We start from the raw sequence: 72,089 nt of genomic DNA, 5'->3' as shown, positions 1-72,089 counted from the left end.
CAGGGGAATTTTAAAAAAGAAAACCATATCTGGGGGCATCACAATGCCAGATTTCAGGTTGTACTACAAAGCTGTGGTCATCAAGACAGTGTGGTACTGGCACAAAAACAGACACATAGATCAGTGGAACAGAATAGAGAATCCAGAAGCGGACCCTGAACTTTATGGGCAACTAATATTCGATAAAGGAGGAAAGACTATCCATTGGAAGAAAGACAGTCTCTTCAATAAATGGTGCTGGGAAAATTGGACATCCACATGGAGAAGAATGAAACTAGACCACTCTCTTTCACCATACACAAAGATAAACTCAAAATGGATGAAAGATCTAAATGTGAGACAAGATTCCATCAAAATCCTAGAGAAGAACACAGGCAACACCCTTTTTGAACTCGGCCATAGTAACTTCTTGCAAGATACATCCACAAAGGCAAAAGAAACAAAAGCAAAAATGAACTATTGGGACTTCATCAAGATAAGAAGCTTTTGCACAGCAAAGGATACAGTCAACAAAACTCAAAGACAACCTACAGAATGGGAGAAGATATTTGCAAATGACATATCAGATAAAGGGCTAGTTTCCAAGATCTATAAAGAACTTCTTAAACTCAACACCAAAGAAACAAACAATCCAATCATGAAATGGGCAAAAGACATGAACAGAAATCTCACAGAGGAAGACATAGACATGGCCAACATGCATATGAGAAAATGCTCTGCATCACTTGCCATCAGGGAAATACAAATCAAAACCACAATGAGATACCACCTCACACCAGTGAGAATGGGGAAAATTAACAAGGCAGGAAACAACAAATGTTGGAGAGGATGCGGAGAAAAGGGAACCCTCTTACACTGTTGGTGGGAATGTGAACTGGTGCAGCCACTCTGGAAAACTGTGTGGAGGTTCCTCAAACAGTTAAAAATAGACCTGCCCTACGACCCAGCAATTGCACTGTTGGGGATTTACCCCAAAGATACAAATGCAATGAAACGCCGGGACACCTGCACCCTGATGTTTCTAGCAGCAATGGCCACGATAGCCAAACTGTGGAAGGAGCCTCGGTGTCCAACGAAAGATGAATGGATAAAGAAGATGTGGTTTATGTACACAATGGAATATTACTCAGCTATTAGAAATGACAAATACCCACCATTTGCTTCAACGTGGATGGAACTGGAGGGTATTATGCTGAGTGAAGTAAGTCAGTCGGAGAAGGACAAACATTATATGTTCTCATTCATTTGGGGAATATAAATAATAGTGAAAGGGAAAATAAGGGAAGGGAGAAGAAATGTGTGGGAAATATCAGAAAGGGAGACAGAACGTAAAGACTGCTAACTCTGGGAAACGAACTAGGGGTGGTAGAAGGGGAGGAGGGCGGGGGGTGGGAGTGAATGGGTGACGGGCACTGGGTGTTATTCTGTATGTTAGTAAATTGAACACCAATAAAAAAAATAAATAAATAAGTAAAAAAAAATAAAAATAAAAAAAAATAAAAATAAGAAAATTAAAAAAAAAAAAAAAAAAAGAATTCTTTTGCCAAAAAAGGAGAGCTAGTATTTTAGAAAAATAGTTCAAGCCAAGAAAGCAGCATTTTTGCTTTACACATTAAACTCATTTTCATCCACATGTCAGTGAGAGACTGGGTATCCTCAGAGGGCTTCTGTTAATTAAGAACTGTAGACTGTTGAGTTGACATCCCCTCTACTCTTAGCCACCTGTTAGGGCCACCAGCCAAGAAATGAAGTTACAGGAAAGATGCCAAGCAGCAAGAAATGACTTAAGGTAATGCCAGATTTGATAATGTGAATATACTTCCTGTTGGTTATCAAAGATGCTTTCATTATCATAGCAAATATATTCAATTCTACCCTCTCAGTCGGACTTTCTTTTCCTCTGCCTTTCTCCTATATTATCACCAGTGGAGGTTGACTATAGCAATTTTTCAAGTAGATTGCATAATGTTTTCAAGTTGCTAACTTGCTCCCTCATCTCATATTTGAATCTATTTTTTATTCTCTTGATGAATGCACTTGATTTTAGAAGTGTGTTGCCCTAAAGCTAGGTTATACATGTCTTGAAAAACGCTTACTCAAGACTATTGATTTCTGAAGTTGTTGGCCTATAGCCAACAGCATACATTTTTAACACCATTGTTATTTCAGTGACTTACAATGTTATGTTATCAAAACCTTTTACTCATATTTGCAAAATTTGTACCTAAATGACACTGATTAAGCAGCTGGTCCAGTGAGCTCTTCTAAATGAAGGCAGCCACTTCCTCTCTTGCTGCCAAGGATATGGCAACCTCCATCTCTCACTTCACTATTTCATTGTTGCTTTTCCACCATTTTCATTTTGAATTATGCAGCAAGATGTAGCTCAATCGCTCAATCCTATTACCACAAACTCCAAGAGAGATCTTACTCCCTGGTTGATGCTACTTTGTTGGTACAATTGCAATAAGAGTGCCATCACTTAGCTCCAGTGACTTTTGGTTATTCAGACATTTTTGTGGCAATGGGATCTGCTCTTACAAGATTTAACCTGAGGGACACCAAGAGTGGTGGCCCCAGTGTCCATGTGAGCCGTGTTGAATAACATCAGAGGTATAGTACTTGATCTCTAATCCTTTTGGTTCCATTAAGTGAATTTGCTGAGAAACCTTTAATCTTCAAAATGAAGAATGTTTACTTGCCAGAGACACTGTTCTAGATTTACAGAATTGCACCAATTACTTCTGCCTTTAGAGCATGAACAATTTGACATTAATTAACTCAGATTTTGCTGCACCCCCTCTATTCCCTAGACTAATAGAGTTTTTAAAAAACCCTCAGGATTCTGAAAATAAGAAATTTGTAACTTCCAAGGTGGAAACAGTTCTAAACATAAAGGAGCACAACTATGAAAAGACAACTTATCTCACTTAACTTTTTAAGATTGTTTTTCCATATCCTCTCATTTTTAAGCAGCTTTTTTCATTTCTTATTTCATAATACTGTTTTTCACTACCACAGCCAGAATAATGTCTTTCTTACAATCATGAAAAGATACTAAGGAACAATACTCTTTCATTCTTTTAAAACTCGGTAAATAGAACAAGTACAGAGAATGAATATGTGAATTGATCTATTAATTCCTAGCTTGTGTATGTCCTTGCTTTGAGTTGCCCCTCCTTCTTTATACTAGAAAACTTCTCTGGAACACCAGGTAGTAGTATTAAGAGTAATAATGTTCATATTCACAGTATTTATTGAGTGCACACTATGTGTGAGACATTTTACACACGTTCATCTAATTTAATATTTACAATATCTCTAAGAGTACTAATATTATTGCTGTTTTACAAATGACAAAACTAAAGTGTAAAAAAGGTTAAGGTGCTTTCCAAAAGTCATTGACACAGGTTTTGAATTCGTCTATCTGAGCCTGATGCCAGGCTCTTATCTACAATACTTTCTGTCCATCTGATCATTGACTCTGGTTAGAGAAATACAATAGAGAGACAGCTAGTTTGCATGTGTTACTACTCAATGCCTTCACCTGATCCTGGCCCTTGCCCAAGTGTGTCTTCTTGGATTTGGTTACTTAGTGAGAAGCCAAGTCCAGACCCTTGCTGTTTCCTGTCTAATGCAGGTGCATCTCTTCATTGCCCGAGCCCAGAATCTAGGCTAAAGATACTATTTCAGATCCAGACTAATCCTCTGCATCATGGAGTTCTGCTCTAGGAGGTCAGAGAGGGCTCAAAAAGGTTTCGGGTGCTTGACAGAATATTAGTGTTCTTGAAAATGTAGATAATAATCATTATTTATAAGAAACTAATTGTAAATCAACACATCTTTTTATTAATTTGTCAAAATCTGTTTATAAATCTGTAATATTACTCTCAAGATCTGTTTGCTGGAAACCATACATTTCCTTTTAGCTGAGTCACCTTCCCTGTTTGATTCCAGTTCTATCATACCCTGCCACTCCTGAAACTCCTGTGAAATGAAAAGGTGTGCTGGATCATCTCTACAGCTTTTTCCAGTATGGATCTTGCATTCCACCACCTTTTTTTTATATGGAGCAAGTTTCATTACCCAGGAAGATAGGAAGGTGGGCTGCTTTAAACAAGTGGCAAGTCCCTTAAAAGCTATAGTGAAAGGATGAGAAAACCAAATTCCTACCCATCTTTATCACAAAGCTTGGGACGTAGCCTACTGGGATGGAATGAGCAGTCACTCGCTCTCAAGCTTAAAATTAGGAGTTCTAGTTTTAAGAGGCTGTCTGAGTGGCTACCAGAATTCTGAAAATTATGGCTTCCTTTACTGTCTTTTTTTCCTCCCCTCACAAAGTACAATTTATCCTCCAATCGTCTCATTTGACTATTTTTTCACCATCTGTTTACTTATGATTCTAGTTCTTTTCTTCCACATACAGTTAATAAGCAGCAAACAAATTTATAGAATTTGTGAAGAACTCAATAATAAACATTATAAATTACTTTGCAAATAATGAAATGAATTTAAAAAGTAAATGATAGCCAAAATGTACAAACAGTAGAAATATACCTGAGAATGATGACTGCACATTTCTAAAACTGGCAGAAAGACAGCATTGATACATGACAGGAAAACTAATGCATCCATTCAACACATATTAAGTGACCACCTACAAGGCAGTGTTCTGTGAGCACAGTGGGAGATGAGATGATGAATAGAATATAGAGCCCACCTTCAAAATTCTTGCAGTCTGGTGATAAAAATAAGGTGCATGAATAATGGAAGTAATATGAGACAGAAAGCAATAAACATTACAAGCTTCCCTCCCCAGGCTTAGCTACTCCTCTTTCTAAAATCACCTTCACCAGAAAAACAAGTTCATAAACGTAGTATGACCATTTGGATTTGCCAGGATAGTCCCAGGTCATACCTATTGTCAAAGTATAATTATTAACCTTCCCTTTCACTCTCAAAAATGACCCAGATTGGGCAATTAATCATATATAACCTTAATTTTAGTACAAGCCATTTTGTTGCATTTTGGGGGGGTTTATGTATCTATTTCTCAACCAAAATATAATTTCCTAGAGGGAAGAGAACATGTTTTCAATTTTTAAAAAAGTCCTTTGCCTCTAGCACATGCCTGCCATGTAGTAGACAATTTAAAATACTGAAAGAAAGCTGTACCTGGGTGACTCAGTCAGTTAAGTATCTGATTTCAGCTCAGGTCACATGTGAGGCTCTGAACTCAGCGGGGAATCTGCTTGTCTCTCTTCTTCTCCCTCTCCCAATGCTTGTGCTCTCTCTCTCTCTCTCAAATAGACAAATAAGATCTTTTTTAAAACACAGAATACTAAAGTACTAATTCTCATTTGGGGAAAAGCCAAGTTTACATTTATTTAAGGGAAAGGGAGAACTTGAATGGAGAAAGTGGTATCTAAAATGGAGCTTGATGGAAGGGTAGGACATACTTCCAAAGAGATTATTCCATATTGGTAACATTCCAAAGGAGAATAGTACTCTAGGTAAAGGGAATGGCAATGATGTCAGGGCAAAGGGTAGAAATTTAGACAGTGAGAACAAATATTAAACTATCATTAAAAAAAACCCCAAAAATGCAGTGTTGCTTCCAATCTCATAAAGAGGCAATAAGATCTATCCTGTATGAGACTAACTCTGAATACTCCAATATGGCAATCAGGATCCCCCAAATTTCCCTGCTACTTACCAAGATAAAGATACATATCTGTAATTGGAACCTCAGTTTTTCATTTTTTAATTTTTCAAATTGCTGCTAGAGTAATTCAAAGAGTAGAGCAATACAAAGTACTTATGAAGAGTCAATGTTCTACAGAGACCTAGTTTTAAGACAAGTGTGACACTTACTGTCTGTGACCCTGAGCAAGTGCTGAACCTGTGGAAGCCCCAGTTTTGTCACCTGTAACAGGAAGAACCACTGCACCCTGTTACTGTGAAAAGAAACAGAAAGCAAGGGCTGATACAAAGTAAGCAATCAACTAACATAACAATTATCAGCAGTTCAGCAATAAACAAACAAAATTTGTGTTCAATGTGTACAGATCATGATTAAAGAACTAATCCCAGATCATTTCTGCAGCAGAAAGAGTAGATGACTGGGTTTACTGCATGTCAGTATGTACCTGTATTCTAAATGGGAATTCTCTAAATTGCTTCATTGATTGTAGCCACTGTAAATTTTATTTTATTTTACTTTTAGTTTGCAATGTTTAATGCATGAGAATTTTATTTTTACTGTGTTTTTAAATAAAAAGCTCTCTGGTGGTATTATCTTGCTTTGTTTTGTATAATCAAATACATCTAACTGTGAATTTTATAGAGAATTACATTATATAGCATATGCATTTACCTACTGTATTTATTCTCCATTCAAAATTAACAGATCATGCTGAAAACTGTTCAACTGATTTTATTTTTTGTTATAAGAAATAAAATATTACCTTGAATAATAAAGAATAAATATTATACTAATGAAATATTTTTTTAAAAAAATTAGTATTCTTCAGTTACCACAAAGAATGAGTCCCAGGACAAAGAAAAAAATTATTCTGCAAGTTCCAGCTGACTTTTACCTCCTTTAAGTAGCATTTGCTAATAATGTCCTTTCAATTGCAACTGTGCATTCCTGTACTATGACTCTGTATTTGTCAAGCAAATTAGTATACTATGCTTTACAATCCATATATTCTACATTTATTCCAATCCATATGTATTTCTATCAATCATCTCATATAATTATATAAATATGATGTGTATATTTGATGTGTATATTTAAATATACATCATGCAACTATACATCTTATAAATGACTTCCAGCCCTGACTATAGAAGGTGGCCTGGCTCATTTCCATACCAAAAGAAGGAAGAAAATGACATTAAAGTAGTCAACTGTTTAGGAAAAATCCTGGGTTTTTATATTAGTTGTTCCTGTTCTTGTTTCATTATTATGAGGTTAGCATTTGAATTTAGTTTCCAACTTTTGACTTTCATTTCTTTCTCAAAGACTAGCCCAAACACACCTCAGTTGCTTTTCCTGTACTCTGCTCTATGAAACAGGGAACCTTGATCTTGATAGTCCCTTTGGATCATTTGCTGAACTACTCTAACCACATAGTTGGTGTCCTGGCTAGAACTATTCAGACCACTTTTTGAGGGAGTTGGGATATACGGTGATTCTTTTGCCAAAGAGAGAAAGGGGCACGCAGGCATTTAATCATATAATACAATATAGTATAGTATTAGGAAAATGAATATGATTTCTTCATCAATCTGCTCACAGATAAGAAAAATTCTGGCCCAAATAGTCTCAAAGAATTGAATTAAAGTTCTAGACTCAGACACAATCTATGAAAGAAATAATTGATAAGCTGGGCTTCATTAAAATTAAAATCTTCACAATCTACGTGGTCATACAAGCTGCATCCTGATGTATTACTGCGGGACTCCCATATTGCTCACTGGTCTCCACACTGTAGGAACAACCTAGGTGCAGCACTTGGACAGGGATTTGCTTACTATGAATCAATACATTAACAACATGACCTTATTCTTTTTTATCTTGACAAGAACATATTTTCCCTACTTTCTTGTTTGCATCAACATATACTGAATGTGTCACGTGGCTTTAGTGCCTGTGAGTTATCATACTTATGACTGGTGTACACTGGGCTGGTTCCATCTTTGCAATTGTCTTCCAATATCTGACGTTCAGCTCTTGATGGATCTGTTGTAGTTTTCTTCTCAATTAAATATCCCTGATATTCAGGCAATCATTGAAATTAGAATATCACTGATTGGATACTTTTGTGTACACTATGGGTGTAGGTCTGTAGATTAAATAGTTTTGAGGTTTCTTTAAATGATGGGTCATAGTTGTGCCACATAAGCTTTTAAGCCTCACAGATATTCAACTAGTTCCAAACAACAATCTCTAATAGACAACTTCAGTTTGATTTATACTGTACTCTTGAAGCATAAAGGAAAGACACAAGTTTATGAGGCCATTTATTGATTCAACTATTAGAATTAGAACAGACTTTGGGGTCATTTAATTGAATGCTTCAATGACTACAGGAATTACCCCCATCAGCCTGATAAACCATCCATCCTCAAATAGAAATATTCAGTGATAGGGACTTACACATTATAAATCTATTTCATTATTAGAAAGTTATGTTAAGAGTTTTCGTTCTCATGTTGCATTGAATATATATTCCTTTAGTTACTCCTCTCTAGAGCAAAAAAAAAAAAAAAAAGAAAGAAAAGAAAATAAAGAAAAGAAGAAAAGAAAAGAAAAGAAAAGAAAAGAAAAGAAAAAAAAAAGAAAAGAAAGAAAAGAAAAAAATAGTCTCTCTGATTGTTCTAACATGTATTGAGCTTTAAAATGTTAAATATAAAAACCCTAGTGAAGCATTAGGGGGATGCTTTTTAATCCTAATTATCATATCCGAGGTTGTTTTTGAAGTGAAAGATAAGAAGTAAGCATCAAGAGGAATGTTTTGAGTAATGGAAGAAATGATCTCAGTTTCTTTAAAAGTCTCCAACGTAGGGTGCAAGACCTTCCAAGATCTATAGCCCACAGGTCATTGCAAAAATTTGTGGTATACAATGGTTTTTCTTTTTCTCTGCTTCTGCTTTTAACCTTTGCCTTCACTAAACTAATATCCCATAATACAATTAGGTCCTTTCTTCCCTCTTCCACATTTACTCTTTCACATCTAAAGGTCTTGTAGAATAAGAATTTAAAGAGACATGGACAAAGAGAAGCCTATGATGGTAGCATGACTCTGGTTCTTGATGGCTGCAAGGGCAATTTCAGAAGATTCAGAAGATGGCCAGGTAATTATCTACCTAATATAATGCCTGTATCTCTGAGTTGTATGGTCAGTTGTAGATAGCCTCATATTTTGCTTAACTTTTCACCAAGTCATTTACTCGACTTACATTAAGAGATTAAGAGTATATGTTTTGTGGAGTCCAAGACTGTGCTTTGAAATCCACCCACATTGCTAATTCAGTGGACTCTCCCTGGATTTTTTGTATAATATTCATTTTATGCAATTCTAAGTTCTCTTGCTATTTTCTTTGTGTGTGTTTCCATGTGTATTTTAGTGAAAATTTGGAAGAATGTGCTTGTCTAGTCTGGCACCACTAAACCAGAAATTCCCCATCACCCACCCACATGCCTTTCTAAGTGCATATACACTCACATAAACACAGGCTCCATATGTTTAAAAATTTATCATAGTTCTCGCCAGGAATTTACAAAAATTTCAGAAACACAAAAACATAGAATGTCAGTTCTGGAAGAAACTCTAGAAATCATTTGGAATAATTACTTCATTTCATAGTCAATGCCTAGAGAGGTTAAGTGACTGATACAATGTCATTTTCTTAAATTCACTTGTTGATTGTTTCTGAGTATGTATTCCACATTGACTCACTTCTCATCTCTTATATTTTTCATGATTCTTCAAAACTTTCTGATGCTAGCACCAAGACTACATCCCAAAATTCTTTTAAAGTCCCAGGATTTAATTCTTTTACAGTCTTTGTTCTCTAAAAACTTCTTAATTTTCCCATATCTTCCATTTCCTCCTGTATGTAATTGTAAGTAAATGTAAGAGCAGCCCTTACTAGCAGGAGTGATAAAATATGAGTATTACTGTCACTTATTAATATTCACTACCTGCTCCCCAAAATAGACCTATCCCTCCTTTGTTATTATTCCTACTGTGAAATACTATTAAAGTGGGTTATGCTGTGACACATGTTACACATGTATATGCATGTATATTTTAACACTATTCTTATATATTCATGTTGCTCCTGTATAGTCATACTAAAGCAGTATTCCCCAAAGTGGGCCACTCATCTGTAAAAATGATCTGAGAATAAGATTCCCAATGTCAGACAAATATGAGGATTACTGTATACTATATACTGCTCTGAGAAAGTTATACTGTGTATCAACATATGAAAGGATCCATTAAATTCTGTTCTAAAATATCCAGGTATGAAAATAAATATACTTCCAAATTTCATGAAAACTGCTACAGAAAATACTATAGCAAATATCCTGTCCACATTTGGCTTATATTTCCTTGATATATGAATTTATTAGAGAATTGACTTTTTAAACTTACCGTTTTTTTCTAATATCTGGACTTTCTAAGTTTTGGAAGTTAATTAACAAAATTTCGAATCCTCATTTAGTTATATTTTTCCTTTAAAATATCTAACAAAGCATATGCATGTCTTTTTTCTCAATTTTATGAAATATACTTCATGATAACCTAGGGATTATGTCTGGCTCTATACAGAATAGATCTCTTTTACTAGTCAATATTAAATTTAAAAAATGTTTAAATACTATGGAGCCCCTTTTTCCATCTGAATTCAGACAAAACAATGTCACTTTTTTAAAAAAGAGAGAGAGCATGCACAAGCAAGCAGTGGGGGAAGGGAGGCTTAAGGCAAGAGAGAGAGAGAATGAGATTGAGAGAGAGAGAGAGAGAGAGAGAGAGAATCTTAACCAGGCTCCATGCCCAGCTCAATCTCACCACCCTGAGATCATGACATGAGTTGAAATCAAGAGTCTAATACTTAACCAGCTGAGCCACCCAGGGGCCCCTGATGTTATGTTTTTAAAAAGCATTCTAACTACTAAGTTAAGATAACTTTTATATAGCAGAAAAACAAATGTGGTCTCAAACGAAATTAATACAATTAATTTCTCTTATGGCAAAGCTTGTACAATAGGATATGAGAACTACAAAAACATTAAAAACTTATGTTTCCAGTTCTCGACACCCTTTTTGTCTATTTTAAAAGATGCTGATTAAACATATATTAGTTAATAGGAATATAGAATTTAACAACTTCATAAAAATAAATAGAAGAAATGCTGCAGTCTGCACTGTGATCATTAAATGAATTAAACAATGTTAATTATTATAAAATTGCCTTTGAATACCTAATAAAAGTAACATGAAAGGTGGCAAATGTTTAATTTTAAGATACATGACAAAGTCACTGGAACATCATCAATCTATTAGCAGTACCCACATCCAGAAAAGTGTTAGTATGTATCAAGATAAGTCTATTTCATTCTAATTGTATTTCCAGTCAGTCTCAGGAATCTCTAGAAGATCGGTTTTCTAGTGGTGTCTTTCTGAATGTTTTATTTAAAATATTGGTGCTAACTAAATGTAACTTCTACTTTTTATCCTTTCCTACAAAAATTTTAAGAATACAAGTAAATTAGGAACTACCTCAGAAATTTAGAACTATAAAATAGAGAAAAGGTGTATACTATGATGGTAACTTTAAGTTGCACAAAATGATTTGAGATTTTTACCTATCAATTAATTTTTTGATACAATTGTAATTCTAGCAACAGTGTTTAAAGTCAAAAAGAGTCAGGGGCTGAACTTCTATAGACAAATTACTAAACCTCTTTACCCCCAGTTTCCTTATGTATGAAATGAATATAATAGAAGTAACCAGTTTCTAAAAGTGTGTTGACAATTAAATGAGATACATTAAATAAAGTACTCAGCAAGCTCCTTATTGCAGGATAACTATTATGATTGTTTTGATGTAACAAAAGAAATGCTGTAGACATAGTATCTCTCTTTTTCAGCAATGCATCTGACAAACTCTTTTATGATTCCCTGTGGACAAAATAAATGTGAGCTGAGTGACAGAACAATTACGTGGATCATGCTGGTTGAGCAACTGCAGCCCAAAAATATTGATTAATGGATCTTTATCATTGCGAAGGAGGTAAACTGCAGAGTTCTGCCCATGCCCCTTTCCTGTTCAACAGTATTATCAATGAAAACTGAAAAAAGCACAGGTGTATTTACCTAATTTGTATTTTACCCAAAGTTGAGAGAAACAAGCAATGCACAAAAAGACAGAATATATGGTTCAAATAATCTCAATAACAGATGATAAATAAATGCTAAATATGCTAAAAGGAAATGGACCAAAAGTCATGAAATCATGTATTATACACATACATCAAGAGTAGAATCTGATAGGAAAAAAGCTCTTATGAAAGAGACCTATTTTTTTTTAGTTTGCAATTTGAATTATTTAGCATAAGATTACTTTAACAAACAAATTGAACCAAAACATATAATGATTCAAACATAATCCAAAATAGGTATTCCTGATCAGTAGGTAAACTCTATAATGTCTTGAATCAGGGATTATTTTTAAAACAATTTTTTTTAATTTTTTATTTATTTATGATAGTCACAGAGAGAGAGAGAGAGAGGCAGAGACACAGCCAGAGGGAGAAGCAGGCTCCATGCACCGGGAGCCCGACGTGGGATTCGATTCCGGGTCTCCAGGATCGCGCCCTGGGCCAAAGGCAGGCGCCAAACCGCTGCGCCACCCAGGGATCCCTATTTTTAAAACAATTGATCTGAAATAATTAGTACAATTTTATAGATTGTCTTTTCCATTGACATATGCAAGCAAGATGCAATGTCCTATCTAAAGTCAAAATCATATAATATGTCAAATCAATGGTTCCTAAACAGGACAACACTTTGGAATCACATTAAGAGCTATCTAAGAAAATGCTTCCTGATAGCAATGAGGATGATAACATCATCAAATATAGAGGCCAGTTGGGTGTGTTTAAGCATTACAAGTAAGGTTGATCCAATTATCTTAATGAGCAGCAATACTGGAGTAGCAACCAGGGTACACACCCACACAAAGCTATGGTGATAGTATACAGAGCACAGTGTTCCACAGGTAAAACAGATGAGCAGCCAACTAGAAAATTCTTAATCTGTACAATGAATAGAAATCAAGAATAAACAATTGGAAGTCTGCGAGTAGCTGCTCCAATAAGATATCATATTCCTTGCCCAGTTTCTAGAATTAGGTCAGTTTTTAGACCTGGAAGCCACTAACTAGAGAAAAGTACAAAACCTCAGGAAAAAGAACCCCACAAAACCAGAGAAATTTTCCCAATCCTTCCACAAAGTATGTTATGGTCATTTCCTTGGGTGAACATATACCATAGAATGGAGAATACCCAGATATTTCAAAAACTTGGAGATATGGTCCCAGTTGACTAAAGTACCTGAAATGCCATCATGGCCCTTTGTTAGAGTAGTCAGAAAGGGTTTATATGGAAATCATGTGAATTCCTGGTACTGACTAGCCCACAGTGAGTCTTAGGTCCATAGACCTATTTGGTTATTTTTGTAGTTTCTAGATATATGTTTGCAATGAAAACACTTAATCATTGGCCAAATTCCCACATTGGGTTCTTACTCTGAACAGAGTTAGCAAGAAAGTCAAGTAGAAACCTCTGAAACCTCATCCTTTGGCCAAGATACTAAATTAAGCACAATATTATATCTCAGAAGAAATGGGAGAAATTAACGCCATTTTTAAACACTTACAGGACACTGGGATAGTGCACCCCACAGTAGTCACATCCAAGTCATCATTCTTTGCCTCTACAATACCCAGGTGGATCCTAGAGGGTGAGAGCCAGCCAGCTACTACAAACTCAAACAAATTGTAACCTCAACTACAACTGTTATGCAGATGTGATATTTTTGTTAAAGCAAATTAACGTAACTTTAGGAATGTAGCACAAAACATTTGTTTTTCTAATATGCTTTATTTTCAAAGTTAACAGGAAAGAAAACTAGAGTTCATACATTCAATGGAAACAACAGTATACATTTGAAGTCTTGCCCCAAAGCTATGTTAATGTTCCTACCCTCTGTCATTAAATAGTCCAAAGTTACCTAGACCATCAGTCTTGGACCTTCTGCAGAACATCACACAGACATCATTTTAATTGGAAAAGAATAAGAATAAATAAGAGGTATCTTGGAGGCCTTGGTAACACAAATGAACTCCATAGGATAAAAGATTCTACAAAGATTTAGATGCCTATTTCATCAATGAATATTTAATGGTCCCATCATCAGGGACATACCATAAATCTCCCTTCTCAAAGTAAGATTCAAATTATTGTGTTTGGTATCTTCCATCACTAGAAGACCTGGTAGGCCTCTTCACATAGTGAAGGCAGCATAATTTACACTTGGGAATATGGCTCCAACACATTTACTAAGTGACATGGAAGGCTGCTTTTAATGGGACCCAAAGCAAGGAGATACTCTGCAATAAGTCCAAGCTGTAATGCTAGTGGCCTTTTCTGATGAGCCATGTTAATGAGAAGACCCTATGGTCTTAGAGGTACTACAGGTGAAAAGTTCTGCATAGAATTTATAACAATAAATGGGAGAATCACAACTAATGTCCCTAGGGTTCTAGAGCAAGACCAGACTATCTTCAACAAAAATTATACACTATTGAATAACCATATAACTATCACTGCTGTACTATGGGATCCTGGTAGATAGATCAAGCAGCCAGAATGTATTAGTTGAGTTTTTTTTTTTTTTCCAGGCCTATCAAGTCATATGAATGACCAGGGCAGTAGTAACCCATCATCAAACAGGAATAGTACATAAAGAATTGGGCATACTGGGACCAGGGAGCACAAGTAAACTGCAGAGACCCCTATGCCATCTATTGTATTCATGGCTTCTCTCCATCAGGTCGAAAGTGATAGAGAAGGAAAAAGAGCAAGGTTGGTTCACAGATGTGCTTCAGCTCTGATGTTGCAATAAGCCAGAAATTAAGTACTGCCACAAATGGTCCTGCTCAGTTGTGTCCCTGAAAGTCAGCAGTAGGGGTAATTCTCCCAAAGGGCAGTGCTTTGGGCAGTGCGTATGGTCATCAGTTTTGTGTAGAGAAGAGTGGCCTAAGACAAGATAGATAGATAGATAGATAGATAGATAGATAGATAGATAGATAGATAGACAGATTTATGGACAGTAGAGAATAGCTCGGCTTCTTGGTCAGGGGCCTGGAAGAAAAAAAAAATGAAATACTGGGGACAGGAGGCATGTGAATAAGCTATGAGAGTGAGCAAAGTGTGAAGATCTTTGTGTCATATGTAATTCCCTGCCAGAGAACATCCACCACCAGAAAAAGCACTAAATCTCCAAGTAGACATAACAATTCAAACATCTGCTAATTAACCCTGTCATCATGTACTCTAATATTTGTACAACATGAACATAAATGGAATAATCATGGGGATGGAGGATTTATACTTGGGCTGCCAAACATGAGCTTCCACTCACCAAAGTGTATATAGATGTTGCCACTACTAAATGTTCAATCTGCCATCTGGAGGGAGACCAACATAGAGTTCCCCAAATGGCACTATTTCTCTAATAGGTCAATAGCCCCTGGGTGTCCATTTGATGACACTGAACATCTTCCCCTTCGGAAGAGGGAGTGATTCATTACCGCATAGTGACTGAGGCAGGTCCACTGTCTCAGAGCTTAGAGAGTATTTGATCTTCTGATATTCTAGCCCATCTAACTTAGACCAAGTAATCCACTTTACAGAACAAAAAGTGAACACTGGGCCTACAAAAATGAGATCAACTAGTCCTATAACATGCCATATCACCTGACAGAGTAATGCAATTGCCTTTCAAAGACAGCTGAGGGTCCAACTTGAAGATATCATGCAAACGTAGGGAAAGACCCTCCAAGATACAGAATGTATCCTAAATCAGCAACTGTTTTTATTTGTTTTGCTTTGTTTGCTTTTACCAGTAGGTATAATACAAAGGCCCAGGATCCAAGAGGTAGAACCTGGAGAGACTCTGCTTAGGCACACTCTCTGTGGCCTACTTAGAAAATTTTGATTCCCATCCTCACAACTCTATGTTCTAGAGTTGTGAAGGACCTGACTCACCAAATGGAACATTTCTACCATAGGCGCAGCAAGAGTCCAGCAGCCAAAGGAACAATGTACAAGGAATGGCAACATCCTGGCAGAGAAAATTGATCCCAATTGTGAGGAGGATATACAGCTACAATTATATAATGTGGACAGGGAAAACTATGTTTGGCATAGAGATGATTCATTGGACATCTCTAGGTGCCCCTTTCCTAATTTTGATGGTGTACTGACAATTGTATTAAAAAAATCATTATAAAATTATTTTTTTTTGTTGTTTAACAACACAGTTACATCAGTATGAATCTTGCTCACTTCTTGGATATCTTTATAAGCTAAACTCTGCCCTTCCTCAGACACAGACTACAGTTGATCCTAACTGAAGACCTCAGTTGTGCTACTGCTGCCTCTACTATTTGTGCTTATGATGACAGAGTAAAAAATGGGCAGCTGTGAGCTTCATCAGAGGAAGTCATCTTTGCACTATACAATTCTGATAGAACAAGGATCCCAGGATGAAAGGTGAAAGTAAAGTATTCTCCTTCTACTGAACAGTTCCTTCTCTTTTATTTTTTAAAATATTTATTATTTATTTATTTATTTATTTATTTATTTATTTATTTATTTATTTATTTATTTTTAGAGAGAGAAAGAGAGCTTGTGCACAGGGGGAGGAGCAGAGGAAGAGAGAATCTCCAGTAGACTCCCCGCTGAATGCAGAGCCTGACTTGGGGCTCCATCTCATGACCATGAGATCATGATCTGAGCCAAAATCAAGAGTCACATGCTCAACTGACTGAGACACTCAAGTGCCCCAGCTCTTTCTCTTTTAAACCCAAAGCAGCAAGATGCCTCCAAACACAGTAAAGTTAGATAATACACCATAGGAAGAAAGGTCATGCTGATGAGAGAATCCTAAAGGAAAGAATACTTCAATTTTCATGAAATATTCTTGTTTTTCTGATATTTAATGTGCTTTAAAGAAAACTGCCTCCTCCTCAGAGATGCAGGGAGTCCTTTCATAGAAACTCAACAATCATGGTAGCTCACCACTGGAACTAATCCTTTGTACACTTTGATCCTGTTTATGTTGCTACACAAAAATCGGCAGATTCTCAACTCACTCTCATCACTCCTTCTCTATACAAAAAAGGCTGCACCATCTCTCCCTTTCACAAGTTTCTTTCTCAAATCTTGAAACTCTTTGACTGAGCCCCCTGGAATTCATAATTTATTATCAGAAACATTTCTGTTTTCTTAATCTCTTTAATCAAACCTACCTTTTCCCTGAGGATCTTACATCTCCTCACATGAAGGCTGCTTCTCATGATTTTGTAACACTAGGCCTAAAACTATTTATATTTTCTCACTTGCTCTCATGGGTAATGATATCCTAACATTGCTGCTATCTCTCTGAATTGTAATTGGCTGTCTTTTATGTCTCTCTCAGTAGAATGTGAACTCCTAGATGTAAGAGAATCAAATTCAGGGATGTATTCCCAGAATTGAGCACAGTATCTTGCACATCAAAAGACTCACATGTTTTTGCTGAAAGAAACAAAAAAAATGCATGAATAAATATAGTAATAAAAATATTTCAAATCAGTAGAGTTTCAAAATGTGTACTGGTGGTATTTGGAAATGTTTGTATCCTTATATCTAGTTATCCCACTTCAAAAATTTATCCTAACTAAACCCTAAGAAAATTTATTCAGACACGTTCAAGAAGATTTACATAAAAAAGACAGTTATTACAGCAGAGTGAAATGTAGGGGTAAAAAACTAAATTTATGACAAAAAGTGACTCATTTGGCAAATCTCTGTACATCTATAAAATGGAACACTAGGAAACCATTAAAGTCATGTTTGTGAAGAACAATAGGAAATATTTATTATGAACTCAATAAAAAGTAGAGTATTGTTAAATATAGAGGTCATTTTCCAATTAAAAAAAAAGCCCAGGGATCCCTGGGTGGCGCAGCGGTTTGGCGCCTGCCTTTGGCCCAGGGCGCGATCCTGGAGACCCGGGATCGAATCCCACATCGGGCTCCCGGTGCATGGAGCCTGCTTCTCCCTCTGCCTATGTCTCTGCCTCTCTCTCTCTCTGTGTGACTATCATAAATAAATAAAAATTAAAAAAAAAATACAGTAAAAAAAAAAGCCCAGATGTTAATGAAGGCTAGCTTCATGTGATAGAATTATGAATGATTTTCCCCATTAAATACATTTTCCAAAATTTCCACAGAGGGCAAGCCTCTTTACTATTCTGAAACTCAAGTTCCTTATCAGTTAGCTAAGAAAAATTCTCCCCACAATATTTTTTTCATTACATAAAGAACAGCTCCATATTTTCAATGTGCAAGTAGGTGATTAATACTTCCTGCTCACAGTGTTGGATCTCATTGAGTAGCAGTAAGAGGATGAGGTTAAAGTTAAAGCAAAGAAATATCACCAAATAGAAATGCCAATAGTACATACACTACACTATTGTACTCTATTTCACTCATTTCATGTAGCCCGAAATTACATTAATATTACATTTCCTTAGTGAAAAATGAATGAAAGCTTTGGGAACCAGCCAGTAGCTCTAGACCCACTTACAGATGTCAAATGATTTCTGAAGCAGAGAAGATAGATAGCTCCCTCAGGAACCAGGCATTTAACATGGTGGAAGAGCCCTGATTCCCTACCAAACAGTTTTCTATGGAAGTTCTCATTCAACTGAGATTTGAGCCCTTTACAGTGAAAAGTAAAGTAAGATGAATGATTGCTCTTACTCAACATGGGAAAATTATATTCTCTTCTTCAGTGTTTGGATTCAGGGCATGACCTTATAGCAGCTATTTCTCATGACAGTCAAACCCCATTTCAAAATATGCCATTACAACAGAGATCTCTGTACAACAAAAATATTTTTTAGCCTGAAATCCCTAAATTTTTTATCATTTCTGTAAGAAACTCCAATTAATATGCCAAAAATATGTGAAATCCTTTAGAGAAGGCTAGAGTCTGAACATTTTAATATATTTTTGTGTTCATTCACAGTATTCAGTGTGTGTATTATCTTTAAAAAGTATTGGTTACAAATTTTTCAGTTATCCACATTTATAGGTAGCCATTATCAGTAGTACCATCTATGAATACAAAGTGGAAAAGTATTAAAATTTTTCAACATATATTTAATGATTTATGCTTTATTTTAATAATACTCTTTCTGAAGTAAAGAAATCACTAAATATCACTCCCATTTTGGTGGCTAAGAAGACATCTGCAGATAGAGTCCACTCTCATGTAGAAAACCATCCATAGGATGATTTGGTTTTTGTCTTTGCTTGTGCCCTGGCTCCATAGCATCTCAATCTCAATCACTGTCATTTACAGAACATTTTGGTTGGCCACCTTAGGGACAGGAATTCATCTTTCAAGTCTTCTACCTGTCCCGGTTTCTCAGGCTTTGTCATCACACTGTGGCTATTTGGGTGTGTTTTGGAAGTCATTTTTTTTTTTTTCTGCAATAAGTGAGTTACTGAAGAAAGTACACATTAGCCCACACCTGGTCTCATTTGGGACTATGTGAGGGCTAATTGCTTTGTGAGAGATTTCATGCAACACCCAGAAGCTCTGGTCTTTTCCTTCTTCCTTCATTGGCAAGGCAGCCTTTTGTATCAGTTCAAAATTGATACAAATTGGCCTTGCCCTTATTTCATACTGTGGCCAACTTCCTTCTCAGTGCCCAAATCAATACTTTAATTTTTGCCTTTATATCGCTGATTCATTTCTGATACACTTCCCAAACATATTTTTGCTGACTTAAAAGAGCAAATAACCCCCACAGATGTGTGAAATAGGCATAAAAATATAGTTATGTAAACTCAAAGTTTACTGAGCACGCCCTTTCTTTACCTTACCCACTACTGATAACACAATCTTTTGCCTGAAATAAGTGTTGCACAGTTTTGGTACTGTTTCACTCTTGCTTTAAAACTCTTGATAAGTACTGGTAATTGGAGAAAATTCAAAATCCACTGTGATAAAAATGTTTAATTCTATTTTCATCCATCCTTTCTATTTTGGTAAAGTACTCACTCTGAAGAGTTCTAAGGGAAGTGCAATAGTACAAAAAGTTGTTCATACTGTCACTAGAATATGTTTTTCCCATTTTCTTAAAACAGTCATTTACTTGGCTTCTGATCACTGCTCTCTTTGGGTTTATCCTCCCCACCTAGTGATTCTTCATCTTCTCAATTCTTAAATGCTGGAATTACCAGGGGTTGAGTCATGGGTTTTTTTTTTTTTTTCATCCTGCAGATGGCTTTAAATATCATCTATGAAAAAAAAATATCATCTATGTATTGATAATTCTCCTATTTGTATCTCTATCCTGGACTTTTCCCTTTGATTCCAGAATTTTATATTCAGGTTCCAATTCAAAACACTTCATTCAGGTGTCTGATTTCTCAACATGTTCAAAATCTGTATCTGCTAACACAGTCCCCCTAACATACACTCCTCTATAGTCTTCCCAGTCTCAGGAAAATGAAGCTTTATCTTTTCCCATACTCAGGCCAGACCCCTGATTCATCATAGACTACTTTTTCTCTCACATTTAGTATTCAATTTGTCATCCAATTCTGCTGGCTAAGTCTTCCAAATGTAGGCAGGAACTGACCACTTATCACTATCTTTCCTGCTACTACTCTGATCCCAACCACCATTTCTGATCTGCATGCTTTCAATGCCTTTCTAATTTCCCCTCTAACTTTACCCCCACTACAAGAGAGCCTATTTAAACTTTAGTATCTTACAGTGAAAGCCAAAGTCCTTAAAATATCAAGTTTTAGCATCATTCTTTAGTTCTTAGCTAAGAGCAGCAGCCTACCTTGAGTGCTCAGTTCAGCTCCACGAAAAACGTCCACACAGTCTTCCCAGGAGGTGGCCCAGATGGCCCTCAGCCAGGGTCTGACCCCTGGGGCTGGGATCCTTGGGCTGCACGGAAACCCCTCTGGTCTTTCAGGAGAGGGTTTCTGCCCTACCAGCCCTAGAGGGAGGCTGTTCCCTGGAATCACTAAGACTCCCAATTCCCAGCTCTGAACATCCTGGAGTGGCCTGGGCAGCCTGGCGCCACCTTGCGGCTGTTCTTGAGGTTCTTCAGAATATCTGAAGGTTCCTATGAATATCTGTCCCTTCCCCTTCCCCTCACCATCCCAGTGATAAGTCTATAAACTAAAATGACATCACTTGTCGGACGCCTCAGTGCCTCAGTGGCTCAGTGGTTGAACGTTTGCCTTCAGCTCAGGGAGTGATCCCGGGATCTGGGATCCAGTCTCGCATCAGCCTCCCTGCGGAGAGTCAGCTTCTCCCTCTGCCTGTCTCTGCTTCTCTCTCTGTGTTTCTCATGAATAAATAAATAAATCTAAAAAAAAAAAAAATGACATCACTTGTCAAAAGAAGTCCAAAAAAAAATCTCTCTTTGACTTCATCTCCTCTATATAACAGAGCTGTATCTACTATTTTCTTGGCTCTCTCATCTCCCTAATCCTGCTTCATGTTTCCTCACACTAGAATTTTATGAAGTACCATGGTCCAACCATACCACACTACATATAAATGTCACAGAAGTTGAGATTATGTCTGCTGTGTTTACTACTGCATCCCAAAGGTCTGAAACAGGGACTGGAACATACTAGGCACTCAAATAATTGTTGAGCAAATGATTGAATGAATTTACAAAAGGGCATTATAAAATGCTATAGAAATATAAAACAGAGGGATCTAGCTGGGGAAGCAAGACAAGATTTCTTGAGGAATCTGAAAGCTGAATGCTAAAAAGACAAGTAGGAGTTTGCCAGGAAAAGGGAAGAGGAAGAGAAGAGCTTACCCGCAAAGAGAACAAGAGAACAACATTGTCAAGACCCCAAGTCTGTTTATTCAACAAATATTTATTAAATACCTTACCCTTACCAGGCTGGTTCTGGGCATGAGGAGGAAAGGTGAAAGACATACACAAATGCTGGCATATTGTTATTTAATTAAAAAGCTGTAAAAACAAATTAACCTCAGATAGAGAATGAAGTATAATGGGAATATGGAAAGAAGACCAGATACCATAGATAACACTTTTCAGGAAGTACAATCTGGGTAGAGACTAAAGGAAATGCAAGATAAGTTATTATCTGAAGAAAAAGCAAAAAAAAAAAAAATCATTCAAATCTATGATATCATCATTTATTATTATTGTTACCTTATCAATCTCTCAGTTACTGAGAATTTTGTTTAAAAAATATCTTACCTTTGGTGGGTTTATCAACTCAGTAATTCTGTAAATTTTTGCTTTCTATATTTTGAGGCTATATTAGGTACATGTAAGTTTATGAATGGTCTATATTCCTGCTGAATTTAATCTTTTCTATCTAAATAAGCTTTTTTATGCTTAGTTGATTTTAGATTTTTAAATTCTTTTACCACTCCCTTTTCTTTTACTAATAGAAATGTTATATGCTACTTTTCTTTCAGTGATTTCTTAACTTTAAATATGTACATATTTGACCTAAAGCCAAAGTTCATGAAAATCTCAGCTTTCTTCCTGGCAACACAAGGGCTTTAATTCCAAATTTGCCTTACTATTCAAATAATTTAGTTCACTAGTTTTTATATCCTATGTTGTACAACAATATTATTTTTATACAAATGTATTTATTTAAAATTAACCACATTTATCAGGTTTTTTGTTTACTATTTCTTCTTGCTCTCAGTGCTAACTTTCAGATTTATTTCTTTTTCCATAGGTACAATCTTGAAAGTTCCTTCAGCAAAAGTCTAGTGGAAACAAACTCTCTTTACATTTTTATGAAAATATATTTATTTCATCCTTATTATTAAATGAAACTGTTGATGCAAAATGAACAAAACTTTTTTGAAGTTGTAAAGAGAAAAGAAGAGTTTTACTTGAGCTCAAGTTAGAACAGCTGCCAGAGTACATATACTTCACAAAGAAGAGAGTGTTTCAGAGAACGGATGTTTAATACAGAGTTATATACATTTTTTGTTACATAAAAGTTATGAAATCATCATGACATATGACCTTCCAGAAAACTGAAAGTTTATCTTATGCTTTTATTATATGCAAGATTACAGGCTTCAGAGGTATGGAAACTTACGGAGATTTTTACTCCTACTTTTAGGTTGAAATATTTCTGCTAGTTATTTGCTAATGAAGCAGATGTACGATGTGTGCTCTGGGCAGAAATAGAGCCCATGCTTTGAAGTTTGGTTAAGTCATCCTGACCTTGGTAAAAGTTAAAGCATAGCTTCTCTGGGAACCCAGAAGCTGGACCCATAAACATTAAAAGCTGAAATTCTTCTTTATTGAAAGTTCAGTTAGGCACAGGATTAAGACTAAGTTATATTTATTCTCAGTACTTTTATTATATTATTTTACTTTTTGTGGCATATTTTACTGTTAAAAATCAGATGTCATTCTAATCGCTGTTTCATTGTAATTGATTTGTCTTGTTCTCTTTCTTCTTAAATACTTGCATGAAACATCTCTTTGATTTTGATATATATAAACATGTGTCCAAGTGTCCATCATTTTATGTTTATCTTAGTGGAGGTTTTATAATGTTTCCTGAATCTGGATATTCCGTATCTTCTATCAATTAATGTAGAAAGAGATATGAAGAGATACTTCATATCTCTTCTCTATTTCTAGAGAATTTCTTCATATAAGATCCAGTTCATTAGTTTTCTCTTATTTGTGTCTATTTTACTGAGTTTTTAATTTGCATTATTTTTATTTCTGAACAATATAGTTAGTCCTCTAAAATAAATTCCAGATAAGTTTTGTTAGCCTTGCTATCTTTGATCATATTTTCAATTCTCTTTTATTTGTTTAAATATTTTTAAAAAGATTTTATTTATTCATGAGATACAGAGAGAGAGAGAGAGAGGCAGAGATATAGGCAGAGGGAGAAGCAGGCTCCATACAGGGAGCCCGATGCGGGACTCGATCCAAGGACCCCAGGACCATGCCCTGGGCAGAAGGCAGGCACTAAACCACTGAGCCACCCAGGGGTCTCTGTTTAAATATTTTTAATCACACTTCTTTTATATTTTAAATTTGACAGCCACAATTATTTAAGTCATGTTTTTTCAGTTCCACTCTATATTGTTTCTACTAACACTTGCTTATTATGTATTATTTTCTCCTCTGTTCTGTAATCTGAAACATAAAACTGATATTTATATGGCTTTAATGTATGACAACCCAGAGAGGCCTGAGTCGAGTGTAGATTTCTCCAAGGGGAAAAGAAGTTAGCTTTGGCCAGGCATAACAGAGCTTTATCCAACTAAGACCACTCTAAATTTTATTTTCAGAGTGGGATTTTCTGGGTCACATAGGTTACATGAGGAAAAGCATGTGGTTATACTTTTCTCCTCTTGGAGCCAAGTCCAGTAAGGTTGTATTCCATTATCATATCTTACAAAATTGTAGGCTTTGGATATAAGGATCATTATGTAAGCATTCCCTTCTCCTCCTCTGCTTGGGCCAAAGATTATTTTTTCATGTATTTATCAAAGAATATTATTTTTTAAGATTTCATTTATCCTTCAAGACAGAGGGGATGTGGAGAAGCTGTTGAGGGGAGAGGGAGAAGTAGGCTCCCTGATGAGCAAGGAGTTTGAATCAGGGCTCATCCCAGAACCCTGGGATCAAGACCTGAGCTGATTGCTGGGTGTTAGCGTAGTTCTATTTTTAACTCTTTGAGGAACCTCCACACTGTTTTCCAGAGTGACTGTACCAGTTCACATTCCCACCAACAGTGCAAGAGGGTTTCCCTTTCTCCACATCCTCTCCAAAATTGGTCATTTCCCATCTTCTAATTTTCACCATTCTCACTTGTGTGAGGTGATATCTCATTGTGGTTTTGATTTATATTTCCTTGATGACAAGCCATGCAGAGCATTTTCTCATGTGCTTGTTGGCCATGTGTATATCTTCTTTGGTGAAATTTCTGTTCATGTATTTTGCTCATTTCATGATTCAATTTTTTGTTTCTTGGGTGTTGAGTTTCATATTTTCTTTATAGATCTTGGATACTAGCCCTTTATATGTTAGGTCATTTGCAAATATCTTCTCTCATTCTGTAGGTTGTCTTTTAGCTATGTTGACTGTTTCTTTTGCTGTGCAGAAGCTTTTGATCTTGATGAAGCCCCAATAGTTAATTTTTGCTTTCGTTTCCCTTGCCTTCATAGATGTATCTTGCAAGGAGTTGCTGTGGCCAAGTTCAAAAAGGGTGTTGTCTGTGTTCTCCTCTAGGATTTTGATGCATTCTTGTCTCACATTTAGATCTTTCATCCATTTTTAGTTTATCTTTGTGTATGGTGTAAGAGAATGGTCCAGTTTCATTCTTCTGCACATGGTTGTCCAATTTTCCCAGCACCATTTATTGAAGAGACTGTCCTTTTTCCAGTGGATAGTCTTTCCTGCTTTGTCGAATATTAGTTAACCATAGAGTTGAGGGCCCATTTCTGGGTTCTCTATTCTGTTCCATTGATCTATGTGTCTATTTTTGTGCCAGTGCCACACTGTCTTGATGATCACAGCTTTGCAGTACAACCTGAAATCTGGCATTGGGATGCTCCTGGTCTGGTTTTCTTTTTCAGTATTCCCCTGGCTATTTGGGGTCTTTTCTGATTCCACACAAATCTTAAGATGATTTGTTCCAACTCTCTGAAGAAAGTCCATGGTATTTTGACAGGGATTGCATTGAATGTGTAAATTGCCCAGCATAAATATTTTCACAATATTGATTCCTCCAATACATGAGCATGGAACATTTTTCCATCTCTTTGTGTCTTCCTCAATTTCTTTCAGAAATGTTCTGTAGTTTTTAGGATATAGACCCTTTACCTCTTTGGTTAGGTTTATTCCTAGGTATCTTATGCTTTTGGGTGCAATTGTAAATGGGATTGACTCCTTAATTTCTCTTTCTTCAGTCTCACTGTTAGTGTATAGAAATGCCACTGATTTCTGAGCATTTTGTTTGTATCCTGCCACACTGCCTAATTGCAATCTGAGTTCTAGCAATCTTGGGGTGGAGTCTTTTGGGTTTTCTATGTAGGTATCATGTCATCTGTGAAGACGGTGAGTTTGACCTCTTCTTGGCCAATTTGAGTGCCTTGTATTTCTTTTTGTTGTCTGATTGCTGAGGATAGGACCTCTAGTACTATATTGAATAGGAGTGATGAGAGTGGACATCCCTGTCGTGTTCACGATCTTAGGGAAAAGGGTCTCAGTTTTTTTCCCATTGAGAATGATATTTGCTGTGGGCTTTTCACAGGTGGCTTTTAAGATACTGAGGAATGTTCCTTCTATCCCTACACCCTGAAGGGTTTTGATCAGGAATGGATGCTGTATTATGTCAAATGCTTTCTCTGCATCTATTGAGAAGATCATATGGTTCTTGTTTTTTCTCTTATTGATATGATCTATCACATTGATTGCTTTATGAGTGTTGAACCAGCCTTGCATCCCGGGGATAAATCCCACTTGGTCATGGTGAATAATCTCAATGTACGGTTGGATCCTATTGGCTAGTATCTTGTTGAGAATTTTTGCATCTGTGTTCATCAGGGATATTGATCTATAATTCTCCTTTTTGGTGGGGTCTTTGGTTTTGAAATGAAGGTGGTGCTGGCCTCATAAAATGAGTTTGGAAGTATTCCATCCCTTTCTATCTTTCAGAACAGCTTTAGTAGAATAGGTATTGATTCTTCTTTAAATGTTTGATAGAATTCCCCTGGAAAGCCATCTGACCCTGGACTTTTGTGTCTTGGGAGGTTTTTGATGACTGCTTCAATTTCATCCCTGGTTACTGGCCTATTCAGGGTTTCTTCCTATTCTAGTTTTGGTAATTTATGGTTTATGGTGTCCATTTCTTCTATATAGTATAATTCATTGGCATATAACTGCTCATAATACATTTTTAAAGTCGTTTGTATTTCCTTGGTATTGGTTGTGATCTCTCTGTTTTCATTCATGATTTTATTAATTTGAATCTTTTCTCTTTTCTTTTTATTTTTTGTATTTTTAAAGATTTTATTCATTTATTCATGAGAGACACACACAGAGAAAGAGAGTGAGGCAGAGACACAGGCAGAGGGAGAAGCAGGCTCCATGTAGGGTGGCTGATGTGGGACTCGATCCTGGGTCTCCAAGAACAGGCCCTGGGTGGAAGGTGGCGCTAAGCCACTGAGCCACCTGGGCTTCCCTTTTTTCTTTTTAATAAGGCTGGCTAATGATTTATCTATCCTATTAATTCTCTCAAATATCCAACTCCTGGTTTTGTTGATCTGTTCCACAGTTCTTCTGGTCTGTATTTCATTGAGTTCTGCTCAAACCTTTATTAACTGTCTTCTGCTTGGTGTACGTTTTATTGGCTATTCTTTCTCCAGCTCCTTTAGGGGCAAGGTTAGCCTGTGTATTTGAGTTTTTTTCCAATTTTTTGAGGGATGCTTGTATTGTGATGTAATTCCTTCTTAGGACTGCTTTACTGTATCCTGTAGATTTCAAACGGTTGTACCTTCATTTTCATTAGTTTCCATGAATCTTTTTATTTTTTTATTTATTTTTTAAAAGATTTTATTTATTTATTTATGACAGACACACAGAGAGGGAGAGAGAGAGGCAGAGACACAGGCAGAGGGAGAAGCAGGATCCATGAAGAGGCCTGACCTGGGACTCGATCCCAGGTCCCCAGGATCCAGCCCTGTGCTGAAGGCGGCACTAAGCCACTGAGCCACCTGGGCTGCCCACCATGAATCTTTTTAATTCTTCCCTAATTTCTTGGCTGACCCTTTCATCTTTTAGCAAGATGCTCTTTAACCTCCACGTGTTTGAGTTTCTTCCAAATTTCTTCCTGTGATTGAGTTCAAGTTTCAAAGCATTATAGTCTGAAAATATGCAGGAGACATTTTCAGTCTTTTGGTATTGGTTGAGACCTGATTTGTGACCCAGTATGTGGTCTATTCTGGAGAAAGTTCCATGTGCACTTGAGAAGAATGTGTATTCAGTTGCATTTGGATGTAAAGTTCTGGAAATATCTGTGAAATCCATCTGGTCCAGCGTATCAGTTAAAGCTCTTGTTTCTTTGGTGATGTGCTTAGAAGATCTATCATTTACAGAAAGTACCATGTTGAAGTCTCCCAGTGTTAGTGTATTATCTAAGTATGTCTTTACTTTGGTTATTAATTGATTGATATACTTGTGAAATATAGTGAAAGGGAATAAAGAGAAAAGGAGAGAAAATGAGTGGGAAATATCAGAGAGGATGACAGAACATGAGAGGCTCCTAACTCTGGAAAATGAACAAGGGGTGGTGGAAAGGGAGGCGGGTGGAGGGTTGGGGTGACTGGGTGATGGGCACTGAGAGGGGCACTTGGCAGGATGAGCACTGGGTGTTATACTATATGTTGGCAAATCGAACTCCAATAAAAAAATACAAAAAAAGGAAGTGTCTAGAAATTATTGAGCTATAGAAGCTAAGAGAGTGGAGTTATTCATTTTAGCCATTGAAAGATTATTAAATAATTGATAATCAAAGATAAGATGATTTAATTTTCCTCACAACCAAGATTACAACCACTATCAAGCAAATACAATATGCCAGACACTGAATTGAATATTGTAGAAGATAAAAAAAAGTGGATGAGGCTAAAACAGCATTCGCTCTTAATTACTTAAAATCTGCAAGAGAGGATGAGGCAAGCACAATGATCATGCTACTCCTAAGCAGAATATGTGTCATAAGAGTCAGACTTTAAGGGGCAGCGGTTTTACAAATGAGATTGTAATAGGTCTAACTCCCACTGTAAGCCATAGTGGTTTAACAGTGCGTATATGTTCCCCAATCTATTAAAATTGCTTCTTTTTAATTGAATTGAAATATAATATTAGTTAGGTTTGGGGATAAAGAAACTGAAGAGAGCTTAATAAAGGCATTGGCAATTGAGCTGGGCCTTGAAAATGGGGAGATAATGGAATATGTTTTTGCTCTCTTTCTTAATTCAGTCATGGTTTTCACCAAGGAAATGCAATGAGCTTTGTGATTTTACAAAAGTATACTTGCTGAATGTTACTGGTCTAGTGATAGTCTTCCAATATTTTTTAAGGAAAATAGGACTCTAGTCTCTGGAGTGAGAAGTAAACTGACCTGAGTCTTTCATCCCTCACCTGCATCCCTCACCTCCAATTTGTGTGATTGTTGTAAAGCTTAGAGGGAATACCATGAAATAGCTGACAAAGAAGTACTTAATTTTTGTTTAATTTCTATTTATTTATGATAGTCACACACAGAGAGAGAGAGAGAGGCAGAGACACAGGCAGAGGGAGAAGCAGGCTCCATGCACCGGGAGCCCGACATGGGACTCGATCCCGGGTCTCCAGGATCGAGCCCTGGGCCAAAGGCAGGCGCCAAACCGCTGCGCCACCCAGGGATCCCAAAGAAGTACTTAATTAATGTTAGCTGTCACTTTTACTTTTTAATACCTGGAGAAACTGTATACTATAGAAAGCAAGCAGAATAGTGGAATGGTTAAAAGTATGTACTCTGTATTGATCAGATGGCCTTTGAATCCTGGTTTTACTGCCTCATTTGCTTTGTGATCTCAAGTTAAGTAACTTAACCTTGCTTTGCCTCATTTCTTTCATCTGCAAATTGGGGGTTATAATGTACCCTATTTCAGAGGGCTGTTGTGGGGATATCACATCAGATAATTCATATAAAATGCCTGCCTAAATTATTTATAATAATAATTACTATCTACATCTTTAATATAGAGTTGTTAATCTGATGATCTATATGACATGTTTACATATGCCAGGTGAATTACTTTATGATGAATAGATTATTCTCAAATAAAAAAGAAAAGCTCAGCTAATCAGATATATAAGCCCAGAATGTTATTTTGAAGCATGTGCCATTTGGTAATCTCATTTTATTTGACCATGTTACCAGTGAGTTTTTTTTGTTGGTTTTTTTTTTAATTTATGCTTTTATGATTTCTTATCACTTATTTTAAAAAAATGATGAGAGGGACAACTAGGTAGCTCAGTGGTTGAGTGTCTGCCTTTGGTTCAGGGCGTGATCCCTGGGTCCTGGGATGGAGTCCTACATCAGGCTCCCTGTAGGGAGCCTGCTTCTCCCTCTGCCTGTCTCTGCCTCTGTCTGTGTCTCTCATGAGTAAATAAAAAAATATTTTAAAAAAGTGATGAGAGAGGGCAAATTCAGGAAGCAATCAAAGGTATAGTCCCTGATTTCATAACAGCTAAGATGAATACAAAGGAAAAAAATAATCTTGTTAGAAGAGAATGCCTTCAGGGGTCCTGGAGAATTAAGGCTAGAGTTTTTCTGTTTTGAGCCAAGCAGAAATAAAGAAGTAAAGATAGGAAAGTAGAGAGATTGTTGCCCATGAAAGGAATTTCTTGCTTGACTGTTTCCTTTTTTTTTTTTTTAAGGATTTTATTTATTTATTCATGATAGACATAGAAAGAGAGAGAGAGACAGAGGCAGAGACACAGGCAGAGGGAGAAGCAAGCTCCATGCAGGGAGCCCTACACGGGTCTTGATCCCAGGACTCCAGGATCGCACCCTGGGCCAAAGTCAGGCACCAAACCGCTGAGCCACCCAGGGATCCCTCTGACTGTTTCCTCTTAAACCTAATTATATAAGTCTACTGATTGCTTTTACCAAACTCAAATTCAGATCCTAAGTATAGGAGAGCAATTCTGGTGAAATACTTACCTGTACATCTTTTGGAGTAAAAACATTTATTTTTATATGCTTATAATTATTTTCTGGCTTACTTAGAATAGTGTGTAGTTTTAAAATTCTGGAACTGAAATTTACATTCCCTAAGTAAGCATGAAAAAATATTCAGTCCACCTCAATAAGAAATGAGACTTGTTAATTCAGTTTTCCCTCAGTCAGCCTGATAAGCAGAAAGACTGTCACCAGCACAATTATGGAAGAGGAAGATATCACAAGTACTCTACCTAACTTCTTAGTACAGGTTTCATATCTAAATGCAATATTGCAAAGATCCACCTGTTTGCTCAAGGAAGGGAGGAGCTATACTGTTCACTCCAAAGATTCAGATAGGCTTTTTGCTTACCTTACATGCCCTAAGTTACCTCCCTGTTCTTTTTGTGTGTTCTACACCTCACCCAAATTGAATAATTATGTTGTTGCCTCTATTATTTCCCAAGATTTTTGAATTTGTATACACAGTCACCTCCATCTGCAGGTATCACCCGATGTCCTCACACCCAAACCTAACTCATAATCTAATTGCAGTTGACATTGCAACTTGTCCTTTGAAGCCTTTCCTATTTTCGACAAGAAATGATCCTATATTTTACTCTCCTAGCTCTTCCTCATGACTTATAATATGGCATTTTATTCATCATATTTATTGTGTACCTCCAATATACCAAACAGCACTAGGGATATATCAGTGGCTAAAACAGAGATCCTTGTAAATTTAAGAAAAAAGTAAAAAATATGTGTTAGTGATTTATGCTAAAAAAAAAAAAAAGAATGTAGAAGAAGACAAAAATAGGAACTGGAAAGACAGTAATTTTATGTGGTCAGAAAAGTCCTGAAGCATAGGACATACAAGAGTAGACCTGAAGTATGACATGTAGGAAAAGAACATTTAGGCAGAAGGAAGAGCAAGCATGAAGACTCTAGGTGGGAGAGGACCTCATGTGGGATGTCATTGGGCTAGGATTGGAGTGACCAAGAGGGAAAGGAGTAGCAGATGAAGTCATAGAGGTGAGCAGTGGGAGTCATAGAGGAGCATGAGGAAGAACAGGCAGATTGTAGAGGTCCTCACAGTGAATGACTTTTTCTCGGGTAGGTTACAAAACCATCACCACAGAGGAAAAATATAACTTTTTTTAAAAATATTTTATTTATTTATTCATGAAAGACACAGAGAGGGATGCAGAGGGAGAAGAAGGCTCCCCACAGGAAGCCCAATGTGGGACTCGATCCCAGGACCCCAGGATCATGACCTGAGCCAAAGGCAGATGCTCAACTACTGGGCCACCCAGGTACCCAGAACTTATATTTTAACAGGAGCAGCAATACAGCAGTGAGAGCATGTGTATTGTGGAAAAATTCTGAAGATAGAACCTATTGAAGTTATTGAAAGATCGACCATTGAGAGAAAAAGAGGAACAAGTGAAACTCAAAGGCCTGTGACCTGAATAATTGGAAATAAGGAAATTACATTAGCTGAAATGGAAAAAGCTATAAAAGGAACAGGAAGAGGTGTCAGACATTCTGGTTTGAACACATAAAGTTTAAGATTACTGCCCTGAAAAAAAAAAGATTACTGCCCTGTCCTGTGGTTAGTTGGATAAATAAGTTGTATGTTTCAGGGAGCAATTAATATCAGTGATACCAATTTGGGAGTTATAAGCATTTATTTTGTTTATTTTCATTGTTTTTAGTACTATTTTTATTCTTCTGAGGAACTTCTTTACTGTTTTCCACAGTGGTAGCACTGATTTATATTCCCATCAGCAGTGTACAAGGGTTTTCCTTTTCCACATTCTCACCAACACTTGTTATTTCTAGTGTTTTTGAGACTAGCCATTCTAACAGGTGTGAGGTGATATCTTATTGTGGTTCTTATTTGCATTTCCTTGATATTTAGTGATGCTGAAAACCTTTTCATATACCTGTTATATTTTTTTATCCATTTGTATGTCTATTCAGAAAAAATGTCAGTCCAGGTCCTTGTTCATTTTTAAAATTGGTTATTTGTTTTTTTGCTATTGAGTGCTATGAGTTCTTGTGTATTTTTGATAGTAACCCTATTGCTTATATGCATTGCAAATATTTTCTCCCATTATGTTGGTTGCCTTTTCATTTTATTGATGGTTTGTTGTGCCATGCAGAAACTTTTTAGTGTGATGTAGTCTCACTTATTATTTTTCTTTTGTTATATTTGCTTTTGGTGTCAAATGAAAAAATTAATGGCCAAGGCCAATGCCAAGGAGCTTACTGCCTATCTTTTCTTCTGGAGTTTTACAATTTCAGGTCTTAAGTCCATTTTGAGTTGATTTTTGTGTGTGGTGTAAGGTAGGGATCCTCATTTCATGCTTTTGCTGTTAGTGTCCAGTTTTCCCAACTCCATTTATTGAAGAGACTGCTTCTTTCTTCATTGTATATTATTAGCTCCTATGTTATAATTAATTGACTATATATGCATGAGTAAATCTAAGCTCTCTTTTCTGTTCTGTTGATCTCTGTGATTTCAGTATTTATGTCAATACTACACTGTTTGATTACTATGGCTTTGTAATATAGTTTGAAATCAGAAGATGTTATGCCTTCAACATTGTTCTTTCTCAAGGTTTCATTGGCTATTCAGGGTCTATGAGGTTTCATAAAAATTTTAGAGTTGATTTTTCAATTTCTGTGAAAAAATGTCAATTTTGGTAGGGATTGCATTGAATCTGTAGATTGCTTTGAGTTGTATGGACATTTTAATAATATTAATTTTTCCAATCTATAAACATGGAATAACTTTAAATTTGTTTGTTTCTTCTTCAGTTAATTTTATCACTGCTTCTAATTTTCACTGTAGACTTCTAACCTATTTAAGGTGATTCCCAAATATTTTTTGATGCAATTGTAAATGGGATTATTTTCTTAATTTTTCTTTCTGATAGTTCTGTTAGCGAATAGAAATACAACTGATTTTTTTGTGTTGATTTTGTATCTTACAGCTTTTCTGAATTTGTTATTAGTTCTAATAATTTTTTGAGGAATCTTTGGTTTTCTATACAGATTATGGCATCTGTAAACAGAGATAGTTTTACTTCCTCCTTTCCAATTTGGATGGCTTTTCCCTCTTATTTTGCCTAATTTTTCAGGCAAGGACTTCCCTACCATTTGAATGAAAATGGAGAATGGGCATCTGTCTTTTTACTGATCTTAGAGAAAATACAGCTTTTTACTATGGAGTATGATTTTAGCTATGGGCTTGTAATATATGGCCTTTGGTATGTTGAGGCATGTTCCTTCTGTACCCACTGTGTTGAGAGTTTTTATCACAAATGGATGTTGAATTTTGTCAGATGCTTTTTTTGCATCTATTGAGATGGTCATATGATTTTTTATCCTTTATTTTGTTTATGAGGTGTATCACAATTATGGGTTTGCATATGTTAAACTATCCTTGCATTCCTAGAATAAATCCCACTTGATAATGGTATATGATATTTTTAATATAGTGTTGAATTTGGTTTGCTAATATTTTTTGAGGGTTTTTCCATCTATGTTTGTCAAAGATATTGGCCTGTAATTTTCTTTCTTGTAGTGTCCTTGTCTGGTTTTGGTATCAGGATATTGCTGGCCTCCTAAAATGAAATGGGAAGTATTCCCTCATCTTCTATTTTATGGAAGAGTTTGAAGGGATTAGTGTTGTTTTTTTAACATCTGATAGACTTTACCCATGAAGCCATCTGGCCCTAGGCTTTTTTGTTGGGAAGGTTTTGATTACTGATTCAATCTTCCAGTAATTTGTGTAGATTTCCTATTTACTCACATTTTAGTCCCAATAGGTTTTATATTTCTAGGAATTTATCCATTTCTTCAAGGCTACCCAAATTATTCATATATTTGTATATTCATTCAGAGTAGTTTTCTCACAATCCTCAGTATATCTGTGTAATCAATTATAATATCTCTTGTCTCTTCTTTCATTATCATTTTGAGTCTTCTTTTTTTTTTCTCAGTGTAGCTAGGGTTTGTCAATTTAGTTATCTTTTCAAAAACTATGCTTTAAGTTCTTTCAAAAAATCTTATCTATTATCTTTTAGTCTCCATTTTATTCATTTCTATTCTGATCTTTCTTATTTCCCTCTTTCTACTGACTCTGGGCTTATTTTGTTCTTTTTCTAATTCCTTGAGGAGTAATATTAGATTGCTTGCCTGAAATCTTTTGTCTTAGTGTGAGTGTTTATTCCTATAAACTTCCTTCTTAATACTGCTTTTGCTCTATCCCTAAATTTTGGTATGTTGTATTATCATTTTATCTGTCTCAAGAGGATTTTGGATTTTTCTTTTGGTTTCTTCTTTGACCCATTGATTCTTCAGGATCATTTTATTTAAGCTCCATATATTTGTTAATTTTCTATTTTTCTTGTAATTGATTTCTACTTCATACCATTGTAGTTGAAAAAAGATGCTTGATAGGGTTTCAGTTTTCTTAAGTTTGTTAGGACTTGTTTTGTTGCCTAACATATGATCTATCCTAAAGAATGTTCCATGTGCTCTTGAGAAGAATGTGTATTCTGCTACTGTTTAATGGAATGTTCTGTAAAAGTCTGTTAGGTCTGTCTGGTGTAATGGGAAGTTTAAGTCCATAGTTTGCTTATTGATTTTCTGTCTGGGTGATCTATCCATTGTTGAAAAAGTGGTACTGAAGTCCCTCACTATTATTGTGTTGTGGTTTATTTCTTGCTTTAAATCTGTTATTATTTGCTTAGTAAAGTTAGATGCTCCAGTGTTGGGTGCATAATAATTGTAATTGTTATATCCTTGATGAATTGATATTTTAATCTTTATGTGATAATCTTTTTGTCTCATAATTTTTGGTCTTATAATCTTATGGTCTATTTTGTCCATAGGAGCATAACTACCCAGCTTTGTTTTGGTTTCCATTTGCATGTGATATCTTTTTTTCCATCTCTTCCCTTTCAATCTGTGTATCCTTAAAGCTGAGGTAAATTTCTTGTAGGGAGCATAAAGCTGGGTCTTTTTTATCCATTCAACCGCTCTATCTTTTGATTGTAGAATTTGACTCATTTACAGTTAGAATAACTAGTGATAGATATGGACTTACTGTTGCCATTTTGTTCATTGTTTTCTGGTTGTTTTATAGTTCCTTTATTCCTTTCTTCCTCTCTTGCTCTCTCTCTTTGAGATTTGATAATTTTCCACAGTACTATGCTCTGATTTCCTACTCTTTATTTTTAGTGTATCTAGTATAGGTTTTTGTTTTGCGATTATCATGAGATTTATGTAAAAAATCTCAGAGTTATAACAGGTCATTTTAAACATTTGGAGAAAACAACTCCAAATGCATATAAAAGTTCTACATTTTTGCATTTTTACACTTCCTCCCAGGACTCCACAGTAGGAGGGAAATTTGGGAGCCTCCTGTGTCATCATCTTAGTCTGGAGTTAAGATATGCTACCAAGTTTTTTTTTTAAATAACCTAGACTGTTTATGTAGAAATTATTAATAAAAGACAAATCTTACATTAAAATACCAAATTTTCAATTTCATTCTGAATATATAATTATATCATATCTTTGAACAATTTTTTGTAGTTCTAAAGAGCTCATGACACCAGCAATTCATCTGGCAGTATATGTAAAATTAGTTCATTAAATTTGGTTTAGTTCTGTAAAAAGCATATTTAGATATTTTTCCATATCTATTTTATCTTTTACAAGACATACCAGGAATATGTTGTGCTCCAAATTAGTGCACTTAATTTTGTAATATAATACTGCAGTGTCATTATATTCTTTTGAGATTTATTTATTTATTTGTTCATGAGAGAGGTGCAGACATAGGCAGAGGGAGTAAAATTATATGGCTAAATCTATACTAAAACCACTGAGTACATATTACCTTCATATTTCTAAAGAAGTAGCTTATTTTGATTTAGTTATTGAATTAAAGAACTTTGAATTTTGTATCCAAATGATTCTTCAAACATCAGATAATTTGTATTCTGTTGAGTATAAAATAGCATTCCTAACAGAGAATCTCATGTGCAAAGCCTTGAGGCAAGAAGTACTGATTTACTTTCGAAGAACTTTTAAGGAAATTCTAATGGCAACAGTCCTTAAATGCTGTGGAAATGTGATCATAATATATTGCTACATGACAGGATAAGTAATAAAATACACGTATGATATTTTGTTTTTTCTTTTTTTTTTTTTTTTTGAATACCCATACCTAAGTGGCTTAGTATAATGGTTGAGAGTGTAGACTATCTAAAGTCACACTGCTTGGGCTTACATCCCAGCTGTACCACGTATTGATTGTGTTACCTTGCACCAGTTACTAAACTAGTATGTGCCTGCATTTTCTAACCTGTCAAGTGAGAATATTAATCATGCTTTTCATAGTGCATTTGGGAGAATTAAATATATGATTGAAGTATTCAGAACTATCTAGCTATAGCACTGAGTGTTCAATAAGTGTTAACTATTATCACATTATTTGTAGAACCTTCTAATAGGACAGATATATAAAAATGTTACTGCTATTTTTTATGCACTGCAAGATTAAAGTAAATCCTAATTTTATACCCTTTAGTAACTTTATAAAGTCTACCATTAATTGTGCACTATGAATTCTACCTATTTTTAGAGAATAGATTACTAAAGTAGGTTGTAAGTGTTCAAGTAAATTAGTAGGCATAAACTTTTCATAATTTTAATTTGGAAGAAACATTTGAACTATTCTTTTGCAAGTAGTAATTCTCTTATTTTTTTAAAGATTTATTTATTTATTTATGATAGACATAGAGAGAGAGATAGAGGCAAAGGGAGAAGCAGGCTCCATGCCGGGAGCCCGATGTGGGACTCGATCCCAGGACTCCAGGATCGGGCCCTGGGCCAAAGGCAGGCGCTAAACCGCTGAGCCACTCAGGGATCCCCTAATTCTTCTCTTATTAAGTAAAGCATTAAGCATGAAAAAGGTACATTTATTGAACAAAATATGGTCAAAATGTTTATGCATAGATATAATTGATTTTATAATTATAGAGAAGAAATGTTTGTTAAAAAAAAAAAAACATATAATAGGTGTTTGTCACTTTTTTTCTAGTGATTTGTTGTTTAGTTTGTCCTCAGTGGTTCTTTTCTGTGTGTTCATGGATGCGTTGGTAGTGTGGAACAAGACTTCCAATGGGAATTATAAGATTGATTATTTTATGTAGTACTTCTAAGTTTTGTTAAGCTGTGTGGACTTGAGCAAGTCATTTAATATCCATATATCTCTAATCCCTTTTCTAAAAAATAAAGAAAATAATATTTGACCTGCTTTAGATATGCCGTTGTGAGGACCACAGCAGTGCTACATATAAAAAGTATCTTGAAAGCTTTAAACCAATGTGAACTCTTCTCAATCTTGGAAGTTTTAAAAGTACAAAACTTTGCTACTATTATAAATATGAATGGATATTTCCCAAGGACTTTACTACTAGGATAAAAGAATATAGACTTGAATTTTGCAATAAAAAACATGCATTCCTTAACTTCGATGTCCAGTAAAGGCATATCAAATTTTCAGGCCCATCCTCCTGATGGGGACAAAGAGAAACCCTGGAAAAAAATTATATTTAAAAAATTCTGTCTGAAAACATTAGACAGCCAATAATGCAGTGAAGAATTATATGGCTGAGATCATTTAGAAGAAAGAAGTACAGAGAAGGAAACTTGACATCTAAGGCTGCTTTCACCTTGTATTTTCTGTTAATTTCGGGGGGGTGGGGGAAGCCACTCTTTTTTTCCCTATGGAAGCTGACCAGCTAAGCAGAGCTTTTGATTGTTTTGAAGGTGTAAGGGAATAATAAATAAATAAATAAATAAATGAGTAAATGAATGACCATAAATATAGTAAAGTTTTTATGCTCTGTTCTGAGATCATAATGGGGATAGGAAAAAGAATAAAGAAGACATGGGATGGCTCTTAGAAGCTGAAAATATGTCCTCACAAAAACCTGCACACAGTTGTTTATAGCTGCTTTGTTCATAATTGTTCAAGTTTGGAAGCAATCGAGATGCCCTTCAGTAGGTGAATAAATAGATGAAGCGCAGAACATCCAGATCCATGGAATATTGTTCAGCATTAAAAAGAAATGAGCTATCAAGCCATGAAAATACATAGAAGAAAATTAAATGCATATTACTAAGTTAAATAAGCCTAATCTTCAAGGCCACTTACTGTATGATTCCAATGATAGGAGTTCTGGGAAAGGCAAAACTACGGAGACAGTAAGAAGGTCAATGATTGCCAGAGATTAGAGGAAGAGAGAAATGAATAAGAAGAGCACAGACAGTTTTTAGGGCAGTGGAAGTACTCTATATGATATTATAATGACAAATACATGTCATTATACATTGGTCCAAACCCATAGAATGTACCACACTAAGAGAGAATGGTATGTAAAGTAGGGACTTTGGGTGATGAAGATGTGTTAGTATAGGTTCATCAGTGGTAACAAATGTATCACTCTGGTGGGGGATATTTATAATGGAGAAGGCTATGCACATGTTGGAGCAGGGCCTTTACAGGTAATGTCTGTACTTTCCTTAAGTTTGTGGTGAACCTAAAACTGCTCTAAAAAAGAAAGTCTTTTTTAAAAAAGTAGGTAGCTGTGGGGCACCTGGGTGGCTCAGTCGGTTAAGGATCTGTCTTTGGCTCAGGTCATGATCCCAGGGTCCTAGGATTGAGCCCTGCAGAGGGCTCCCTGCTCAGCTGGGAGTCTGTTTGTCCCTCTCTCTCAGGCCCTCCTTTTGCTGCTCCCTTTACTCCTCCCTCTGCCTGTGCTCTCTCATGAGCTCTCTCTCTCTCGATCATTCAAGATTTAAATAAGATCTTTTAAAAAAATGGATAGCTTCTTTGCAAACAGGCTACTTACATGATGTTTGAAAGTAAAAATAAATCATAGATAGAAAGATTTAATCAATGAGAATACAGTAACATCTAGTATTCTTGATTTTTTAATAGAATTATGCTAAGCAGTTGAATTTTCTTATTCAAAATTCATAAAAACCTAGGTGCTAAACATTATCATTAACCTCATTTTGGAAATGGGAAAACTAAGTCTTACACAGCAGGAATAACTTCCCCAACATTGGATTTAGGATTTGGAAGTAAGCAGCCTTATCTGGAGTTCCTATTCTTGCTATAAAAAAAGAAGCTGAAACAATTGCATAAACAAAATTTTCTATTCAAGATTTTCAAATCATGGAAAGTCATAGTAACTGACGTTGATGAAGAAAAACTGCCTTTCATATTAGCAAAGAATCATAGAATTTCAGGGTTGAAAGGGACCTTAGGTACCATCCTTCTATCTGAATACTTTCCATCAAATGGTAGTTACTCTTCCTTTTTACTAATGACAATTAGCTCTTCATTCTAGTAAAGGTTCATACCATTAGAAATAAATCATCTTTCTGTAGAGCTGAAATTTGTGGGGTTTTGTTTTGTTTTAGCTTCCAATCACTGGCTCTAATTATGTCCTTGATTAATTCAGAATATGTAATTCATATTATGCTAAGTAGTTTTGAGATACTTAGATAAATCTAACATCTTATGCATAAATTATTTCTTCTTTAGGCTAGGTATTCCCAATTTTTTCTTCTTTTCTCTCATATGGCATAATTACTGATAGCTTTCCTCAAGATATGGTCATTTGTCTGTGTCCCTTATTGGCATAATTGGGAAATTTCATAGGATAATTACAGATAAAAAGAACTTATTTCAATATCAGGGATGTGAAAAAATCTTTCTCTTTCAAATTTTCTTGAGAATTCAAAGTGATGATGTTTTTAATTTCTCCTCTTTACTAGAATAGGCCCTATTAAAAATTGCAAAAAGTTCATTTGTTTTTCATTTGCTAAAATTTCTCTGTTCTCCTTTTTGGGCTCAGAAAATAGTTATACAGCAGTGCTATTTTTTTCTCAATGTAAGATTATTTCTTCTTCTTCTTCTTCTTCTTCTTCTTCTTCTTCTTCTTCTTCTTCTTCTTCTTCAAAAGAGAAACAGAGAGAGAGAGAGAGAGAGAGAACATGCATGTGTTCCCAAGAATAGTGAGGGAGGAGCAGGTGGAGAGAGAAAGGAAGGAAGAGGACCCCAAGCAGGCTCCACACTCCCACATAGCTCAATGTAGGGTCAATCCCAGGATCATAACCTGAGCCAAAATCAAGAGTCAGATGCCGTAACTGACTGAACTTCCCACATACATTATTCTTTATGTTATATTCCTAGCAGAAGAATTGCTGGGTAAGAATTTGTCTTGGTGAGGATAGAGGCTAAGTAGTTGTAACAAAGGAAAGTCCAAAATACAATAGCTTGAATAAAATAGAATTTTATTTCTCTCTCCAAAAACAGTCTAACCAGCTGGGCAGCTCTGCTTCATGAAATCTTAAAGATGGAGGTTTCCTCCATCTCATTCTTGTTCAGACATTGTCCTCACCTTGTGATCCAAACTGTGTCACTACTCAAATCCTTGCAGCCAAAAGGAAAAAGAGCAGCAGTTCAGGACAAGCAACTTGACTTTTAAATTAGAACTGACCTGCAGAATTAATATGTATGAATCTTGCTGTATTTCCTTAAAGAGAATGGAGTCCAGTACCCAAGCTGGTTGCCAGGGGGGCTGGGAAATGTGCTCCCTAGCTGTGAAACCATTTGCCCAGCTTCAGCAGTTTTACTGTGAAAAGAACCAGGCATTAAATTTTGGTATATATGTTAATCTCTGCACAGAGATTACATACTTTGTTTTTATGAATCTTAAAATATCTTTTCAAAATTTCAAAATTGTTCTACAAAGTGTTCATTAACTGTCTATTCAAAATGTAACCACAATAATCTGTAATGTAAACAAATAAAATTTCACCTACATGAAATCATTAATAAGATCAACATCAGCAGTTTGGGAGATAATTGACTCAGTAAGCAAACATCTCATTTTATAGAAACAGAAGGGTATGGGCATATTACGAATTTGTGTGCTGGCCACAAACATGTACAATGTCATGGGCTTTAATGAATATAATTTAAGGATAGGGAGCAGAACTTAATCTTACAGGCTGCTAAATAGAGTCAGCTCAGTTTCTTTCATACCACCTTCTTTGTGGCACTTGCTGTTTTGCTCTGTATGCCATCTCACTAAACATCCACTCAGAGCTATATTCTAGTAATGTCGCATTGATAAAATAATTCACATTTCTCATAGATGCTATTTTTCAAATGAATATTGCTTGTATCAGATAGTCCTTTGCTAATTTTTCATTGTTCTATTAAAAACACTGTTTGCACATACAAGATAAAATGTTTAAGTGGAACTCAAACTTTGCATGAGTAGTGATTTTTGAGGACATCACAATAGATTATAACACACATTAACAAAGTAACTAGATGAGATCGGGCACATTGAGGGTGGTATGGCTTATAGACATTAATAAAGTAACTAAAACCTCATTCTGCATGCCTACAATTCCAATCCTAGGGAAAGAAAGCTTGTGCTATTCATTTCTGACATGCTGGATTCTATTCTCTCTCAACTTATTTTCTGTTCATATTCATCTTTAAAAGTTTTGCTTTAGGATAGTCTCACTGAACTGCACAAATTCTGAGGAAAGAAGGCAACACACACAGAATTTCAAATATGTCTCCACTCTCAAACTTGAGATAGCCAATCGACAGCTGTTCACTAGAACCTGCTCTAGGAGAGTTCTGTACTAGATATATTCGGTGGGAAGGAGATAGTCTCTGACCTCCAAGATCTTACACTTTAGTTTGTGAAGATAAATATACTCTAAGAAGCAACCCTTTACCAAGCCTAAATTTTAAAATAAGCCTTGGTTCATTCCTTTTCCTCACTCCAACATCCAATTAATTGTAAATTCTCATATTTTAATTTCTCATTCCCACAGTTACCAGTTTATAAAAATTCCAACAGCATCCTCACTTGTTCCGCTGCTGGGATTTAGCTCCCTCTAGTCCACTCTTACTGAGAGAGATTCCCTCCATTCTTCACCTTACTTTGGAACACATAGAGCAAAATTTATTGATGAGTTGATTGTCACATGTAGGGTAAAATTAAACACAAGTAAGGTAATGACTCAGTCCGCGTGCACATAATGCATCTGTGAATCAATACACTATCCTGCCCTTTTTCTCCATGTTCTAATGAAACATACGTACTCTGTGCCCTTCATAAAATACTGAATGTCCAGGGTTGAAGTCTGATGATGTCATTCCCATTCTCAGTTTAAAACCTTGCAATATGCCCTCAATAGTCTTAAAGTACACACCCTCTTATTCAGCTCTTGTAATCTCTGATGTCGTTTCCTTACTCTCTCTGGGTTTATCTCTAATCATTACTCTCCTCATGTGCTGAAGGCTGCCATTTTAAATTATTTGGTGTTACTCACACTTTACACCCTCTTTTGCCCTTAGGCTTTTGTACCTGCTGTTTCTTCCCTAGAATTAATATCCCTTTCACTTTTCTTGTAAATTCCTCCTTTTCTTACATGGGCCCAATCTAAGAACTAAGATTATGTCTCTTAAATGCTCCCATAAAAAACTGTACCTCTTTTATCATAACTCTAGCAGAATTGTATTGTTATTGCCAACTTATTTGTTCAGATTCCCATGGAAACTCAATGTCCTTGAACATGGGTACTATATATTTTTGTCCTTTTATGCCAACTGTCTAATATGGTATCTAACACATAGCGAATATACAATAATTATTTGTTGAATTAAAATTCATAAGGAAACAATGTATAGTATAGATTAAATGTTTTTGTACCAAATTAAGAAAAAAAAGTTTTACTGTTTGTTAACAACTTGCCCTATTGGACATTGGTGATCACATGGTGAACATGATAAAACTCCTGTCATCCTAGAACTCAGTTTAGTTATGTAGTTCCTTTTTCATCTTTTCTCCATAAATCTTACTTAACTGCCACATTTGTTATTATCACCTTTTTAGAAAATACTTGGGAAAATTCCAAATTTTAACCCAAGTCTGCCCTACACATAACAGAGAAGACTGAAATTTATTATTGAAATAAAATTTCCACGAATCTAGTAGAAGGAAATTGATTGACCTTTCAAAAGAAATACATAGCATGGGAGAGAATGCAAAAAGACTTATTTCAGAAAAACATGACTGAGTAGCTTGGCTGGAATAAAGGTAATCTGAGCGGTAAGTATAAGATAGGAGGTCTGAGGATTGTAAATGAGATCTGAGTCATGGAAAGGGATCTGAGAAAATGAAGACCTAAATGATTAAGTTTTGTGTAAATCAGAGTTACATTATCCTAGTAGATGGACATACAACATGGGTGTAGAGGGGCTAAATGGGTGAAGGATATTAAGAAGGGCATTTGTGGTGAGCACTGGGTGTTATATATAAGTGATGAATCACTAAATTCTACTCCTGAAACCAATATCAGACTATATGTTAACTAACTAGAATTTAAATAAAAACTTTTTAAAAATTGACATTCAACAATATAATAGATTATTTACAAATAAGATATGTAATGAGCATTTTTTAAATATCTAGGTTATATAGAACTATAAAATGAGAAGCTTTATATTATAGTGAAAACTTGGAAATGCATTAAAACATCTTCAACAATTTCTAACAAAGAATATTTCAGAGCCTAGTAATTTAAGTCTTTAAAATATTAGTTAACTGCCCATGCTGGCATGAATAACTTTGATAACTTTGGCACAATCCAGGAGTTTGTGAGATTCTTTTATTTTGAACATGAGAAAATTATACATCAGAAGTGTTGTCTTTAGAGGCACCTAGATGGTTCAGTTAAGCATCCAACTCTTGATCTCAGCTCTCAGGTCTTCATCTCAGGGTCCTGAGTTCAAGCCCTGCTTGGGGCTGTATGCTGGGTATGGAGCCTACTTAAAAAAAAATGTGATGTCTTCTTGACATCCTGAACTGCAGTTACTCTGCCATTCTTGAATAAACTAATTTTGCTGACATAATAACTGGATGTTTTATTTTTTAAGGTTGACAACTGAAACAGAAGAGATTTGGAATGGATACAAGAAAAATCTTGCACACATTAGAGACTGCTAAACACATTTACTTGAACTCTCAGAGAGGAAGTTTTTAAAAATTAATATAAATGTGCTAATATATAGTTAAAAATGCTACTACTGTTGATAGATTATTGAACCCAACAGTCAAGAAAGAATTACTGAGATGCTTTAAGGTACAAAAAGGTGATTTTATTATAGCAAGAGGACAGGACCCATGGGCAGAAAGAGCTGCACTGGGATTGTGAGGAATTACTGGTTATATACTTTCTGGTTAATGGAGGTTAGGGAATAGCCTAGGTCTCTAAGGAATTTGGAAGCAAGGCTTTCAGGACTGTGAGAGGCTAGCTGCTTATATTAAGGTTACTTTTGCTCTTTGAAGATTTGTTTATTTTACTGAGAGAGAGAGAAAGAGAGAGCACATGAGTGAGTGGTGGGGCAGAAGGAGAGGGAGAGAAACTCAAGCAGACTCTGCACTGAGTGCAGAGCCAAATGCAGGGCTCAATCTCATGACCCTGAGATCATAACTTGAGTCAAAACCAAAAGTCGGACACCCAACCAACTACACCAGATGCCCCAGGTTACTTTTAGTCTTTTTTTTTTTAATTTTATTTTTTTTAATTTAATTTTATTTTTATTTTTATTTTTTACTTTTAGTCTTTAATAAAACATAAACTTGAAGGCACTAAGGCAGCTATGAGTTCCTTGAGGAATATCACACTGTACATGTTTCACACATCTGTCAGTGGGCTACAAAGTGTAAAGAGATTTAACTTAAACTACATTTCTCTTGTCTTTGTTTTTCTCACCATGATCATTTTCAAGAGAGAATAGTAAAAGCAACTGTCATTTTGCAAGAAAAATTATTTAATGCTTATTTCCCATTTGAGAGTTCATTCTGGCTCCCTCCAAGAAAACTGAAAGTTCTTGGAGTTTGATTAGTAAAGCAATATATGATTGTTAGAGAGACATCTTTGAACATCAGCTGTATACAGAGCAGTTTATTTTTTTATTTTTATTTACTATTATCTTATTTTTTATTTAAATGCTAGTTAACATATCATGCAATATTGGTTTCTGGAGTAGAATTCAAAGATTCATCACTAACATACAATACTCCCCCTCATCAGAAGTGCTCTCTTTAATACCCATCCCCTACCCACCTCGCTCCATCAACCTTCAGTTTGTTCTCTGTCATTAAGAGTCTTATGGTTTGTTTCCCTTTCTCTTTCTTTTCCCCCATCCTGTATGTTCATCTGTTTCTTTCTTAAATTCCACATACGAGTGATATCATATGATATTTGCCTTTCTCTAATTTCACTTAGCAGAACACACTCCAGCTCCATCCACATCATTGCAAATGGCAAGATTTCATTTTTTTGATGGCTGAGTAATATTCCATTGTGTATATATGCCTGATCTTTTTTACCCATTCATCAGTCAACGGACACTTGGGTTCTCTCCATACTTTGCCTGTTGTCGATAATGCTGCTGCAAACATTTGGGTTCATATACCCCTTCAAATCTGTAGTTTTGTATACCTTGGGTAAATACCAGTAGTGTAATCACTGGATTCTAGGGTAGTTCTATTTTTAACTTTTTGAGGAACCTCCATATTGTTCTCCAGAGTGGCTGCACCAGTTTGCATTCCCACCAGCAGTGCAAGAGGGTTCCCCTTTCTTCACATCCTCACCAACACCTGTTGTTTCTTGTGTTGTTAATTTTAGCCATTCTGACAGGTGTGAGCTAGTATCTCATCATGGTTTTGATTTGTATTTCTCTGGTGATGAGTGATGTTGTCTCTTAGCCATCTGGATGTCTTTTTTGGAAAAGTGTCTAATCATGTCTTCTACCCATTTCTTTTTTTTTTTAATTTTATTAGAGATTTTATTTATTTATTCATGAGAGACACAGAGAGAGAGAGAGAGAGGCAGAGACACAGGCAGAGGGAGAAGCAGGCTCCATGCAGGGAGCCTGACATGGAACTCAATTCCGGATCTCCAGGATTAGGCTGAAGGTGGCGCTAAACTGCTGAGCCACTGGGGCTGCCCTTCTGCCATTAACTGGATTATTTGGCTTTTGGATGTTGAGTTTGATAAGTTCTTGATAGATTTTGAATACTAACCCTTTATCAGATCTGTCGTTTGGAAATATCTTCTCCCCTTCCATAGACTGCCTTTTAGTTTTGTTGACTGTTTCCTTCACTGTGCAGAAGCTTTTTATCTTGATGAAGTCCCAATAGTTCATTTTTACTTTTGTCTTTCTCGCTTCTGGTGACATATCTAGTAAGGAGTAGAGCACCATTTTAAGAGCATATAATTTCTTTAAGTAGCTAATGATAACTTTATTTTAAGAAGAGTATTTAAAATAGACTCTTCCAGTCTATTTTACTTTGGAAATTTTTACTTTGAGACATACATTGTAACTCAGTCCACTGAGAATCTTTATAAGGAGGTTAGGTCAATGGAAAAAAAGTAGAAAAAGAGAATGAACAAAGAAAGAAGAGGAACAGGGAGTGGGTAAAAGTAATAGAGACAAAAATTGGCAGCACAAATTTGAAGAGACAGAGGATTTGAAGGGATACAAAATGTATGTTATGTATCTGTTACACAAAGACTAGCTATTATGGCTGACAAGAAATCTGAGATTTCTTTGAGAAACCTACATCTACATCAGTAGTTTCCAAAAGGTCTCCATAACAGAAACATCAGTGGCACCTGGGAACTTGTTAGACATGCAAATTCTTGGATTCCTGCCCAGAATGCCTGAATCAGAACCCATGGGGTGCAGCACAGCAATCTGCATTTTAACAAGCCCCCTGGGGGGCTGACACACCCTCAAATTGAGTATCACTTTTGTTTCTTGCTCATGTAACTGTTTATTGAAGATATTCAGCATGTGACCTTCAAGAGTTCAAAACTCAGACTTAATAGGATCCTTTGTCTCTACCTGTCTCTACATCTGTACAGTCCTTCCTAATCAGCTCTGATTAGACCTGATTCTGCTTTCCTGAGAGGTATTCCCTCATCTGGTGTTCTGAAAGCAACTTTCGTGCTCATTCTCCTTCTTGGCCAAAAATCTAAAGTAAGTAATGGGAATTATGCTTTGTCTGTTTCGTGGTTTTATAGCTTTACAGCCTCTTACCTGTTCATGTCATCTAGAGGCCTTGAATGCTATTTAAATATCAACATTGCCAAATTTTGTGTGTTTGTTTTTATACAGGTTTATGGCTTCATGGGCAGTATAATTTCTTCAAAAATTCCTTACATAGTCTAATTAGATATTTGATTTATGGGCTTCTAAGCTATTCTATATGCTGTTGTGCCACTAACTATATCCAAAATTCTTTACTAAGCATAACTCTTAAGACTGGTTGTATTTTTTAAGCCTTCTTTCACATATGTTTCTCTCTCTCAAGTAATTAGGGCTATCTGATTCAATGTTTTAGGTAGAGAAGCATTAGTCTGAATTTTGCTACATGGCTGATTCTTAATGTGGGTTTTGTGGCTAAAACCTTTCTTAATCTTACTTTATATTGTCTGAGGTATAAAAGCTTTTTTTTTTTTTTTTTTTTTTTGATTCCGTGAGATCTCAGATTTCTGGATTATTTCCTTTTTTTTTCTCTTTTAATTTGCAGGTTGTTCCTTATTTGCCTGAGGTTATCTCTTCTTTCTGTATTGCTAATACTAGCCAGTAGAAAGCCTAGCATTTTGTTTTCCAGCTTCTTTCTCTAGAGGTATAGGCATATGGTTTCCTACTAAAATGCAGGTAGCATTTTTGCCAAATATTTTATCACAGCATAGTGTGGCACTCTGGGTTTCTCGCTTCCATAGAAGTTTTCTTGCTAACAGCCCCTGATCACTAAGTCAGTGCAACCACAGCATCTCAGTTCAAGGTAGTGATTTCTGCACAAAACAAGGTAACATGAGCTTATGTAAAAATAATCCCAATTCTTGGTGGCTTTATACAAAAGAAATCTATTTTTGGTTACATACAGTTCAATGCTGGTATTCACAGAGCTTTTGAGGACTCAGGCACCTTTCATCTATGGTTTTGAAACTGCCCTCCTCCTTGTCCTCTGAGTCTCGTACATTAAGCCAATGAGTGGAAAAGAGAGCAGCGAATGACATGAAGACATCTGTGGGCCAGACATGGAAGTAGTGCTTTTCTGCCTACCTTCCATGGCTGCACTTAACTTCGAGGGGCTGAGAGGTGTAGTTGAATTGTGAGCTCAACAGGAAATGGGAAAGGGTTTTGTTTTGTGGTAGAAGATCTTTCAGGCTCTGGCATGTGAAGAGAAATAACAAGCAATAATGAAGGAGAGTGTGGAAGGGCAATAAGGAGTAAAACATTTTGACAGATGAATAGAAGACATCAAGAGGGAAGTTTGAAATGAGAATTTGTCATTTAATCTTTAGGATTACCAGTACTTTATGTCTGTATTTCCTTCCAGTTTTGATTAAAACAAACACAAAACTGAGGTTTCAAGAGCTTGATAACTTGCATAATTTCACACAGCCAAGGAAGATTATCCTTAAATTCATATCCAAAGATATCTGAAAAGATAGTCCATGTTCTTTCCACTGGAAGGAAGATAGACATATACACGCACACCTTTTAAAATCCAATATTAGGTTATACCCCATGAAGCCAAATGGTATTTGACATTATACTCAGAACATTATTATTCTTCCTGCAGTTTTTCTTTATGGGAGATGTACCAGGCATAGTATGATTAATAGTTGTTAATAATTTAATTAGTTAAGAAAATATGGTTAGCTAATTTAACTTGAGTATAAATTGGTGACAGTACAATCACCAATAATCAAGACTTTCATTAAGGATGTAAAATAGTAAAATGCTGTTAAAATGAAGAGATTTACCCATTGAATCTACATGACTAAATGTTCTTACATTGCTCATTCAGTAAAACACACAGCATTTTATTTAATTACTATCATTTGTCTTCAAAAGCAAATATTTACAAACTACATGAATTCCTCAAACTCTCCATAGCTTTTAATCTGAACTGAGAAAGCAAGTATCAAACTGATGGTTTTTGTTTAAAAAGATCTAAATATATGAATAATTATAAATGATTAATATTTATCATTACACTAGAACAAAAATAAATGAATTCTCTTTATTCAAATAGCCATTTTTCTCTAAAACCTTTATCTCAGAGCCATGGGAGATGTGGATGTGAAGCAAACTATTTTTGTTTGGTCCTTTAAAGAATAAAAATGTTCCTAAACAACCATCTAAATTAGGTTATCAATTGTGTAAAATTGTAATCCTCTTAACAGACTATTTATTTTTCCATATAAACAAAAATACAGATTTCTGTATTTTTGACATATATTTTTGTCTTTGGAGAGAAATTCATCTCTTGGATGTACCAGTCAGACCTCATTCTTACAGTGGGGTTGTTCATCAGTCTTATTCTGGAAAACAGAACCTTTATTGTAGTTTTAAGATAGGTCCCACTTCTTTTTGTTGTTGTTGTTGTTGTTTTTAAGATTTTATTTATTTATTCATGAGAGACACAGAGAGAGAGAGAGGCAGAGACAGAGGCATAGGGAGAAGCAGGCTCCATGCAGGGAGCCCGATGTGGGACTCGATCCTGGGGCTCCAGGATCATGCCCTGGGCCAAAGACAGATGCTCAACCACTGAGCCACCCAGGGATCCCAGGTCCCACTTCTTTATGTGCATAGCTCTGCAAATAACCAAAAGGTTCCATTTTAATTTTAGGAGACATTGAAGGGTTAAAAGAGAAACCAAAGCATATTAAAAATTTAAGTTTATTTGAGTGAAAATCAATCCAGACTGAGCAATGCCAAATTGAAAGTGTTTAGTAGGAGTGGTTGCTCACAGGAGCTAGAGGGATAGACATATAGAGAATGTTTAAGAGCAAGGAAAGAAAATTATTTGATTGGCTATGACTTAAAGCCCAATTAGCTGTTTATGACTGATTGTCCTTAGTGTTTTGATTTTGTAAACTTGAGGCATTTATAGACTTTGATTTTGGTTTGCTTACATAGGCTGCCATAGCATTAGAGCCACCTCATCTAATGGCTTCCTTGTTTAAGTAATTTAACAATATAATTAAAAATATTTATTTGAGGGGCACCAGGGTGGCTCAGTCAGGTAAGCATCCTATTCTTGATTTTGGCTCAGGTCATGATTTCCAGGTTGTGAGATTGAGCCCCACATTGAACTCTGCGCTTTGTGTGGAGTCTGCTTTTTCCTTTCCTTCTGCTCCTTCCCCCATGCTCTCTCTTTCTCTCTCAAATAAATAAGTGAATAAAATCTTTTAAAAAAAGTTTAGTTAAGGTTAATGGAATAAATTATTATTTACAGATGAATAAGGTTAAATATATATATATACATATATATATATATATATATAGTAGACCATGAATACTGTTTATGTAAATACGCACTCCTGCGAGTTCCCATGCTCCCAACAGAACATTATTTTGTATTCATTTTCTCTCTTGCATTAATGTTCTTCTAAATTTTGCCCTTTAAACCTTTCTTGCTCAGGTAGCTAAGTGTTGTTAAAAAAATAAACTGAGGCATATTAAAAATGTAAGGATTTATTTGAGAAAAATTTATTTAAATTGGGCAACACCAAACTGCAAATGGTTAGGAGCATTCCTTCACAGAGATACCTATAGAAAAAAGTTGGATACAAAGTAAGGAAATTATTGATCGACTCTAGCTTAAAGCCTGGTTAGCTGCTTATGATTGGCTGTCCTTATCGCATTTTGGTTTCATAACCACAGGATTAGATTGTGGTATGCTTATGCAGGCCACCATGGCATTAGAGTCACATCAGTCTAACAGCCTCCTTATTTAATCAACTGTGTATTGTTAACTTTAAAAATAAAATAGCCAATTATTAGCAAAATGGATTATTTGGGGATAACAAAAAAATTGCATTTGCAAGCTATGGCAAAACTATAGCAAATCTAGAGAACAAAGGAGAGGAATGCTCTTTTATAGAGGAAAGTGGGGGAATTGGGATGGGCTGTAACAAATAAAAAGTTCATCGGTGTAAACTGGGAATTCAAAGCATAGTGCCTTTTCATTGACTGATTTGTGACTGTGTGTCTCTGGATGGGCTGTTGCTGGGCAAGGAGAAAATCTTTCTAACTCTTGCTGGAGTAGTAAAGTATAGGTTTCTTGTTGGTAATGCAAGGCACTGTTCTTCCTATAGGAGTCTGGGGCTGATGATGAATGGTAGTTTGTGAGAGTCCCACCCCAACCCCCCCACTCTATTTTAAATGAGTTTTCCTTTATTCAATTTCACAGTATAGTTAAAGACAATTTAAATTTAAAGGGGCCTCAAAGATTTTCTTGTTCATTATCCTTATTGTGGACAGGAAGAAATAAAAATCTCAGAATCATATGACTTGCCTAAGACTAATCCACTCTTCAAAATTCAAAGAAGGCCCTGGCACACAGACTTGTGATTCTAATTTCCTAATTTTTTTCCTGCTAATTCTTGATGACTACCTCTCTTAGATACGTAAACGGAGGGCAGCCCCGGTGGCGCAGCGGTTTAGCGCCGCCTGCAGCCCGGGGTGTGATTCTGGAGACCCTGGATCGAGTCCCACGTCGGGCTCCCTGCATGGAGCCTGCTTCTCTCTCTGCCTGTGTCTCTGCCTCTCTTTCGCTCTCTCTGAATAAGTAAATAAATAAATCTTAAAAAAAAAAAAAAAAAGATAGGTAAAGGGAGATATTTGAATATTGTTTCTCTAGATACTTGATTCTACTTAAGTGAATTCAAGGTACACAGAGAATAAGGGGTTTTTATAGCTGTCACACTTAAACATAGATACCCAACCCCAAAATATAGAGGCCCCAGATAGATGGCTAACAATTATTAAATAATCTTGAAACAGTCACATTTTATTTCTGGCAGTTCCAATTCTCACTAGCTATAATATTAGACATCAGGTAATGTAATATAATTAATAATATAAATAATTTTCAAATACCCAGCTGTGTGCATACATTCACTAGAGTCAGTTTGTGCAATTCATAGATATATTTGGTAGTTTGTAGGCAACTTTCGAAAGAAGGATTGGTGTTTATGTTATAGGATTGATGACTGAAGAATGCAATTGAAGCAGGTAAACACAAAATACTAAGTTTACAGCAACATATTGTCAGGTGCTTGGAATTGGGCTCTTGTTGCATTAGAGCAAAGAAATATAGTTGAAAGAGTTAAAAACATATTTTAGAAGTACTCAGTGTTTTAAAATAAATACAGAATATAATATAACTCAAATGAAATAAAATCTTTATAATAAATACTTTAAAAAGAAGGTAGCTATAAAATTTTCCTAGCCAAGAGGAAAATAAATACATTTTTAAAAAGATTTTATTTATTTGGAAGAGCAAGAGCGAGAATGAGAGAAAGTGAGTAAGAGCAGAGTTGGAGGACAGCAGAAGAGGGAGCCAGACTTGGGGCTTCATCCTAGGACCCCAGGATTATGACCTGAGCCAAAGGCAGCAACTTAACTGAACCATCCAGGCACCCCTAAATACATTTTAAACTAAGAACAAAAGAATATAATATTGGGAGTATAAAATGTTAGTTTTTCTCCAAGTTTAAGGAGAAATTAGAAGAAAATATTCTCTGTAGTACATTAAATAATAGTTCTCAATTTTTAAAAATGGAATTAGTCAATAGAAAAAGAAGGAAGATAATTTCTTTGAGATTTTTAAAGTAACTCAGAACTTCATAGACTCTTTATTAAAAAAAGTGACCTTTTTCATTGACAGTTAATTTTAAAAGTACCAACTTATAAAACTGTGTTTTTTGCATTGATTTTGAAAGGAATGTGAATATCAGTGTCATGGGTTATTAGTCAATCACTGGTATTAAGAACTGTGAAGTAGATGCTAAACATATTATTCAAATAGTTCTCACAATAGAATTTTCATTTGGGGTTCCCAAATAAGATAACGTGATATGAATGCCTTAGTACCAACTTAATTATGTTTCAGTCTAGAAATAGTCTTAATACATGTCTATATACCTTAGATTGAATAATACATTTTAGTGAATATTCCAGTGAAATATTGCTAACTATGTTGTAATATTAAATTCAGTTCAATATTCAGTCATTGTTTTTTTTTAATTCATAGTCATCAAAAAACAATACAAAATCTAAGGTAAAAGTAAATTAGAAAGTTAGAAAGGAAATTGGAGGAGAAGTATTTATCACTGTTGAAATATCAGCTAATCTATAACAAAATATAGAGTGTGAAAATGAAATAGTTATGATATGAATTATAGAAAATAGATACTTCTGTGAAAAGACAAAACCAGAACTCTGTTATCAGAGAAGCTGAGTGCCTATGCATAAAATAGTAAAGGAGAAAGAATTTTTATATGTTGGTCAAGTAAGCAAGATTGAAACCTCTAATTTTTAGTTGTAGAGAAATATGTTTATTCAACAATCTAAAGGTACCACTTGTGAGTAAAACACCAAATAAATATTATTTCCTTATAGTTGTGATTATGTACAAAGGTTTAAAAAAAGGGGGGGGGGGGATTTCCAAAGTGTTTTAATGATCTATTCCAGGTGTGAACTTACCTAGAGCCTGAAGATGTCAAATGGAACCAATTTTTCAGAAGCTGATTGTCTAGTTAACCTATTTCCATGTGCTTTTTCCTTAATATTTGTCTTTTCTTTTCCATTATTAGCAAAAAGGAGAGACAAATGACTTTGGAGCAAAATTAGTTGATTTTGTGTAAAAAGCTAACCTGTTCAATGGAATTTTACTAGACCAAGAAAGGAATGACATATTGATACATGTTACAACATCAATTCTTGAGAACTTTATGCTCAGTTGAAAAAGCAAGTTGCCAATTGCCCATATTGTAGGATTCTCTTTATATATTTTTAAAAGATTTTATTTATTTATTTATTTATGAGAGTGAAACAAATGGGGGGAGGAACAGAGGGAGAGAGAGAAGTAGGCTCCCTGCTGACCAGAAGGTCTTCCACCTGGTTGCTGTAGCCAAAATCATCATGATTCACCCCCATCACAAACATGAGGGCATCAGCAGAAGAGACAGAGACGATGGCCTTCAAGTGAGCTCCAGCCTTCTCTTTGGAGGTGAAGACCCCAGTGGACTCCACAACACACTCAGCACCACAGTCACCCCTTTTGATGTTGGCGGGATCTTCCTTCTGGAAGATGGGGATGGACCTTCCATTGATGACAGGTTTTCTGTTCTTAACCTTGACTGTGCCATGGAATTTGCTGTGGGCGGGGTCAACACTGGCGACAGTATCAACTTTGCCAGTGTTGAAACATCCCTGCTAACCAGGCATTCATTACGGCCAAACCCATTTACTCCAACCTTCACCTTCATATCCGGAAGATATGGCTGTCTGTCAAAAGAGGAGGAGAGAGAACCATATTTTAAAATATTTTTATAAAAAAAAATAGGGATCCCTGGGTGGCGCAGCGGTTTAGCACCTGCCTTTGGCCCAGGGCGTGATCCTGGAGATCCGGGATCGAGTCCCACATCGGGCTCCCGGTGCATGGAGCCTGCTTCTCCCTCTGCCTGTGTCTCTGCCTCTCTCGCTCTCTCTGTGTGACTATCATAAATAAAAATAAATAAATAAATAAATAAATAAATTAAATAAATAAAATAAAATATTTTTATATTGATGACAAGAATTTGATAGTCTTTCCATCAGTAAGAGATAACTTTGAAAGTTATCAGGTGGCCCCATGGAAGAAGTACCACAGTGAGGGGATCCCTGGGTGGCTCAGCGGTTTAGCGCCTGCCTTTGGCCTAGGGCGTGATCCTGGAGTCCCGGGATCGAGTCCCATATCAGGCTCCCGGCATGGAGCCTGCTTCTCCCTCCTCCTGTGTCTCTGCCTCTCTCTCTCTCTATGTCTATCATAAATAAATAAATAAATCTTTAAAAAAAAATAAAATAGTGAATATCCACTTCAGTAATTATGAACTAAAAATACAGAGGAGTGATATTAAAATAACATTTAAACTTGTCTTTTATTCTATGTAAACTATTTGATGCTTTCATGGTATAGTAATCATTTATTATGCCAGCATAATGGAAGATCAGCAATCTGGATAAAATGGTAGAAAAGATAGATTTTAACTTCTCTATTTCACCCTGTTTTAACCAGTGACCTACAGAGTGATCTGCATAGTCATTTTCTTTTTTTTTTTTTTTTTTTTTTTTTAATTTATTTTTTATTGGTGTTCAATCTACCAACATACAGAATAACACCCAGTGCCCGTCACCCATTCACTCCCACCCCCCGCCCTCCTCCCCTTCCACCACCCCTAGTTCATTTCCCAGAGTTAGCAGTCTTTACATTCTGTCTCCCTTTCTGATATTTCCCACACATTTCTTCTCCCTTCCCTTATATTCCCTTTCACTATTATTTATATTCCCCAAATGAATGAGAACATATAATGTTTGTCCTTCTCCGACTGACTTACTTCACTCAGCATAATACCCTCCAGTTCCATCCACGTTGAAGCAAATGGTGGGTATTTGTCATTTCTAATAGCTGAGTAATATTCCATTGTATACATAAACCACATCTTCTTTATCCATTCATCTTTCGTTGGACACCGAGGCTCCTTCCACAGTTTGGCTATCGTGGCCATTGCTGCTATAAACATCGGGGTGCAGGTGTCCCGGCGTTTCATTGCATTTGTATCTTTGGGGTAAATCCCCAACAGTGCAATTGCTGGGTCGTAGGGCAGGTATATTTTTAACTGTTTGAGGAACCTCCACACAGTTTTCCAGAGTGGCTGCACCAGTTCACATTCCCACCAACAGTGTAAGAGGGTTCCCTTTTCTCCGCATCCTCTCCAACATTTGTTGTTTCCTGCCTTGTTAATTTTCCCCATTCTCACTGGTGTGAGGTGGTATCTCATTGTAGTTTTGATTTGTATTTCCCTGATGGCAAGTGATGCAGAGCATTTTCTCATTGCATAGTCATTTTCAATTGAAATTAGTCTGTACAAGAAACAATAATTAAAAATATACATATGTAAATGGTATGCGTTTCTAATAAAAATTTCCATTTAGTTTGATAAGCAATCTGACACTCTCTTTAATAATTTTCCCACCCTGGATGTTACTATTTTTACCAAGATTTTTACTGTATTTAATGTGTTTCTTATTGTATTTAATGAATTAGGCTTTTGCACAAAAACCTATCCAGGCAATCAACCACAGGTATGATGAGCATTTCAAAGAAGAGAAGAGATTTGTGCTTATGAATGACCTGTTCCAGTTCATTGCTCATTTTCCATAAGTAGTATTATCGTCGTCTTATTTGTTTGTAAGAGATTTGAACAGACCATTGGCCCCTTGAAAATATGGTGTAATAACTAGACACATAGGTCTGAGGACTGAATTGTGTCTGCAGAATGGAGGCCATTCCTGTGGCCAGGAAGTGAAATTGGTTTCTTTTTTTCTTCATCATAATTCCAGATAATTTTTTTCTACCCTATCTTGCCAAAACTTTGCTATTCTTCGATATTCATGATATTTGTTTAATCTCTTCCCTTTCTCTGTGAATTTTCCTGTATTCAGTAGTCTTTAGTTCTTGACTCAAATCCCTTTCTCCACTGTACTCTTATTGTCATTCCAATCCCTCCAATGGTATTTTATCCCAATTCTCTTCTGCTACTTGTTAAATTGACCTCTTAGTCATTGCTCTTCCTAGAAACAATGAAAGTTTATTTCAGACATCTCACTTTCCATCCTAATACCCCCATCTTCCAATTCCACTGATAAGATTCCTCAATATTGAAGCTTCTAGTCCACTAACCCCATAATTTTCTTACTAACCATCATTCCTCTTTGCATCCCATTATACTCGTTGTTCAGTGTCCACATTTCTTATGGTCTATCTGTCCCTTGTAAAGCCCTGTCATCTTTGACTTTGATGTTCTCCACCAGCAATAGTCCAACTCCTTTTGAATCTGACCATCCAGCTTATTTCTGTCTGTACTCTACACAGCTGAACTTAGCACAGAAAAATAACATAATCAGGATAGTTGGTGTCACATTTAATTCATAATGACAACACTTAAATATTTGTGTGATACTGGAAATTCTACAAAGCATCCTAGTAAGATTCAAGTCTTTCTCTCCTACATCAGTGCTCCGTAGAGAGTTTTCCGGAAACTGGTTCACTTTTATAAACTATTTATTAGTGGTCCCTGACAAGTGAATTTTGACAGTTGATTTCAAGGAGTAAGTTTAATTCTCCCGAACCTAATGTTAAAATCTTATCTCAGTTTTGTCTGACTTTTTAAAAATTAAATTTTCTGGTATTTCATTTTTATTTCATTTTATAAAAGCATTTGCCCATGGTGGATTGGAAATTAAAAATAAATGGTCTATTACCTTGGATAATTTGAGAAACACTATGCTGGATGATTATTTCATACCATCTCTCTTCTAAAGTCTCCCTTTACCCTCCTCACTGTCTTGTAAAAGATACAGCTGTCTTATACTTAGTTGAAAAAGAAAATAGAAGCTATTGGAAGGGACCTCCCTTACCTTCCCATCACCACATTGAGAGTTGTACCAACACCTGCCCTATTGCTGCCATCCCCTGTTCAGGTGGAAGAGGCCCCTCCATCCTCTGAATCCCCACCTCTCACCTGTGCTTTAGAGCCTCTTATCCTTTCTTACCTTATCAGAGGTTTGCTCCTACAGTTTTCCCTTTCCTTAGCAGCATGATCTCTTTCTCTGTACAATTTCCATGAATCCTGCAAACATGCTGTAGTATCTCTCATAAAAAGAAAATGAAAGAATAAAAAGGAAAATATGCAGATCTAATTTCAGTATTCCTAGGAGATCCTGCTCCATTTCAGTGCTTGCCTTTCACTACAAAAACTCTCAAAAATAATATTGGAAAGCTTATGACTCTAGTCTAGAGAAACTCTCTAATCTGGCAAAATTGAGAGGGGGGTACCCAGATTCCAGTTTCTCATTGTAATGGTCTACCTGTCCTATAGTAATGTGTGAGTTCCACATAAATCAAAGGAGAGATTTGGTAATTGTTTATTTGGTGGTGCAGAGAGACGATTACCCTCATTGTCAAGCATATCACTGAGGTGTTCATAGACTTCTCAAGGTAGCAGACTAGAGCAATCACAGCAGGGCTTTTGTTGGCTGCTCTCTGGTGGCCCCAACTAAAAGTGAGTCACAGCAAGGGTTTACCACTGAGGGGGAGTTCCTCACTCAGGCAGTGAGTCTAGTAAGCCTAGTTCTCTGAACACTGCTTAGCTTTATTGACTATTTTATATTCATTCCTCCATCTCCAGCTGGGACAAGCCTTTATGGTATTAAGAACTCAGCAATATTTCTGGATGAATAAACCCTATAAAGGAAAGTTAATCATAATACATTTTATGGGGGAAAAAAAGATGTTCATTAAGGTGTCTACTACATTCTAAAATGTTTATAAATATGCATAATCAGCAATAGTGAATAATTGGTGATTGGTGAGAGGACAACCCAAGAAGCACTGATGAAAATTCTCACAAGGAAATAAATCTCTTTCTGGTTGGGCTAAGGAGAAAAATAATATAGTGTTATGTAGGTAAATACTTTATTCCCCTATTATTTTAAGATAATCTGTTTCTAATTGTCCAAAATAAAGTATATTCTCACCTTAACAGAAAAATAACTTTGAAGTAAATTAAACAATGAAAATTATAATATAAAAATTGATGTTTAGCTAACTTTTTACTTAATTGAATCATTATTTTATTAATCTCTTAAATAGCTATCTATATGAGAGCCCATTTTAGCTTAACATTACTTTTCCATCAAAAGATATGAATTCTTTATTAGGATCAATAGTTTTATTTTAATAGACAAAATTCTAAGTGATTTTGTTTTATTCATCAGTGACTTTAAACTTGAAGACAGAACACTTAAGAAATGCAGCTATCACACTAAATATATTTGAAGGATGTTCTTTCATCCCTGGTTCCTTGAATTACGTAATTATAAAAATGTGCTACTTAGTAATTAATACATTTTTAGAATACTAAACCAAAGTGAAACTACCATTTTATCATTTGTGTCAATTTATAAATGCCCTTTTATTGCTGATTGCAAGTTTTTGTAAGTTCCAACAGCAACTGTCTATTATTTGTTATGTCAAATGTAAAGCTCATGCACCTCTATTCCAAGTATAATTATGTGTTTGTGAGGAGTACTGCCATTAACCTCCTGCAGTTATCCCAGTCATCATTTGATCAACAACTAATGAAGATTTAATCCATAGAATGTCAGTAACAGCACTTAATTAGAATTTTTACCTTGGTACCAAAGTGAGCTTCAGCCATCTTCTTACTGTAACAGAATTAAAGTAATATATAGCAAGAAACAGCGATGAGAATTGGAGATTGAGTCCAGTTTGCCTTGGATTCCTTGTTTTCCTTTGAACTTTATCCCTTCTTTTCCTACGAAAGAACCAGTAAGTTTTCCTTCTACCTAAGGAGTTTAAAATAAATTTTGACATTTATAACCAAGTGATCCCTAACTCTGTCTGAATTCTGATTTTATTCTCTAACAATGTACATCTCAATGAATAGAAGCGTGTTTACACTGATTGGTTAAGTCTTTTTAATCAGTACCTTGGTGGCTGAGTTGGGGCCAAGCTACCTGTGCTTGAAGAGGGGTTAGTCCTTTCAAGTAACTACTGGCAGAAATTTACTGGGAAGCAACAAATTGATAAACACATGAGCTAGCTCATAAAATACCTGTAAGAAACAATAAATCTTAGTGAAATTTACTATGAAATTTGGAACTCAGTACAAATCCTAGAAGAAAATATGTCCCCCTTTACAAGAGGAATGATCATCTCTACAAGTGCTATGAAGTTACTGTCAACAGTCTAAATGTAAAAACTACGTTGTGCCTGAAAACACCCTTTTAATAGTAAGGAATTGTGGAAATTTCAATTTCTACTCACTGCAGAGAGAGAATAAAGGTATAATATTGCATTGCTCTGTGGTTTTTTTGCAGTAGACTTATAAAGTAAAAACACAAAATATGAGATCATACTTGTTTTCTTATCAAAGAAATTAGATATTAAAGACTATTTCAGTTCATGATTAGCAGAACTATTTTTTAGTACAGAAGCTTAAAATGTCATAATTGTATTGATGGGTTATACATTCCTATTTCAGAGATCCATTCTTATTCTTCAAAAGAGCCACAGTAACATACTGACTGTAGTCACACTCAATTTTACTTTTTTTGTGTGGCTTGATTAGTCTGCAAGATGATATGAACTTAGCACTATACCAACTGTTTGGAAGATTAAAAAAAGATATGTAGAATACTCTCACCCTCAAGGATCTTTAGTAAGGATTTATTATTAATTCTCAGGGAAATGATAAAGCCCATTAAATGGTATTTCTTATAAATACAATAAAATTTTCTACAAAAGATCAGTTTGGGAAGGAAACCTAATACTGAGGATAGGAAGGCTCAAGGTTGGGGAAAATGAGGTTTAGAAGGGATAATAAAGACCACTTTGGTCAGAGAAGAGACCCCAAATTTTCGAGGTATACAAATGGGAATGGCCTGTTGTGTCAGGGAGGCTGTGTGGATATTGACTGGAGTGAATCTGTTGAGAAATAATCAAGTTCCTATCTATCTTCCATGGGAAAACTTCCATACATATTTTCACCAACTATGAAGGGTTTATACATTAGGGTCTGATTTAAAATAAACTTCTTTAGAGTATACACTTTGGAAGTGCTATGGAAATATAACAAGACAACTGGAGGCAACTCCAAAAGAAAGAGAAGAGGCAATATCTTGGACAGATCTAAAGGTTGTCCATTTGGAGGTAGAAAGAGAGAGGCAAGCTCTCTCAAAAGCAACTGAGAAAGGCTTGGGTGCCTGAAGACAGACAGATATCTACAAGATCCACTAACACTGCAGTTGAGTGAGAGGCCCACATGGTTACCAACCATGAAAGAAATGCTCTTTCATTATCAACTAAAAGGAACATCCAGTGAAAGAATGCATGGCTGCCAAGTGGAAGAAAAACACAAAATGCATTAAGATGTTATGGAAGAGGAAAACAAAGCAGTGACCTCAAATATGAAAGCCTCAACGTGATTATGTAGCAGAATCTAACATTGATTTAGAGAATAAAATTTAATGACTAAAATATCTTACTAAATAAAATTCTGAAATGAAAAGAATCTAAAACCATCTTCTTTTCTAATTGTCAAGTATCACTGGAGAAAATTATTAAAATCCCAAAGTTTTTGAGATGGTTATGAATGCTGCAATATTCAGTATTTAGATGTATGAGCATGTATTTTAAGCCACCAAACTACTGTACAATCAAATGGAAGACATTAATTTTCTTTCCAGACCCTTAAGGCAGTTAAGGAGCAGTGTACAATCTCAAAACTTTCTTCCCCCTCCTCCTGGTCAGATGTCAGTGCCCATGGTGATATTAAAAGACCTATACCTAAAAAGACAGATCCTCTCAGTAACCATGAATGACTAGAGGGAGCAGAGTTCCACCTCATGTCACCTACAGCTACCAACCAGGAACACCCTCATTCATGAATGTACATTCAAGAAATAAACTTCTGTGGACTTAAGCTATATAAACTTGGAGCTAGTTTGTTATAACAGCTAGTATTACTGAAATTAATATATTTATTTTTAGAGAGTTCTACCTAAGTTCTGCTTTTAGTATTTTACTCTTCATATTTAAAATCAAGATTCAGAAATGGAACAAACAAAATGACTTTTCAGTCTTAACCATCTGGCTTATATAGACTAAATATAGTTTTTCATTCAAGACTATTTTCTTCACTATAACTCTGAAGAGCATATTTTAGAACATAAATCCAATATATTTTTTCCATAACTATATCAACCCTGTTCCTAAGGAGCAGATGTCTAGAAAGATGTTATTGCTTCCTAAATAGTAAAGAAGAATAGTAGGAAAAAAGATATATGGGAATAGAGTTTGAGAAAGAAGCTTCAATTAGTTATCTGGCCCTCATTATTATAAAATAACACCGAGTATAGTCATTACATTTTCTGTTGGGAACTCATGAGTGAATAGTCTTTCAAACCCCACACAGCTGTTCCAATGGGCCTGGAACATTTTCTTGCAGAAAGATTAAAAAAAAAAAAAAAAAAAAAAAAAAAACACCTTATAGTCTAAGCTGGGTATTTGTCTTTGCTTGGAATTATCTTTCCCTGTTCCAGGTCTAATGTGTGAACTTTTCTGTTCAGCTTAAGTGTATACTGATATGGTTGCTCTCTCTGTTCTATTGGGGAGGGAGGGGCCCTTCACCTACAGGATAAAAAGGATGCAGGCAGACCTTCTTCCTATGTTAGATATGGGATGAGATCTGCTGACCATAGGGCACAGATGCTCACTATTGATCTTGCTCTGTCTCTTCTCTATGTGAGAAAAAGTGGTATTCCATCCATTTCCTGTGTGAGTCATGTCTTCCTGGTAACCCCAACACTAGAACCATGCAATGGGTTGACATCCTGGAACTGTTGCTCCTGGGAATAAGCACCAGATGTCACTCATTCAACATTTCAGGTGAGGGCACTGAAGCACACTGTGTTTTCTTCCTGTGATACAACTAATTCTCTAGAACTACCTGCCACTCCCCCTGCCTCCACCAAATATTTGTATTTCCTAGCAAGCACCTGTATCACCATGATTAATAAGTCTCAGGGTCAGATAATGGGATTTCTAGATGCTATTATTCACTGGGTTGTTTCTGAGACGATCAACTCTATATAGCATGCTCTAGGAATGTGTGAAAAAACAGTAATAATTTTTTTCAATATGTGTTCTAGTTAGAAAAAGAAATTATAAGAAAGAGGTAAAACACTTACAGTTCAGAATTATTTCAGTCATTGAAAAGTAATGCAATGCTGAAGTTAATTTGTTCAATGTTTTTACTTTAATTTTCACCATGTGTTTGGGACTGAAAATAGGAAAGAGTTAGATTTGGAGAGTTATAAATGTTGCTGTAATCTTTTACAAACATCTATTAAATAACTACTTTTGATAGAACTTCTAGCATATGCCAATTAACAAAGTCAAAGTAGCCAATAGATGCTACTGTGGGTTATGGAACAGAGAATAATCAAATCAAAGTAGTGTTTTAGAAATAATGATGTATATGGGAAACTTGGTGGCTTAGTGGGTTAAGTGTCTGCCTTCGGCTCAGGTCATGATCCCAGGGTCCTGGGATCGAATCCTGCATAGGCTCCCTATTCCATGGGTAGCCTGCTTCTCCCTCTCCCTCTGCCCCCCTTTCCTGCTTGTGGCCTTTCTGTCTCTCTCTGTCAAATAAATAAAATCTTCAAAGAGAGAGAGAAAAAATAGAAATGATATACCTTAATCTAAGTTAGCCTGCACTCCTGGACTATCTTCTGTAGCAGTAATTTAGATCTTGATTATAGTTCCTGAATACTACACTAGGATGGGTGTAATTTCAGTGGAAGATGGCCACATTTCTAGAAAAAGCACACTAGTGTAATATTAAGTTAGCACTTCAGAAATCTGACTTCATTAAAGAATTGACTGTTCTCTCTATATACATCAATATGCTCATTTGCAAAATCAAGTAAATACAGTCTCCTAGTATCTGTTGTCTCACAATATAATTAAGGCCATAAATTCTATAAAGAATCAATTATGTGTGCAAACAGACATAAAGATCTTTCAGATTCTTTGATTTATGACCTTATGCAACTCAACTAGATTTGATTCACTACTAAAACATAGAAGATCATAGTTTTTTTTTTTTTTTTTTTTTTTATGATAGTCACAGAGAGAGAGAGAGAGAGGCAGAGACATAGGCAGAGGGAGAAGCAGGCTCCATGGACCGGGAGCCTGATGTGGGATTCGATCCAGGGTCTCCAGGATCGCGCCCTGGGCCAAAGGCAGGTGTTAAACTGCTGCACCACCCAGGGATCCCAAGATCATAGTTTTTATGGCCCCTTATCAATTTGCCTATTCAGTGAATTAATTCATTCATTTAAAAAATATATTGAATCCCCATAATGTGCCAAACAGTGTTCCCAAAGCTGGGAAAACAGCAATAAGTCAGATGAGATACTTGTCCTCCTGGAACTCATATTGTAGTAGGGACATAGAGACAGACAATAAACAATAACAATAGCACCAATTAAAATAATTTCAGATTGTTATAAGAGCAACGAAGAAAACAAAAGTTATGCTAAAAAGAATGACTGTGGTCCTAGGTGAGGTGGGTGATGGGAGAGACTTCTCTGATTACTTTTGAAATCAGAGTTCAATAACAAAGAAGCAACTGTGAGGAAATCTAGTTCAGAGCATTTCTGATAGGAGAAAGAGCAAGAATTAAGATTCTAAAACTGGATTGAGGTTGGGAATGTCTAAAGAAATAAAAGATGATAAAGATAACTGTATCATGAGAGTAAGAAGCATAGTAGCAAGGAGAGAAATCCACAGAAAAGTCAAGATTTAAATGATAAAGGGCCTGTGAGACATATTAAAGCATTTGGATTTTATACTATGTACAAAAGGAAACCATTGGAGGTTTAAGCATGATCTGGTTTACATTTTATAAGATGATTTAGGCTATTGTGTGGGTAATGGATTATAGGGAGGGAGAGAAGTTTGGAAATGATCACAGTAGTTCAATAAAGAGATTATAGTGGCAAAACTGGAGTATTAGCGTTGCAAATGAAAAAAGTAGATAGATTCAGGAGATTTTAGACATAGAATTATAGGATTCTGTAGATTAGATGGCTGAGATGAGGAAAAGAGAAAAATCAAGGAGGACTTTTTTTTTTTTTTTTAAGAGAGCAAGCATGTAAATAGGGGGAGGAGCAGAGGGAGAGGGACAAGCGACTCTATGCTGAGTGTGGAGCCCTATATGGAGTCCCATCACATGACCCAGGAAATCATAACCTGAGCTGATATCAAGAGTCAGATGCTTAACCAATTGAGCCACCCAGGCACCCCAGGGAAGACCTTTTAGTTCTTGGTTCAAGCCACTGAATGAATAGTTTTCCATTTACTGAGATACAGCTGACTGGATAGGAATGGATCTAGGAATTCAGTAATTCTAATATGACCATATTTTACATGATTATTGGATATTTGTGTAGAAAGGTCAAGTATGCAACTGGTTTTAGTAATCTGGAGTTCAACTAGGGGGTCAAGACACACATGTAGAATAGAAGGAATAAAAATGAAAGTAAAGCCATGGGACCAGATGAGAGGAAAGTTAGAGGTGAACACAGATACACTCTAACATTTGTAGGTCAAACAAAGGAGATATAGTGAGCAAAGTGATTAGAGTGAGTACTGACTATGACAGATGAATGTAGTATCAAAGAAGCAAAAAACAGGGAGTGTCTCAAGAAAGAGGACATGAGCAACTGGCCAACTATGTTGCAAGCTGTTAAGAGATGGAGTAAGTAAGAAAAGGGTAGACATAGATGTCCTGGGACTGGTGATGCCTTCTTAGATAAAATGCCAAAAGGAAGATCCATGAAAGAAAGAATTGATTAGCCAGATTTAATTAAAATAAAAAACTTTTGCTCTGTGAGACAGTCAAGAGAACGTAATGGCAAGCCTCAGACTGGGAGAAAATATCTGCAAAAGATACCTGATAAAGGACTATTACTCAAAATATACCACATCTTTGAAGATCATGTGTATATATAATGGAATGTTACTCAGCCATCAAAAAAGATAAAATCTTGCCATTTGCAATGACATGGATAGAACTAGAGGGTATTATGCTAAGTGAAATAAGTCAGAGAAAGACAAATACCATATGATTTCACTCATGTGGAATTTAAGAAACAAAACAGATGAATATGGGAGAAGGGAAGGAAAAATAAACTAAAAACATAGAAGGAGGCAAACCATAAGAGCTTCTTAACAATAGAGAACAAATAGAGTTGCTAGAGGAGAGGTGGTAGGGGGAATGTGGTAAAGGGATGGGCCATTAAGGAGGGCATTTGTTGGGATGAGCACTAGGTGTTATATGTAAGTGATGAATCACTAAATTCTACCTCTGAAACTAATACTACATTATATGTTAACTAGAATGTTTTTAAAAGACTTATTTGAGAGAGAGAATGTGTACAAGTGGGGGGAGGAGCGAAAGGAGAGGGGAAACAGACTCTCTAGCAGGGAGCCCTATACAGGGCTCCATCTAAGGACCCTGGGATCATGACCTGAGCTGAAATCAAGAGCTGGACTCTTAACTGACTAAGCCACCCAGGTGCTCCCTAACTAGAATTTAAATAAAAACTTGAAAGAAAAAAAAAAAGGACTATTATACAAAATATACCAAAATACTTTTAAAACCCAGCAATAAGAAAATAACCTGATTTTAAAAATGGGCCAAAGACCCTAACAGACATCTCACTAAAGAAGACATAAAGATGGCAAACAAGCACATGAAAAGATGTTCAACATCATATCTCATGAAAGAAATGGAAATTAAACAACAATAAGATGCCACTAAAACACCTATTAGAACAGCCAGAATCTGGAACAAAGACAACAGGGAAGTGCTGGTGCTAAAGAGAAATGAATTATCAAGCCAAGAAAACACATGGAGAATCTTAAATCCATATTACTAGTGAAAGGAGCCAATCTAAAATGTCTACATATTGTATGATTCCAATACACAGTGTAATATTCTGGAAAAGGCAAAACTATGGAGACAATAAAGAGATCAGTGATTGCTGGGGGTTGGGAAGAAAGGGATGATAGAACACAAAACATTTTTAGCCCAGTGAAAATGCACTCTGTGATACTATAAGGGTGGATGCGTCATTATCCATTTGTCCAAACCCATAGAATATGCAATACCAAGAGCGAACCATAATGTTAACTATGACCTTTCAGTGATTATGATGTGTCAATGTCAGTTCATCAATCATAAAGATACCATTCTGGTGAGAAGATGTTGATAATAGGGGAGGTTATACACATGTGGGAATAGTTTGTGTATAGGAAATCTCTGTATATTCCCCTCACAGTTGCTGTGATCCTAACATTGTCTAAAAGTGTAAAGCCTTAATTTTAAAAATTAATGAATTAATTAGAAAAAGAGGAAGATAGAGAGGTAGCTATTGATTTTGATAATATGAATGTCACTTGCTTCTGTGGGATGGTGGGAATAAAAGCCTGATTAAAAGGGATTGGGTGCATGACAGGTGAGAAAGAAGAGCTGGTGAATATGAATACCTATTTCAAGAAGTTTTGCTGAAATTGTGTAAAAAAATGCAGTAGGAGCACAAAGGGGCACAGTGTTCAATGAGATTCATTTCCATTTATAAATTATGAATGGAATAAATTCATAGAACTAGGAATAAGAATGGGAGGAGAATAAGAACATGGGAGAAAAAGGAAATTAACTTATATTTAAAATCTTTTTATTAAATGAAAATTTTGATTTTTAGTTCTTTAAGCTTTATATAAAGTCCAAATAATTTGGCCTCTATTACTTTAAAAATCTTAATATTTCTGAAATTTTTATAAGCTCTGTTTTCTAAATATTTATTTTGGTTATTTTAGCTGAAAATTACAATGAGATGTACTCTTAATCACTGAAACTCCAGTTTTAGAGTCTTTATTTCATAAAGATCAGTATAAAACCCTTTTTATGTATTTTCACACATATTGTGTCCATCTTTAATTGCAGAGTAACAGAAGTGTGAGAGAGTATTGCAGAGTAGTGTATGAGAGAAATATGAAAGCAAAAAGATATTTTTAGCCATGATTTATGACTATATATGGAGCTAATTGAGTTGAAAGATAACCGAAATCTGTTAAGTGGTAGATATGGCAGAGAAAAGGCTCTCATGATTATTGAGAGTTTGTGATGGGTATAAGGAGATATGTGGTGACCTGGGATGATACCGCATGATTAACTGGGAGGTGAGAGATCATGGAAATTAGTAAAAATTAATGATGGAGTCAGGTTTGAGCCAAAATAGAATGGACAACTAAATCTCACTTTCTTAACACTTGCTTGTCCAGGGGATAGAATTTATCCTACTGTGTTTACCAGAAAGTAAGTCACTTAATAGATTAATCAGTCTCATATCTATTTTTAGTCAAAATTTATGATTTATGTATTTGCTTTTATTGAATTGTTCTTACTAAAGTAGCAAAATGTTTCCAATTAATTCAGAAAATTTTATATTAGAGAGTTTAAGTTGTAGCTTTTTTTCTCCATTTAGATATTGAATAATCAAGGACTCATTGACCCCTGTAAATGAATTTGTCCACACTGGTAATTGAAGATCAAAGTCCTCTTTATGATGCAAATATCCCTGAAGGAACACATTACACCTAGGAGCTCTTGATCTAGTGCAGTATAAATAGATGGATGGACAGATAAAGACAGAGTTCCATTTCTGTGTGTTGGACAACCTCATCCAGGAAGCTTGCTGTATGGTCCCAAGTTTTAGTGTTATTCTCATTTGCTTTTGAGGTCTCACTGAAGTAATTTAATGTCCCTGTTTCTGTTTTATCTATAAATTTGGGATGATGCTACCCATAGGATAAAACAAAAGGCTTTGAGAAGAGTAGAATATTAAATGTTTATGTTCATCTGCCTGGTTATGTAAATGTGGCCCTCCATTCTTTCTGTTTCTGTGTCAGTCAAGTGAGAGGACTAGACTAGCTCTTGTCCTCCTCTCTTCTTCAACTCTTAGAACAGTTCCCCATTCTAATGACACTATTGGTATTTTCCCAGCTTCTGAATTGGAGACATGGTTGTCTGACCTTGTTTCTCTCCTTTGCACTATTTTTTAGCAGTGCCTGCCAAAGCACACATCTACTTTGTTCTGTTTATTTATACTCTCCAAAACAAAATGACATTTCCTCAACTCCGTATTGGTTTTTCAGTGGTGGCAGGTAAGCAAAATCTATTAGATTTTCATTCCACTACTAGAGACGGCTTTTGAAGTCTGGTTTTATTTATAGATATTACTTGTTGAAGAGTCATTAATATTTAAAGGAAAGGCCATATGTAGCAATTAAGTGAAATTTATAATTTTAAGAGAATTTTAAAAGCCAATTAACATATCAGTAGTTTCCAAAGAGTTTAGAACTGAGTCCCAGGGAGATTATTATGAAGACTTAGTAAAAAGGGGAAAAAACTCTCTAAGCCTTTTATATGCTATATAAGAAAAAATATTTTATCAATAAATGAAAAAGATGTTAAGTTTAATGCCACTATTGCTGTTAGAATTTTTTTTTTTTTTTTTTACTTCTCTCAGTAATGAAAACATACATTTTTTGGCTTAAAAAACATGTATTGATCGTCTTTCTTTTTGACTTACTAAAAGATGCAGAAAATGCCTATTCTTATGTGATTGAAGAGTATTAAAACACAAAGTTGACAACTCTTAAGATGAGTGGATTCATGGGCTGCTTTTGTGTGAATAGTGCATTCTGAGAATCATCAGTCCTATCTCCTTAAGTGATATGAGAGGAAATTAAGTGTTCTGACAATATGATTATCCAATGATGTTTTTGTGTGAATTTTGAAGCTTTCTTTTCACTGAAATTTAAGGATATATTGTGTTTTATCTTGATCTTTGTGAAACTTTTTCTTCTAAAATAGTCTTTTTTTCACTTTTCTCTTTTTCGTTTCCTTTCTCTTCTTTCTCCCTCCCTCCTTCTTTCTCTCCCTCCCTCCACCTCCCTTTTCTCTCTTTTCTTCTTTCCAAACATAAAAACAACTTTGGGCTTTAAGAGAACTGTCTTGCACAATATGACTATTGGAAGCACTGATATAACATGACTCGAGAGGAAGCTAGATGTCTTTTGTATGAAATGTTTTGTATTTTGAAAAGGATCACCTTCAATTTCACCTTGGGAAAATGTCATTTCTGTTGGAAATGAAGTACTTTGGGTTTTGAGTTGACAGACACCTTATAAGAGAACAGAAGAGTCGGACTCGATAGCAAATCTTGGTCATCTGTAATAGGCTGCACAGTTGGTACCTCCTGGTATTGATTCTTTAAGAATCCTCACACATTTTTCTCTAAACAGGCAAATAGACTCTGGCATGTGTTTTTGAGGATATGGATAGATTATAAATAGGCAGACAGGAGCATTGCTCCCCTCATTCCTCTTCCTCAGGATAATATTTTCTGTTTGTACCAGGTATAACTTTTTTTCTGTTTCCCTCTAACAAATGTGCAAAGGTGTTGTGGAAAGAGTTTAGAGTGTATGCCAGGCAGACCTATATTTGAATTCCTGGCTTTAAATTTATATGCAGTATAAATTCTTTGCTCTTTCATTTTGTCCTGAGTAAAATGGAAAGAATGATAGCACTTTCCTCATAGGGATGCTGCTTGGAGGAAATAAGGTATCAAATAGGAAGAGCTTAGCATTTTGGAGGCACATAGAAAGCATATGATACATATGAGCTAATCTACTCATTCTGCCTTCCTCAATCCTTACCTGGTTCTGGATGGAGGAATATAAATTAACATTGTAAAGTATAAATTCAGTCTTGTGAGTGAGCCATCAAGATTATGTTTTTTTTTTTCTTCTGCCTAAAATCCCATCAGCTTCTCCCCCTTATCCCCATGTAGAAAAGCTGAAGCCTACCCATCCTTAAGGCACCAGCTTAAAATGTCTCTTTATGTTTTGTTGGACTGAGTAAGGTTAGGTTTCCTGCCATGGGCTCCCATAATGATCTCTACTTCTTTGGATGCTCATTACAATGATAATTAATTGGCAATTATTCCCCTCTGTCAGCTCCTTGGGGACAGGAAATCGTCTCTTTAGTTGACCAGTGTATCAGCAATACCTAGCATATTATGAGTTGGCAGTAGGTATTTGTTGAACCAATGTCCTGAAAAGGACAATGTCAAGGGTAAGGTCAAGGTGTCATATATTAGATATACACAATATCTCTACTGGTTATAAGTAGCTGCCCAATGCCATCCATACCATAAATGTAGCCTGGTTACAAAAAAAGGAGAATCTAAGGTAGATACAAATGTGCGTGTTCTGTTGCTTGAATTCTATATGTTTTATTAATTGAAGACTGCATTTCAAGGCATACTATCAAGAGAACTCATTCAAGCAATATAAAAATAAAAGGGAGATATAAACTTTGAAAATATTGGTAGAAGGAAGTTGATTCTGTAATCCATGTTCTGCCTCTTGAATGACAATCTCACATTTTTAGGCACAATTTTCATCATTGCAACTGGGTATCTCTGATTAGTGTATGAAAACAGATCTTTAATTGAAATT

Source organism: Canis lupus, chromosome 12 (assembly GCF_011100685.1).
Source record: "Canis lupus familiaris isolate Mischka breed German Shepherd chromosome 12, alternate assembly UU_Cfam_GSD_1.0, whole genome shotgun sequence".
Classification (NCBI taxonomy): Eukaryota; Metazoa; Chordata; class Mammalia; order Carnivora; family Canidae; genus Canis; species Canis lupus.
The sequence above is the reverse complement of the archived record's forward strand: the minus strand, read 5'-3'. Positions refer to the sequence as shown.